This window comes from Gambusia affinis, linkage group LG16, assembly GCF_019740435.1.
Source record: "Gambusia affinis linkage group LG16, SWU_Gaff_1.0, whole genome shotgun sequence".
Taxonomy (NCBI): Eukaryota; Metazoa; Chordata; class Actinopteri; order Cyprinodontiformes; family Poeciliidae; genus Gambusia; species Gambusia affinis.
Genome location: NC_057883.1, coordinates 24,706,191 through 24,778,077, shown reverse-complemented (window position 1 = coordinate 24,778,077; position 71,887 = coordinate 24,706,191). Strand labels below are relative to the sequence as shown.

At 38.9% G+C, this 71,887-nt stretch overlaps 3 protein-coding genes across 3 annotated transcripts; 2 read left to right on the top strand and 1 right to left on the bottom strand.

Moving 5' to 3' along the window:
* Positions 1–28,866: 28,866 nt before the first annotated feature.
* On the bottom strand, positions 28,867–33,919 carry cmpk2 (cytidine monophosphate (UMP-CMP) kinase 2, mitochondrial). Its single transcript, XM_044142409.1, has 5 exons — positions 32,922–33,919; positions 32,066–32,180; positions 31,623–31,824; positions 30,850–31,083; positions 28,867–29,676 (listed from the first exon to the last, which is right to left on the bottom strand). The coding sequence occupies exons 1-5, from the start codon at positions 33,501–33,503 to the stop codon at positions 29,556–29,558; spliced, it is 1,254 nt and encodes a 417-aa protein (XP_043998344.1). The 5' UTR covers positions 33,504–33,919; the 3' UTR covers positions 28,867–29,555.
* A 598-nt stretch (positions 33,920–34,517) lies between these two features.
* On the top strand, positions 34,518–38,227 carry rsad2 (radical S-adenosyl methionine domain containing 2). Its single transcript, XM_044142411.1, has 7 exons — positions 34,518–34,621; positions 35,202–35,630; positions 35,708–35,869; positions 36,636–36,865; positions 36,951–37,100; positions 37,651–37,683; positions 37,876–38,227. The coding sequence occupies exons 2-7, from the start codon at positions 35,318–35,320 to the stop codon at positions 38,038–38,040; spliced, it is 1,053 nt and encodes a 350-aa protein (XP_043998346.1). The 5' UTR covers positions 34,518–34,621; positions 35,202–35,317; the 3' UTR covers positions 38,041–38,227.
* Positions 38,228–39,510: 1,283 nt separating this feature from the next.
* rnf144aa (ring finger protein 144aa) lies at positions 39,511–68,839 on the top strand. The gene is made up of 8 exons (XM_044142412.1): positions 39,511–40,079; positions 53,928–54,078; positions 54,851–54,955; positions 59,129–59,189; positions 60,725–60,941; positions 61,256–61,403; positions 63,135–63,224; positions 66,593–68,839. The coding sequence occupies exons 2-8, from the start codon at positions 53,944–53,946 to the stop codon at positions 66,722–66,724; spliced, it is 888 nt and encodes a 295-aa protein (XP_043998347.1). The 5' UTR covers positions 39,511–40,079; positions 53,928–53,943; the 3' UTR covers positions 66,725–68,839.
* The last annotated feature ends 3,048 nt before the right edge of the window (positions 68,840–71,887 follow it).

The window sequence follows — 71,887 nt, the reverse complement described above, 5'->3', positions numbered from 1 at the left end:
TAAAATATTCACTTTTTGAACATTTTTGACATTCCATTTGAGTCTCAGCTGCGTCTAAAAACAGCCAAAGCTCCTAAATTCAGTCCCATTGTCATCACTATCTACAATAATTCTTTGAAGAATGTAAATTAATATGAGTTACAACAACATTTAGACTGCGTTCACTCTGCAGCCTCCTGGATGGGCAACCGACCTGAAAGTGTCCCGCATGCGCACTAGAGGGCGCAATCGCGTCAGCGTTCTCAGTGTTCTGCCAACAACCATAAAACGAATAAGTGCTCAGTGTTTGCAGACGTAAACATGGATGCTAATGGTGAAGCTTAGCTTACACATTGCAGCATATTAACAACTTAATCCTCATGATTGTCCGTCATGGTTGTGGGTTTTCTTCCAGCTTGTGCCCATCAGGACGCAGAATCGTAACATTTGTCGAGTGTCAGTGACCTTCAGGTCGGATGAATGTGACCTGGACGTTAGGTCGCATTTGAATTGGATACGTATCGGATATGCAAGTGGCCTGGTGGCATTCAAAAAGAATCCGACCGGTTCTGTTTAGACTGACATGAAAAGATCCGACTCAGGTTTCATTATGTCAAAAAAATGGGAATTGGGTCACTTCAGGCTGCAGTGTGAACGCAGCAGCCTTAGTTTCCCTTTGGAAACTGAGCCCAGCCCTGTTGCCTAGCAACACAAGCAGAACTCCAGCACTTTGGTCAGCTGGATTTACCGCTTTGTGGCCAAACAATGGCATTTTGGTATTTTAAAGGTCTTTGTGGAAATAATTCATATAAATAGTATAATTACAAAAGGCAAAAGAAACATTTTCCCACATCAATTTATTTCACTGTAAAACTTGTGAAACTTTAACAAAAACTAATTTTTTGTCTGGTGACCTTTTGGTTAAAACAAGCTTGTTTTTCATTCAGTAAAGTTATTTGATACTTTGTGACAAAATGACTCAAGTAAAAGTACAGCATATTGAAAATGCTACTAAAAGTAATTTTTTTTCCAAAAGTAAATGTAACTAGTTGCAGCCCAACTCTGCCTCCTGCTGAATACCAACAGGATTTGGTATTTAGCAGGATCACTGATTTCCTTGACAGTCAAGCTAGTAGCTTCACCAGCCAGCCAGTGGTCATAATGTTATGCCTGGTCTGTGTAGCATGCTGCTTAAACATTTCTGACCTTCTGTCTGTAATTTTTCTGTCCGCTCTGCTCTGATTGGTCGACTTCTTGACCCAGATCAGCCATTTTGCAGATGTGATTTGTAATGATGTCATCAGCTGAGGAGAAAAGCCCAAACTGCTTCAGGCCGTCTCTGTTTTCTGGGAGGACAGAGACAAATCATTTTGCTTTGGACTCACTGAAGGTTACAGAAAAACAAGGAATGACTTTAATGTGAACAAACTCTGAAAGAAGAGATGCTAACGTTTAGCTTAACTTCCACTCCTGCAGCGCCACCTACAGATAAAAACTGACTCAGACATGCAAACTGCTGACGTTCTGGTTTCACTCACAGCATTTCTAATCTGTTTTATCTCAGGTTCTGTCAATAGCAGCTCTAACTAATGAGACGATTATGTAGTGAGGCATGGCTCTGCAGAGGACAGGAACAGGCCCAACCTGGGCCGAACGGCAGGAAATGACAACATCACCTCAGCTTTGTTGCTGTTTGTTATTAGCATAACTGGTTTAACTTTATGTTTTTGTGAGTCAGCAATTTTACTTTCAGGGGGTTTACATGCACAGCGGCTCCCCATGCTAATTAAACACAAACCAATTACAGAAGCTAATCATCTAAATGATTCACAAAGTGTCCCTTCTGATGTTCACCGGAGACCAAGAAGCAACAGGCAGGAAGGTGTGAAACCATTATCTGCTGAAAATGCTGCAGCTGGAACTGCAGGGAAACGACAACCTGCACAATCCTCCTGAAAGGAGCCGAGGATCTTTATGTCCAGTTCGTTGATTGTATTTTCTGTTTTGCAATAGGAGGAAAAAAGGGAGAATTTTAACTTTGGTTTTAAAAGTCGTAGCATTTATGCTAAAGGATGTCAAACCTGGTCAGAGTTCTATGCATTGTGGTTTGTGCAGCAACAGCTGTGAACAGTGAGTGACCATCAGTGATGGAATGCTGTGAATCAGTGCTTTGCTGCAGGCAAACTCAGTGACCTTTAGAAAGCCGTGCTAGCTGTGTTAGCCGTGCTAAGACTCCATGGATGTCACTCCGTCTCGTTTGATGCCGTTCTTCCAGGAAGCTGTTTGATATTTTCCAACCATGTCATGCAGCAAGACAATGACACCAAGAGCACCTATAGTGAAGAAGGAGAGGGAAATGTGACACAGCGTTGTCATGGCAATCAGTCATCTGATGAAGCATCTGATTTTATGAGGGTTCTATACTTTTTTATAAAATAAAAATCTTATTCTGGTGAGAAATTTCCAAATATGTATTCAAGAAAATAAATGTGAAATAGGAACCAATCACAGCTTAACTCGGTCACTGAGTCAGCAGAACTTTCTATAGAAATAAACACAAGGAGCTGATTCTATCCACAAGAAACTGTTACGCATTTATTTAAAAATATTGTAGACCAATCTGTTTTCTCAGTCATGATTGCTTTAAAATTAACAAATATTTTGAGTTTGTGTTTTAATTTTTGCATGTTTCACCCTACTGTGAAATGAAAACTTGTCTTTCTTTAAGTAATATTTGTCACTGTGTGGTTCTGATTGGGTGTTTTAACCGAACAAAGAGAACTGACTGCAAACAAAGCACTAAAAATACCCAACATAATTTATAGGGAGGAAAAACAGGCCAAATGGACGTATCAATTTTACAAGGTTTCAGTGTTTCATTGTGAAACTAATAGGTTTTGCAGCATTTGTGCATTTTGATGTGCGGCTGAGTTGCACTTGGCAGTTTGGTGTGGTTGCTGTGAAAAATCTCTTGATTATTTTTCCAGATGACTTGTAATAGCTGCGCCACATTCATTTCAAGCCACTTAAACATTAAAGGCTGTAAAATGCCGCACACATTTGGAACATCAATTGAAGAATTTGGAGCAGCAGAGAATTTAGTAATTGGCAAGATTAATAATATTTACAGCAGCGAGATGCAAATCTGCCTTCGCTGAGACTCCATGAATAATTGAGTGCGAACAATCATTTTGAATTATTCATCCCTAAATATTCTTCAGTGTGTTTTTATGACCGCGGGGCAAACGGAGTTTTGTGACAGCAGCAACGCGGCGGCGGCAGTAATTACGCCGGCCCTTCTTAATTGCGTTAAAAAAAAAAAAAAGTTCCTTTGTGCCAGCGGTCTTCTTCAAAAACACGATAAGACGGAGAGTAAACAATGCTCCTCTCACTCTTCCCACTCATATTCCCATCACTGAGACTTCCTGTACCGCTTCTCCCCGCCCGTGTTCACCATTCACGACTAGAATATTGATGCTAATGGTATTAATTACTTATACTGTTTTCATTTTCTTTTACTATGTGCCTCCTAACGGCGCGGTCTGCAGGGGGAAGAGGGCAAACCGAGCAGACTTTGACTGAGGTGGGAAATTAAAAAAGGGAGCGATAAGTTGATGTGTGCAGCGAGGCCTCCAGACCTCCAGGACCTATGAGGAAAACGGCGCTCCTGATTAAAATCACAGCTATCATTAAAGCAGCGCCCGACTTGCTGCTTTTAATTGAGGGGTTTTAAACAGACGCTGTGACTCGACTGCAAAACAGAGCAAAGAACGGCGCTGAAGGCTCTTTCTCTGAGCACAGGCCACCGCTGCTAATGATGGACCGTCCTGCTGCTACAAATAACCCAATTCTTTTATTCACAAGGAAATGCATCACAATTAGACCAGAATTAGAGGCAAAACAAGAAAAAAGGACGAGTGAATTTCTGCCAAAAAACTCAGAGGTTTTTAGATTAATTTCTAGGGGAAAAAAACTTGAGATTTCTGAGTTTGAAAAGTTGAAAATTTGAAAATTTGAAAACAAAAAAGTGACATTTTTTGATTAGACTGAAATCTTTTAGAAAAAAAACTTATGTTTCAAGTTTTAAATTGAAAATTTGCTGGGGAAAAAATCTGAAATTTAGAGATTAATCTCTGAAAATTTCTAGAAAAAACATGAAAACCTCTTATTCAGAGGTGCTCATGTTGTTTTCTTTAGTGGTTCTTGCTGCAGCGCCCCCGCAGGCGAGGAGGCGAACAGGTTTTGTAAAGGGTTTGACTCAGAGCAGAGAAAGACACACAGCAGCTGGAAATGTTGCAACACTGATAACTGAACCAAGTCTACCAGAGCTTTTATTTTTAATAGTTTTATTGGTCTTGAACTGAATCAAAACGTCAAAACTGAAGATAAGAAAGTACTTAATAAAAAGTCATTGCTCCTCAGTAAAAGACATGCACCTGTTCTGGATCTGATCGTAAATCAGACGTCCAGATTCTTCATTTGCCTCTTGAGGCAGGAAACCTGAAGTTCACACTGTGAGATAATAACGTCACAGAAGATTTTGCAGCACTGTTTCCTCCATCATCTCTTGTTAATTACATTCACCAGCAGCACATGAAGCTGTCCCAGCCTCTCTCATCTCTCTTCTCCTTTACACGCCTCCTCCTCACTTCTGCAGAGTAACCAGAAACTGAACCCGAGGCCTTAGCTGCCCGCGATCGATCTGGGTGTCGTAATGACGCTTGAGAGATTGCCTGCACCGGGAGTGATCTGGCAGTGGAGCAGGATTAAGGAAGCCATGGATTCTCATCGATTTCTATCTGATACAATCATTTCATTTGGGCTCTGCGATCTTTAAGACTTAATGCTACAGCACGCCGCTGCGCTAACAGGGTTAACACCTCCTGTTGTTCTTGAAATTCCTACAAAACGTATTAATTGAGGCCAAACCAACGACTGAGGACCGGAGCGATCAGAAATAGATTGAGGTTTCAGCGAGGATAGCAGCCTGACCAGCAGACAGGTCTGACAGATAATGTAGCAGCTAGCCGTTTATTTTCAAACATTTATTAATGTGCTCCATTTCTCCCTTTAACCTGAATCTACTGACTTTTACTTCAAGCAGAATTTGGACCAAACATTCATAGAATTTGACGAAGCATTTTGCAAACGTCACTCACATCCAGATTAGCACATTTTTGCTAACAGCTAATTTTTAATTTATCACTTTAGAGTGTTTCCTAACTTTAGATTGTTTAGCACACTTAACTTCCCCTAAATTAGTTTTTGTGGATAAAATCCAAAGTGCTAATTTCAGTGCAGATTAGTGCGTTAGGGTTAGCGATGCTAACTCTTTAGCTGCTCAAATCCAATTCCTGAATAAACAAAAATATCTTTCTAGACACAGAAAACATTTTTCTAATCAGAGTAAAACATGACCGTTATGTTTTTATTTGGACTTACCCTTTAATTTGTGTCAATAATATAGTGTATTTTACACTGTAAAACCTTTCAGTCACGCTGAGTTGCATCTACTAATTTTGTTGCAAGTTTAGATTTTGAACTTAACTATGACTTTGTGTTAACGTTTTGTAACTTTTATCACATCTCCAAAGGCTCAATAAAATTAAAATCTTTTTATTAAATTACCGCTTAATAAAAGAAAAAGGCCGGAGTTGGGGTTATTTCCCAGAATGCTTTGTGGCAGATTTTTGTACCTTGTGTTGCAGTGTGAGTAAAATGGAGTGTATTATATCTCTTGTGTTTTAAGGTAAATATTAATGTTAGTTTGTAATAGTTGACTCACAACGGTTGAGCTAATCAAAGTAAATATTTCTGTGCAATAATTCAGTGTGATTTTATTCAAATGTTTCATCAGAGTTTGTTCTTTCAAGCCAAATTAAGACTATAAATCTTTCTAACTTTAAATTAGTTATTTTAACCTAATTGTGGGTGGAATAATCTAGAAATGTTTGCTTGTTCAACTAGATGATGATGTTTTTGTTTTGTTTAATGTGAAATAATTGCAGGATTAAGTTAAATCAACTCACACTTGAAGATTAATGAGCTGTCAAAACTTAAAAAATAATCATTTGTCTCTTGTTGTTAAATCCACTTGAGGAACTTTAATTTCTAAACTTAAACCAAAACAATTTTCTATCTGACTTGTATTTTCAAGTTTGCAGGTGAAACTTTATTTTCAAGTTAAAACATCCTTAAATGTTTTAAAGTGTAGTTTATGATAAAAAATCATTTACAGGATATAATTATTTATATTTTAGTTTTTAAATCTGATTCTCTGGTTCTCAAAAACAAAACTATAGGTGAGACAATTTAAGCCTTCATGAGAGATACGGCCAAATTTGTGTGTTAGAATGGCCTAGTTAAAGTCACAGACGCTATCCATTCAATCTGACGGAGCTTGAGGTTTTATTTTGCAAAGAAAATTAAACTAAAATTTCCGTCTTTAGATGAGCAGAAAACACTCTTTTTGATTACTCTCACATAAAATCTCAATAAAATGCATCAAATTTTTATAGAGGATTGAATCACTGTCAGTAAATTTCAGGGATTCTTTCACACCTTGAAAATAAAACATGATCTCATATTAAATGATCTAACGTGTTTCTGATCTCCTGTTGCCGGATTTACCGTCGTTGTGTTTCTCAGGAGATGAATTTAGCCTTTGAGCAGCGCGCTGACGCAGACCTGCTTGTTTTCTCTCCTGCTCTTCAATTAGTCCAATTTATGTAGTGAGTCCTGGCTTCACCTTCAGCGCAGCCGAGCAAGAATTGATCCGCTCCTGCTTTTCCTCTCCTCCATTGATTAAATCTCCGTTTGCGATGCGGGCCAGGAGGGCAAGAGAAACCGACGCTACCTGTCAGTTTTCAGCCACTGGAGGTGAAACGAGGAAGCAGACATGGAGAACCTCTGACTTCGTCAGCTTTTCCTCTGTTTTCAGCTTCAGGAAGAGATTTGTTCCTTAATGAAAGTCTCACTGGCGTAAAGAGAGAGGTCACAGGGTTCAAAGTCACTAGATTACAGTGTCCTAATCAAAGTATTTGACCCCTCAGATTGATTTACTCCAGAGGAGGCCTGTGTTGTGGGGAAAGGCACCTTGGGACGGTGCAGATAACCAGGAGACTCAATCAATCTAAAGAAAATGTGTCAAACTCGAGGTTCGGGGGCCAAATCCGGGCCGCCCTCTAGACCTCAGCGAACCACAGAAATAAATCTTCAAGAAAATATTTCTGTATTTAAGATATTTTCTGCTAGGTTATTCTCTAAAATTGAAGCTTAAACCAAGATAAATATGAAGCACATAAACTTACCTGAAGCAAATTATGGTTGAAAAATCTGATATATATATTTTTAATTGTTTGTAGATCAAAAACAATCACAGTTCAAGTTAAAGCTGAACTTTATATATATATATAGATAGATAGATAGATAGATAGATAGATAGATAGATAGATAGATAGATAGATAGATAGATAGATAGATAGATAGATAGATAGATAGATAGATAGATAGATAGATAGATAGATGTGAATGCTAAGGCTAGTTAGCATAGCCATTGATGACTGTGGATAAACAGTTTTTCTGTAACAGTAAACTGTTTCTCCACCATTAGCAAATGTAGCAGCGCATTCACAAGGTTGATTGACAGCATTAAAATCCACCTCTTGGCTCCAAGTGGTTGATTTTGATCTGTCATATTTCTTCAGAATGTTTTATGTCAAAAACATATTTCTTTTATGAAAGGTAAATAAATATTATCGGTGAGATTAAATCAGTTTTTTTGTGTATTAATCTGAAAAGACGTTAAATATTTAATATTAAGAAGTACAAATCGAAAACAAAGAAAGTTTAATAGAGAGGTAGTCGCTATGCTAGGTCTGTAATTAGCTTTATGAGAAAACAATCTGCACAAACAAACTTCAGAAACACTTCCTGTTTCTAAATGTCTGCAGAACGAGTTGCTCAGAAAACCTCGGATCATTTTGTGTTTTATTAGAGAAACCTTTTGTGAAACCTCATCTGAAAACACCCTCCACTTTCTCCCTGCTTCTCACGTTCTCCAGGCATGACCGCACTGCTAGCTCTGTGTCAGGCTGTGTGGGGTGAGGTGGTGATAAAAGGAGCTGAGCTCATAAAGCTGCGTCTGCCTACACACCGAGTGGCCGGTGTGTGACGGCCTGCAGGAAGAAAACACACTCCCTCCACCGAAACGCCCCGGCAGCTTCACCACTAACTTACAGAAACGCTAAACGGTCGACTCAAACCTTCACACGGATTAGTTTGATGCTCCACTGATTGTCCTGAATTAAAACAGATTGAACTTTGAACTCTGGGTTTTGTCTGACAGAACAACACAAAGTGGTACCTGATGGTGAGGCAAAAGGAAAGAAAACAAATCTCTGTTTTATCAATACTTCTCCTTATTTATATTTGTCTAGTCCACTGTAATCCAACTCCAGTCTGTTTTCCCAGAAAGTCCAGTTTGGCTGGGGAGGTGAGAACGCTAACTGAACTCTGGTCCACCTACAAACCTTTAGCTTGGTTCAGTTGAAGTGAACTCTGGTTTAGTTTGACTGCATGTGTGAACGCTGCGGTCCAGAGACCGCTACATAAACCGGAAGTGGACTACAGCACAGGGAATTCTGGGTAAATGAGACCCAAACAAACACGTTAGCCTAGCGCTATCAGGAGAAAGGGCTCGTAGTTTTTAGCCAAAGACAGAACTGCTGAAATCTGACACCACTCCATTTCTGTTTCCATGTGGTGAAGAAGGAAGTTACGCTCAGCGCCTTCAGAGGTTTTTGTGTTTCTTTCAGAGGTTTTTGGTGTAGCGCCCCCCACAGGCCAGGAGGGGAACAGGTTGCTCAAACGGTTTGGTTGGTTTGTGAAAGAGAACTGCAGCAGCTGGAAATATAACAAATGTTGTAACTTTGGTGTTAATCTAACCGAGTCTGTGAGAGAAAAGTTTTTTATCACTTTTATTCACCACTTAGTAATTATTACATTCATTCAGCTGACATTCTGCCTCATGGCAGTTTCTCCAGCCACAGCAGTTTCTCAATTGTTGCTTCTGCCTTTTTCTTGTCAGAAACTTTTCCACAAAGTAGCAAAAATAATTTTAATAAGTAATTCAATAGGTTATATTTTTTATAATAATGTTTAAAAGCAGATTAAATTTGGAAGGATTTTATTTGGGTGTATCAGAGTATCAGAAAATATCTTACCAAGTATTTTTATTCAGTTTCTCGTGCAAATATTTTAATACATTTGAAATATGACAAAATTTTCTCACAAGTATCTTTTCAGTAAGATATAGGAGCTTGTTTAAGTCAATAATTCCTTAAGATTTAATTTTAAAAACCACTGGCAGATTATTTAACTTAAAACATAGGAAAGTATCTTGTTACAAATACATTTTTATCAATAATAAGAAATTTATCATTTAAAACAAACTCTTATTGTGCTGAAAAGTTACTCATGAGTTTGTTTTATCTAATTTCATGTAATAAGATTTTGTGTTTTTGCAGTGATTTGGACATTTTTCAGAATATTTTCCATCATATTAAAAAACTCTTTATTCTTTTGTTCTATTCTACAACACCTCTTTAAATCCACTGAAGTTTGTGCACAGTGCATTTTATATCTGCGCTTTTTCTTTTTTATCTAAGTCAAACAAAACTTTGCAGCACAGGTTCAGGCGTAGACTCGGTGAAGTTCATCTCCCCTGTGGAAGAGTTCAGTTCTTCTCTAAAGAGCACGGCGGCCGGACCGACTGGCATATGGGCGCCTGAGACGACGTGTCACTGCGAACATAAAGGGGCCAGGTTATGGAGCCGGAGCAGATGCAGTCCTCCAGGGGAGTAGCTGGCACCAGGCTGCTTTCCTTGGCCCCTGTCCATGTTCTCCAACTACGGCAGGACTATAGGAGATGCCTTTAATATGGCTTTAAGTCCCAGCGAACAGCAGGGAACCCAGGGATCCAATTTAATTCCAGCCAGCTGCCCAACTCGCCTGCTTGCAGTCTGCCATATGTAGTTCTTACTGTGAGCGAGCGAGTGGCATGGCGGTGCGTTTCCATGTATTAATGATGCTTGCATGAGCAAAGAGCACAGCCGGGCCAGAATGTCTTTTCTGTTAGCTGGCTCTCTAAAAGTGAAGCTCAAAACGAAGCAGAGCCAGAAGGAAGCGGTGTGGAACTTTATCACAATAACTGATCTTACTATTGTGGTAAAAATGATGATAAATTAGTTAACAAACACAAATATTGCTCTTATAATTGGTTTCTTCAGGATGGCAGTTTCTTAAAGGGCCAGTGTCATGTAAAATCAACTATTCATGTCATCAAAAACAACACGGAGTGTTGTCTTGATTCTTTCATCCATGTTTGAGAAATCCTTTAATCTCCATGGAAACCATCTGGCCTCAGAATGCCTGGTTGGACCTAGCTCCGCCTTCAAGACATAGCTCCTCCCCCACTCAGCTCCTTCAGACTAGCCAGCAGAAAGTAGCAACCACCTGGTGGAAGTGCACATTTTATAAGATACATTTCAGTGTAACGCTGGTAAAAACATTGCTGAAGGACTGTGTAAGTTTAAATAATTCCTAAATACTGATGAATTTACTTATTGAAAAAATGTCTTGTTATAAGTGAAATCAGTTTAATTAGTATTTTAAATTAATATTAGAGAATTAGATAGTTTTTTAGTTTCTTGCTGAAAAGTTATTTGTAATTTAGCTTTGTCTTATTTCAACTACTTTAAGATATTTGCAGTAGAACTAGATCAAAAATACTTGGTAAGATTTGGTGTTTTTTCATCGTGTGTCACTCTCTCCCTTCTATATTATTAAAATAGTTTGGTTAGTCAGTATTTTTTATAAACCTTTGCTTTCATTTTTATTTCAACACACTACTATTCAAAAGGTTGATAACTGAATTAAACTTTAGTGTAGTTTTTTACTAATACTGTCCACTGAAGGCACTTTATGCTGCAGGAGGAACATTTAGAAACATATAAACATTGAGAAGAAGACACTTTGCCCAAACTTGGACTGATTTTCTCCTGTGGTGGTTAAAAACGTGGCATTAAAAGCAGAACAGCCTCCACTGTCCTCTCACCTCTCTGGGAAGCCAAACTTCCTCTCCAGCAGACTGAGGTTTGATACGGGGCCCCTGAAGAGCCGCCACCCCAACCTCAGCAGTGACCCCCAAACCGCCGCTGGCCTCCTGAGGCCGACCTCAGCCAGAACAACTGGACCACATTTACTGAGCACAGGAGCTCACGGCTCCGTCCGCGCGCTAAATGTGTGCAGACGAGTGTGAGAGTCTCAGCTCACTGTCTTTTGCAAGTTTTAAACCAAACCAAACTGGCCTTGGAAAGTCAAAGTACGGACACAAATAATTAACTGTTGATTAATGGTTTATTAGGTCAAATGAGTTACAATCAGTTTACTTTAGGCTTAGCCCTTTTTTTCTGTTGTAGTTTGACCTCCATCCAGCAGAGGGTGGTGCTGGTCATCCTTAAACTGAGCCAGTTGATACAGAAACAAAGATGGCCGCCATATACCAGAACAGGAAAGAGAAACAGAGTCCAGTTTGGGATGTGAAATGAACTCGTCTGTTTAGAAATAGAAACAGTTTCACCTTAAAAGCAGCGTCAAATTCTCATTAAAAATCACCAAATCGCTGTGGAAGTGAAGATGTGATGATGACCGAGAGGCAGATGGGATAACTCAGAAAAACTGTTGCATGATGGGAGAAAAACATGAAGGTTGATTTTTGAGGACTGGATGTTTAATTATGTGAGAAAAACAATTTCTTGCTTATTCTGTCAGTATTTTACACACACAATGTTAAATTTTTATGTTTGTTTTATTTTTTAATTCAACATTTAAAAAATGTAGCCCTCCATGTCATGGAACAAGTCGGCCATTTTGATGCAAGTCAAAATGGCCGCTCATCAATTAATCGTACGGCAAATAATTTGGTGTTTGAACTTTGAAAATAAGTGTTTTATGAAAGACGTCTCGGGTATTTAGACTTCCTGATGCTTCGGCCTGCCAAGATGACAAACTTAAATTATCCCAGAATTTATTACAATAAACGATTCTGTTGTTATTTTGTGGCCGTTTTCTAGTAATATAATGATAATAATAAACAAAATAATGTCAGAGATGATTAAACTTTAGATTCTAATCAACATTTAACCCTGGAACTGAAAAATAAATAAAACAAGAAATAAAATGAATCATGAAATCTTTGTAAGTTAAATTATCATCCAGTTTTTGGTAGAAAGAGAAAAACGATAAAACGTTCAAATGGAAATTATTGAGTTTGTTTTCATTTAACAAGCAATTAATTGATTTATTGCTTATTGCAACAGACCTGCTAACACCCCTGTAAACATAAATGGAATGCGGCCAACATGTCGCTCTCAGAGCCCATTAGCTCTTCAGACTGGGCCAAGAGTCGCCGGGTCAGGTGTCAAAATGGTTTCACTCCAGTGTCTCTGTGGACGCATGTCTGCAGAGCATCAGTCACATCCAGTCTAATCCTCCTGCTAGAGAAAAAATCTTCTAAAAGAAGATTTTAGGAGAAAAATCCACTTTATGTGATTATTTTATTGAGTTGTGCATGGATCATGCAAATATTGCAGCAAATATTGGTGATGCTGCGACTCAGGGCTATTGCTGAAATAGTAATAAAGAACGTGTGTGTGTGTGTGTGTGTGTGTGTGTGTGTGTGTGTGTGTGTGTGTGTGTGCGTGTGTGCGTGTGTGTGTGTGTGTGTGGCGTTGCCAACAGGCATTCCCTAATTTACTGCCTGGCAGTCCCCTCCACAGAAGAAGCGCTCCATCCAGGGATGCATAAATCTCTGCAGCATACAGGTTATTGCTGTTTTTATGCTGAAATTCTGCTTGCCTTTCAATGTTACAAACAATGTTTCCTTTAACAGCACAAGCTGTTGTACACAACTGCTGCTTGTTTTATGGACTATATGCATTGCAGGGCTACACTCAACAGTGACAAACACAGAGAGAGCTGGGCGTAATGAACGATTTTCCCTCTGCAATCATCTAAAAACATCATATTAAAGAGGAGAAATGTGAATTATGAACAATGTGAGGCGGCGTTTCGCGTCCTGCTGGTAAATCACAGGAAAGAATCGTTACGCTTCCTTCAACATGTCGTCATTTCAACATCTGTGTTCCCGCAGAGCCTTGCAGAAGTGGTGGAGAATCGTAAAGTTTCCAAGGTTTAAAAGACTTTGCAAAAGAAAAATATGAAAAGTGTGGCTTGCATTTGCATTTTGTTGCCATAAAATTCAAAAATAAAATCCAGTGGAAGGAAAATGGCACATGTTTGATATTTGTTTTTGTTGTCTGGTGAATAAAAATCTGAAAAGTGTGGCGTACAACATATTTAGCACACCTGAGTCAAAACTCTATAAAACTGCAGCAGATTTGACATTTTGTGTCTCAGTCTGAAGCTATTCCTCTATTAACCCAAAGAGGGCAGCACTGAGATGGATTTAGGCCAAATATTACAATTAAACAAATTAAATTAAACAATTAACAATTAATTAATTCAATTAATTAATAAACAATTAATTAATTCAGCAGTTTTTTATGTTAAATTTACTCACATTTCTGTTAACCAGAAGCTGAAAGTTTCTGTACTTCTACAGCAGATATCTGATACATTCACAAAGATTATTTAAAAACAAAACTTCTGAGTATTTTTCCAAATATGTTTGTCATCCAAACCATTCAAGCCTGTATTATACATTAAATATATAGTAATTACACTGTAAAACATACTTTAGAATGCTTAAGGACTGATTTATGCAGCTTATCTGCACAATAAAAGTTGATCAGTGGTTTATTTCCTCTGTATGATTTTGGTGTATGATTCAAGACAAAAAAGTGAAAAAGAGAAGAAGTCCAGAAGAAGGCAGATGTTTTTCAGTGTAAATTGTATTTTTGGTCAGTTTGTTCACATGTGCTGAAGTGAACCTCTGGATGCCTGGGGGTGTTGTGTTTGGGTTGTGAAGCAGCAGAACAGGGGGATGAACAGAGGAAGGAGGGAGAGGTGGCGGCCGGTAATGGGGTCAGCCTCAAAGGTCAGGATTATAATCCATCAGTAACCGTGGGGGGGTCCACCGCCTCGCCCCATCCAGCCAAACATCTACTGTCTGAGGAAAGCCAGAACGCACCACCAGATCGCACAAATCCCCCTTTAACTTTCCAACAACTTTGGCATTACAGGCCGATCTGTGTCTGTGTTGACAATATTTAACGCTTCAGGATTATCCGACAAAGGTTTCAGACGGCCGCTGTCTCGCTGCGGGTTTGCACAAGCTTTTGATGGATATCCCTGATTCTGTGAAGCAGCTGTGTGCTGTAGGTGCAGCTCGACCCTTTGCAGCACTGAATCGCCTCTTATTGCGCCGCAGTTTCATGTTAATTGTAGGATCCGACTCGGTGCCAGCTGGAAAACAGAGGAATATCCCAAGCTGTCATCAGCAGCTTGTGCCCAAGCCACAAAAACCCAGAGTTTTCTCAGTCATCTGGCCTTTTTCTGCAGAGCTGAACATGATCAACTGTTTGCTGCCCTTTAAATCAGGGCTGCATCTAACAAGTATTTCAGTAATCGATCATTATATCGAGTATTTTTGACGAGTCATCGTGTCACTATGACACATTTTTTATTTAACCACCTGAGTCTTTTTTACATAACATTTGAAATACATTACAGTAATCCCTCGTTTATCGCGGGGGTTACGTTCCGAAAACGACCCGCGATAAGTGAAATCCGCGAAATAGAAAACTTTTTTTTTACAATTAGCAACTATTACATGTACTGTATACAAATACAGTGACTCACGTGTAGGCCGTTTCACTGCTCTTCAGACTGCTGCATCCTGACTGCGCTCTGCAGTGTTCTCTTCTTCGAAATTACAAGATAATTTGGCCAACTTAATGTTAATTTGCCAAGCTGTTTTATGTAATGCATTACACATAACTGCACGAGACGACAAAATGATAGCACAATTCGTAGCATGTTTTGATACAAGAAGCGGGAGTGAGTTTTTAGCGAATCAGAATGCAGAGCACAATGCACCAAAAAAAAAAAAAAAAAGCATTATGAAAATCCGCGAAATAGCGAATCCGCGATAAGTGAACCGCGAAGTGGCGAGGGATCACTGTAATGCATGTAGAGATAAGCAAATAAGAAAACAAAAACTATTCCCTAAAATGCAGTGATATCATTTTCAAGCGCCGTTTAGAGTTTGTCTTCTCCAGTTAATGATTAATCAATTGCCAAATTAGTTGACTATTACTTCAATAATCGATTTATCACGATTAATTTGATTAATCATAATTAATTTGATTAATCGTTGCAGCTGAAATGTTCAGCAGTTACTGAGGAAACCAGAGACTGTGGAAAACCACAAGCTCACAGTTCAAATGAATTTTTTAGAGCAGAAGCTGAGCCGATCCGTTTTCCTTTTAGCTGTGAATTAAGGGGATTGCAGGATGATGTTGGAATAATTCATCTTTTTGTGTTTGCCACATTGCTTAAAGGGTGTAGAGGCACTGAAAACTTGGCTGGCCTAACAAGTGAGAGGAATGAGAGCTTTAAACCTCCGGCCAGGTTTTTCTTGGAACAAGGCAATCTCCTTCGCTCACAGAGCCTGCATTTTTAATGAGAACATCTGCTCCGGTGGCCCTCTGGTGGAACCCAGGCTTGCTTAATCACACAGTTGAGCCCCCATCTCCCTCACAGTGGGATCTGCTCAGTCCAATGATCAGACAGGGCTCGCCACTTTGCACTGAACCAAAGTACTGGCTGCTAGAGAGAGCTCACAGGAGATGGAAACTTTCTCGTATCGAGGAGAACTTACTGTAAATGAGGTTCAAAATTCAGGATCCGAGAAAATGTTGCTGCCAGGCTTCACTTTTAAACACACTTTTTGTCTCTTTATAATGCTTTTTACTACGGATCTGGCTTTGAAAATAGTTCCTAAAATGCATTTTTAAGAGTTTAATGATTCGAAAACCTCAAAATGTTGCAAAGGACTGTTAACAAATATGGCACCTTAGTTTTTTCCATAAAATAACATAAAAATAAAATCTATAATTGTACATTTAATGGCAGATATTACACAAATTTGACTTTCTGGACATTTTTATACTTCCATCTGGGTCTCTGCTGAGAAACCAAACCGCTTAAAAAAACTCCGCCCTATCAGTTCATGTTTTTTGGTGTCTGGAAAACAAGTCGTTAGAAAAACCTCCAGAGTGTTGAGTCCAACAAATATTACATTGTGGGCCCTTATGGGCCCCAAATAGAAGATTAGGGCCGTTGTACGTAGCAAGAAAGGATTCCTTTTCCGAGAAGAAAACTCAGAAATTTTAAGATTTCTGAGCTCAAAAAGTTGGGAAATTGCAAGAAAGAAAAACATCTGAATAATTGGAGGGTTCATTTTAAACATTTTCAAAAAAAAAAATATGGTAAATTGAGCACAAATTGCCCCAAAAAAATTACAAAATTTGGCATTAGTTTTAGATATTTGGACATTTTTTGAGCTCGAAAAGTTGTGAATTTGTGAAATAAATGTTTTGATTAATTTGAGACTAATTTCACGCTTTATTTTCCAGAAAGAACTTGAACATTTTCTGAGTTTAAATTTTTCAAAAAGTTTCTGAAAGTCAAACATTTCCGTCTCTTCGAGCTCAAAGGTTTCTATGTTTTTTCTTTAAAACATGTGAAATTAATCACAAAATGTTATTTTTTCTAAATTTTGTCGACTTTTCGAGCTCAGAAAATGTTCCTGTTTTTCTCTCAAATTGATTATTTTTTTGTCTATCTTCAATGGCTCTAACACTTTAAACAGCTCTTCTGATCTGAGCCTCTTCAGGATCAGTAGATCCACAAAATTGTGCCGTTAGGAACTCAGAATTTTCTTGTTTTCTTGAATTTAATCTCAGAATTTCAGAGATTTCTGATGGAAATTTACTCCTTCGTTTCTGCAATAACCCTGATGTGGCATCCTAGTTTTCGGGCTGGGTGTTATAAATGAATGATTGATTGTAAATGTATTTGTGTGTGTGTGTGTGTGTGTGTGTGTGTGCGTGTGTGTGTGCGTGTGTGTGTGTGTGTGTGTGTGTGTGGCCTGTTCTTCATGCTGAATGCAGTGAAACACGAGCAGCTGGGACGCACAGAGACTCCCATCCTCAGGTTGAACCTCCACCAAGTCCCGCCTCCTCATCCTCCTCCTCCAATTAGGAGCAGCCGTAACGTGACCTGAAGGCTCGGTGAACATCCTCCCTGCCTGCGACGGCTTTGTGTTTTCAGTCTGTGGGAGTGAGCGTGTGATGAGGCGAGGCTCGCAGTGATGGATCCTCCCTGGAAGCCTCGGCGTTGTAGTTATTGCTCCTTCTTTCTGCCTCACTGCCTCTTTCTCTGCTGACTACATTATCTTATCTGATTACTCTCTCGGCCCGGATGCGCAGACATGCTGGAGACTGCAGTGTAATATAACATGCCTGTGTATGACTTGTGGTTGCTACATGAGATCTGGCAGCGCCCGAAGCGTCAGAGCTGTCTGCCTGGCTCTCATCGTTACGATCCAAAGCAGAAGAGCAGCATATCAAATCTCTGCAATTACTCCATAAACCAAAACAATTTCCAGATAATCTGTGTGCAAACCAAAGGTTGTCTTGCTGCTTAACCTGAAATATTTAGTAGATCTTTGTACACAAAGTCTTGCAATGAAAATCTTCACATTGTGTCACATTAAAACTATATTCTTCAAATATATTTTTAAAGATTTTAATGGATAAACCAACATAAATTATCTCATGACTATGATTTGGAAAAGGTGAATCGTTTCTAAGAGTTTGAGTCAAGACTGTTTATGCAGCAGTTGGGTTTCATTTCCTCTTCATTTATGTAATAAAATAAAGTTTAAAACAAACAAATGCATGAAGCTAATCAAACATGGGTGAATTTAGCGGGTTAGCTCTAACTTGTGCTAAATATAATGTTTGTATAGCGATTTAGCATCAGTATCCATTAAATATCACGTTGGTGTTGCGCTTTAGCTTTAGCTTTGGCTAACTATCATGTTGGTGTAGCTAACATTTTAGTTAGCGGTGCCTAACATTGCGGTGTTCCTTTATTTTCTTGATTCTGAATATTCTCTAATGTTCTCAAACAAACCTTTGAGGTTTTCCCAGTGGAGTCTGAATACTAATAATTAGACAATTACTAGTTGGATTCTGATTTATTTAGAGGATAATAGTAAAACTTTCCACATTTTCCTCCTGAAAAACATTAGAAACCATAACTTTCTATCGGTTTGTAACATAAAACCACAGCTTTCTGTAAGATTAGGAACCATCCTCTCGTATTTTCTGGATTGTTTCAGATGTAAGAAAACTTTTGACAGCTTTAAACCGTAAAGTGGCAATGAAACTGTAGCCTGCCACCTCTGTACAGCCCTGTGAAACATCACCTTTATGGTGTGGCTTTGAAGGTGGACTGGTATAAACACTGAAACCAGAACAAACCCTCCAGTTACCGTGACAACAGGTGCAACCACTGCCGTTCTGCATTTCAACAACAAAACAGACAACAAGCTTAAAATTCAGCTACAGGCTGCAGCAACACGTTGCTCTGAATAAACCGACTCCTCTCTGCACCCTGTGGCTGCTAACATCAAGGCGTAGCATTTCATTGCGTCAGGCGCGGCGTAAAGTGGAGGAGTTAACTTTAAATGGGCCATCGTGTTTCACCGATCCATCACTCTGAGAGCAGCCTGACGCGCTGGAGGTCGGAGGAAAGAGAAGATCAGGCGCTTAGAAGGGGGCAGAAAATTGAGGTCAGAGAGAGAGAGAGGATTGACAGGAGTGAAAGTGATGGAGACGCAGAGTCTGAATCCGACACATTTTTCAAGAAATACGTGAAACTCTCAACCTAAAGTGTTTAAAGAAGATCCTACTGCTGCTTCTAGGATGACACCTAGAAATCCAAACAAACATCCTGCTGAAGAGAAAAATGTTCAACTCTTTACTGAAATCAAAACTAAATCAATCAGTTGATGGTAAATATGAACTTCACCTCAATTCAACTCATTTTTTAATATATAGTCAGATCACAACACAGACAAAAATAGCTCCAATTACAGACTCTATAAATGTACAAAAAACATGAATTTATGACTTAAAATATTAGAAAGAAATACAGTTTCAGATTCCTCCATGTATTGGGACATTTATCTGATACAAACAGTAAACTCTTCAGCAGCATATAAACTCTTGTTCTAAGTAAATCATTCCTTAATATTCATTTAAAATATTCCTTCCTGTTTTCTCTCTACCAATCAGCTGCAGGAGTGGGAGTGCTGATTTAAAAATGGGCGGGGCTTATTTCTGCGCCCTCCAGGAGGTTTAACTCGTTTCCCTCCTCAGGTTAAAGGTCAAACACTCGCCTCCCTCCTTGTTAATGGGCGGCCATGTTGGTTTTGGTGTGTTACAGACGCTGCACACTACCAGTTACTACCCAGCTCTTCCCAGATAAACCAGTTCCTAACTTGCTTCCAGTCAGCAGGATGAATCACCTCCATGTTGTATCCGCAGTGAGCCGCTCCGTCTCGGCCCGGAGGAGACATCAGACGTGCTCTCCGCGCCTGCCTGCCTACTGCTTCCCCTGGAGAGACGGAGACGGAGGCTGGCCTCTGGTGGTGCAGCTCTCTGCAACTCCATATTGATTAGAGCCGCCACCAGCGGCGAGCTGCAGCGGCGCTCCGACAGCTGGCAGCGCCGCCTCGGATGGATAACCGTTCCCACTCCAGACAGACACATCATCACCTGCCTCTGTGCTAAGCGCTAAGACGCTACTTTTATTAGCATCAGGCAGAGTTTGGTCATCAAACTCTGCTGTTTGATGAAAATGTAAAAATGTTTACTTCAGCAACATTTTTTTCTTAAATGCACTTTTAGGAGTATTTTTACTACGCTACTTAAGTAGTTTTATTATGAAGTACCGCTACTTTTACTTGAGTAAAACTTCTGGATTCTCACTGAATGAAGTAATTTTGGTTTAATTTCTAGTGCAAATATCTTAGTACAATAGAAATAAGATAAAACTAACTTAGAAGTAACTTTTCACCTTGCTTTAAGTAAAAAAAAATCCTTCATATTGATGGAAAAATACAAACTTCACAGGCAGATTACTTCACTTTTAACATGGGAAAAGTGTCACGTTTTAAGTAGAATAATCTGAAAATGAAACTAGAGCTTGTTTTCATCAATGGTAAGGATTTTTGATCAAACAACAGATCAGTCATTTATGAACCACCAGCAGCAGTTTGAAGTCTCTTCTGTCAGCGTAGGGACTGTAGAACTGGGTGGTGTAGAACTAGGGGATGCTCTTTCTGTCTGGTTTTAGTCAGATCTCCTGCAGCAGCCTTCTGGATGAGGTTCTCTGGATCAGGCAGAGACATTCGTCCTTTAATCCTGGAAATGTTCTTCAGCTGATAGAAGTCCGACTTTGTAATCGTCTTTATGTGGCTCTGAATTTTCAGGTCAGAGGTCAGTCTGATCTCTGGTTTAAAAACTGAAACTGACGAGATCGTTCCCCTTTAGGTCTAAAAATAATAACTTCAGTTTGTTTCTGTTCAGCTGGAGAAAGTTTTGGCACCCCTATGCATTGATTTGTTGTTGGATGGGTTCAAAGGTCACCCTGTGGCATCGTAATGCAGAGTTGGGTATCATTGGTGTGGTTATGATAGCTAATCTTATTTCCTGTTATAAGCTGAACTAATACAAGCATATTAAAAAAGAGCGGTCCTAGGACTGAGCCTTGGGTTCCCCCACATCCACTAAAATGAGAAGTTTCCTAAATCTCAAGCTGCAGTTGTATTTCTAAAGCAGTTTGGACTCTTCTGATTGAAAAGGTAGATTTTGATATATTTATTGATGATACTGTAACTACTTTTATGGTTGGAAACAGAAATCATATTTTACGTTTTCTTTCACCACAGATGGACGTCTTTGAAAATACTTCAAAGTAATCATGTGATTTCATGTATTTTTATTTATTTCTTCAGAGATGCTGTTTACAAAGTGACTGACTTTCCTCTGAATCCTTTTCCCACGTCCCTTCTGCAGGTCCGCTAAGTACATATAGCGGGTTGATTATGGAGATGAAGGGCTAAAAACTCAATATTTTCCAAGGTGCAGTGAGAAGCGGCGAACCCTCGGAGAGGCGCAGTGAACAAACTAAAGGCTGTAAGGGGGATTCAGGAGGCTCAGTGTGGATGAGGCTCTGGCTTCTGCTGGGATCTTCTCCTGATTTCTGTCTCTGCTTCCTTCTTCTCTTTTCCTTCTAGACTGGCAGCAAACACTTCATTTACTATCCTTTTCTTGAACCGTTCAGTTTGTGGCGACAGACAGACAGACAGAGACAGACGGATGTAATCCTGGAAATGTTCCTCAGGTGATAGGAGCCCGACTTTGTAACCGTCTTTATGTGTCTCTGAAGGTTCAGGTCAGAGGTCACCCTGCTCTCTAGTCTCCATCTGTAAAAGCTGAAGCTGTGTGTTGACTCTGGATCTATAGCTCTAGATCTATAACTCTAGATCTATAACTCCTTTAGGTCTAAAGATAATAACTTCAGTTTGTTTCTGTTCAGTTGGAAAGTAATGGCACCCCTATGCATTGATTTGTTGTTTAATGGGTTTAAAGGTCATCTGGTGACATCATAACGTAGCGCTGTGTGTTATCTACTAAACTTATTTCTAGTCATATGGATGTGAAACAGAAGGAGTCTCAGGACGGAGCCTTGAGGTTCTCCACAGAGACTCTGACTCTAATAAAGTTGAACTTTGACCAGAGGTGAGCAGATCAATAATCACTGATCACTTATCAGATGATCAATCGTTTAATAGAAGGGTGTCAACCTGAGGCCTGGGGGCCATTTCTGGCCCTTGAAATGATTTTGAATGGCCCCATGACCACAAGTCAAAAACAGTAAAAATTTGACCAACAAAGTAGAAAACCAAAATGTGGAAATTGTCTTTCTTATGTTTTGGATTTTTAAGGATTTATGGACTTTATAAAACTGTTATTTTGAAGCAGGTAAATATAAAAAATTTTAAAAATCACAATGAACTCAGTTTTACTTTTTTAATTTAGTGAATTTTGGGCCTACAAGTATTTTTTCTAGTTCTGGACACCAATGATTTAATATTTAAAAATTACATCATCAAACGGATCAAAATATAAAGTTAAGTGGAAATTTTGGGACAGAAATGACAAAAATTTGAAACAAAAATAGCAATAACATTTTTCCAAATGAGTTTCTTTTAATAAAAACCTTCAGAAACTTTAACAGAAACAGCAGATGTGTGTCTGTGTCTGGTGTAGATCAGTTGAAACACTTCATAATAAAATTACACAATTTACAGTGTGGTAAAAGCTCCTAAAAGTGCATATTTTTTTTTTTCAATAAAGTTATTCACGTAAACATAACTGGTTGCTGGTTTCGGGCCTGCCGTTGCTTCGGGAGCCGAACTCCGAGTCCCTGAGGAGTCGGAACCAGAGACCTGAGACGGAAGAAGAGTCGGTCGGTTTCGGTATTTTCAGAGTCACTCATCCACTTAGCTGCCAGGCACGCAGCCTCTCAGCTGTCTGCTGATGCCTGATGAAGTGCCAGACATGCCTGAGCATTAATGGAAGTGAAACCAAAATAAACCATTTTCAAGTTTAGACAGAAAGCGACGCACAGCTACGTGGAGCTGCTTGTGTTGCCTTTGATTTATTCCTCTGGGGGGGAGAAGGACCGCATTTGTGCATTTTGGAGAGGGAGGAGAGAAAAACAACAAAAACAGAAGGAAGATTCCAAGTTTGCCACCGGAAATCAATTTATTAGAGAGGACAGCCAGCCTAAAAATAGGGAAGCCCCGAACAACAGCGCAGGAATTAATTGTTGTGAATCGGAGGGAAAGCGCGGAGACTCCAGAGATCCAAAGTTTCCTCTGTTGTCTTGTTTTTGTGGAGGAGATACGGCAGCATTAGTCTGGTCTAGCTGTCAGCCTCTTTTGTTTTCGGTATACTTCTGCTTGTCTGCTGCTGTCAAACACAACTGAATCTCAATCACACGTCAACACCACCGCCAGCTGTCTCCTCTGACAGTATGTGATGATTTATCACCACTTCTGCTCAGTAAATACACAATAAATGTTTTGTCACACTCCACTAAGTTATTTCTGGGTTTTTTGGGGTCCTGAACGGCCCTTTTTTCTGTTTTTAATGAGATCTCTCAGCAGTGTTTAAATATTTAACCGTTCTCGGTGAAGCCTCCCTAACAGCCGCCAGGCAAACCCAGTGAGGTTTCAGCGCAATCATGGCAGACAATACAGGATCCAACCCTTGAAAACATCGGAAAAAACGCCAAACCTGAATGCATAATGGCGCTGCGAACACACAGCATGCTGAGCGTAATTCCTTCACCTATCGACAGGAATCCTGTCTCCGCACCCCGACACCGTGACAGAGGCTGAGCAGCGAGTTTAAAAAGCTCCTGAATTATACATCTGCGTTTTAATGGGATATTTTCTAAACTTTTCTCTCCCCCCGTCGTTGCCTTTCTTCTGCTTTTTCTTTCTCATTTGGAGCTTTTGCTGTTCACTTTTGAGCAGCGTTTCACCAACGATCTGTTCGACTCCTGCAGCCTTCATGTTTTTCCGTCCCACCACCCATCATTCACAGAGAGCGGAGCCGGGGTGTCTGCCACCACCTGCTGTGTTCACAGGGATGCTGCTGTGTGTGTGTGTGTGTGTGTGTGTGTGTGTGTGTGTGTGTGTGTGTGTGTGTGTGTGTGTGTGTGTGTGTGTGTGTGTGTGTGTGTGTGTGTGTGCGTGTGTGTGTGTGTGTGTGTGTGTGTGCTGCTTTTATGTGCTGAAGACTGAAGCAAAACGAGAGCCCTTAACTCTGCTCTCTCCTCTTCATGGACTGACTGGATGGACAACCTGTGATGTGTAATTTTAGCCTCAGAGATCACGGTATGCTCAGTTTTTACACATTGATTTTAAGCAAAAAATGGGTCAAAGATAAGCAGAAGCCAGTTTATTACACTGTAAAAGAATAAAAGTCCATAATTTACGGTAAATTACCGGCAGCTGTAGTTGCCAGACGTACAGAAACAATCCTGCTCTCTGTCTGTGCCAAGAAACTTCAGCCTTTCACCTGGAAGAAGCAATTAGACCATTTTGCTAGCATTTTGTTGCAGAACATTATAGTTATAAACATTTTTCAAAACCTTTCCAATGAGCACTGTTGGCATGGTAACTTAAAAGTAAGAAGAAAATAATTTCAGGACTTTGTAGGATTTCTGACAGAAGAGAAACCTTTTCCCACTAAAACAATAACTTCAAGGAGAACTGAAATTTGTTTTTAAGTTAAGATCTGATGAAAGAAAATCATAATGGGCTGTTTTTATTAAAAGATTTTCATGCGATATAATATTTGTTGATATTTTTGAAATTCACTGCACAAGACTCCACTGGTGAAAAAGAAAACACTGCCGACGTTGAACCATGAACTACCTGGAACCTGCAGGTGCAGATGATATTAAGTCAGTGAAGTTCGCCACAGCAAAGGGAAAAATAACAGAAAATCTAAATTAAAACTTTTTCATGACCTTGTTTATACATATATATTTCTATGAGGTGTACATTTCAGATTTAGAGAGCAATATTAACAGCTAAACCAATGCTAGTCATCGTCAGCTAGCAGCTTTTTGCCCTCCAGCAGGGAATGGGCAAACGTGACGTCAAGCTGCAACACGTCCAGAGAAACTGTCCAAACATAATTTACCAACAAAAACTGCTTTTTTATGAAATGCTGGTTGAATTTCAATAAAAGCTGTTTATTCTATTACACCTACCTTATAATGTGGCTTACTTATGCTGCTTTCTTTGTGTGAAACTTGGGTTGTCTTAGGCAGCTGGTGTGAATTTGTTGTCAGGAACCCTGTTAGAAACATATTTACAGAGGAAAGAAAGCATTGATGGGTCCAATGCATATTTCCCCAGCTGTGCTTTTAATCCGGTTTTATTTATAACCTTCCCTTTCTGCGGCTGATGCTGATATTTGTGAATGTGAACAGACCAACTTGTGACGGTGGCAGATGGAGGACAGTCTGAGGAAACCTGACAGCCAGAGGAATCTAGAGGGACCCGGGTTTCCAGATGACAACATTTCCACACTTTCACCACCCCCACTCTCCCTTCCACTACTTCCCTCCTCTTCCCGTCCTCCGCCTCTCGTTCTTTAGCTCGTCTCTGGCTCTCCAAAGCCAGCTCTGATTGAAGGCAGCGTTATTAGCCCCTGCTAACCTGCCCTGTCACCGTTTATTTGACGAGGGTTGTATACAGACGTAGCTGAGGGGTTTCAGACTCTCTGTGCCAAATCATATGCATGACTCCTCTCCTCTGCATGTGGCAGGCAAGTGAGGCTTTACCAAGGGAATCGGACTACAATACGAACCCCCCTCCATTAAAAACACTGTGTTCTTCCAAACCTGAACCTGTCCACTGCTCTCCTGCCCCCCACGCCTGAGTCTCCATGCCACAGTCATTATTAATGATCTGAGGGACAGCTTTCATTTGATCTATTAGTTAGGATGGGACAGCGGCTGCATCCCCGCTGGATCTGTAATTATTTCATGGAGGGCTTGCCTCCTCACCGCGGCTCCGTCTCTGTTCAGCAGATGAAATATTGAAGTAGAGGAGTGTAGTGCAAAGTGGCGTCATGCAGGGCGAGCTTTCTTTGGCCTGATTCACTGCTGTATGCTGGATTTACTGCTATGCAGAAGTAACCAGGATGTATTCCTCTTTTCTTATGATTACACTAAATTTATTTATTTTTGGTTATTTGGCTTGTTTCTTACCTGACTGTAACACCTTTGAAAACTCCATCATGTGACTTTAAGACCAGGAGCTCCTCCTCTTTATTTCTTCTTCTGTGGTTTTGTTGCTAAATTGCTAGACCTCCCCTTGGTGTCATTACTTCTTAAAACCTCAATACATCCATTTTATTTCTAGATTTATTAAGTTAGTTTTTGTTATCATCACCAGTGTAATATTTTAATCCATTCCATAACTTTTGATATTCTTTTGTTTTGGATTTTGTTGCTCTCGTCAGAATAAACTGAGAAACGACCATTTCCAAGACAAACTGAGCCACGGACTAATTATTTACTAAATTTACTACAGTCAGAACCTCGGCTTTCTAAATGCTGTTCAAATGCAAAGATACTGTAGTGTATCGAAAAGTCCCTGTTTTAGATCAATTCCAAAATGTTTACACTTTTAATGTAACTTATCCTGGAAAAATAAAACTGAAAAACAAATTGCAAAAAAAAGAAACTTTCATTATTTAGTCTTCTGGAGTTCACACTTCTAATTGGTTAGTGAATCTGAGTGATTGGTAATTTAGTTAGCATATGGGGCTTATAGGGTAACAGGTAAAAAGTAACAGCCATAATTTGTATTTAGCTAGATAACTAAATATTTAGTTTTTTATTTGCAGTTTTTATTTCTAAATCTGACTGAAGATCTATTTAGGTTCAAACTAAATTTGAAGTTAAATACTTTAGTTTGCTAATTAACGTTTAGCTACTAAGCTAAATACTTAGTTTGAAGCTAAACATGTAGCTTGCTAACAGATATTGAGTCTGAAGCCAACTATTTTAGTTTACAATGTGTAACTAGTAAGCTAAATACTTAGTTTGGGGCTAAATAGTTGCTTACTAACTAAATACTAAATGTTTAGTTTGGGGCTAAGTATTTAGTTTTAAGCTACATATTTAGTTTGAAGCTTTTTAACTAAATATTTAGTATGGAGCTACATACTGAGCTTGCTGAAATGTTTAATTTGAAACTAAACTCTCCGTCTGAAAGGTTTTGATAACTTTTGAATCTTGATTTGAGTACCAAATCAAGTTGCTAAAATTAAATCTAAAATAACTTTGATGAAGTATTAGTTTATGAACAGTTTTTGACCTTTTCCCTCCAACCACATTAAATCATGTGACCTCTGTGTTTATGTTGACCTGAAAGACTAGTAATAAACAAAACGATTATGAGAACTGTAAATAATTGTTTGTGTGTGTGATTATGGGTCATCAGTGTTACGTTTCTTGTTTTGAAGGGCAGGAATGGTGCGCTGTCACCACTCACTGTTATCACTGTGAAACTCAAAGCAAACACGACTTTGCGGTAACGTCTGATCTCGAGGCCTGGCGGCTTCACTCACTCTGTGTTCGTGTTGCATCTGCTGAGTCACCAGGCGGCTAAAGCATCATGAATGCAGTAAACTGTAAATAGAGCGATCCTTATGAACTTACTTTACGTGGCAGGAGAAGCCGCGCTCATGTGAGGAAACGTAGCAGTGACAGTGATATACAGCGCTCCATTAATTGCCATATGAATGGGGTCTGCATTTGTTGGCGCGGCGCTGATGCATCACAGTAAAAGAGATGGGTCACTCTGTCTTCTGCAGCCCTCAGCTTAGCCAAGCTCATAATTACTAAAACCCCCAATTAATCTTCCCATCACAAAGGCCAAATATACGCTTCCTGCTCAGAGATTACTTACAGCGTAAACTCTTAGCAAATACGCACACTAGTGGGTGTATTTAGTATTTAGTGCCTCTGTTCATGAAGACATCGAGTATAAACGGTATGAATTATCCTGCACTTTAAACCACGGATCAAGGTATCAGGTGCTACTTTGGCTGCCATTAGCGGCTCTCAGGGGAAAGAAATTCAAGTTTAAACTAAACTGATGTTGGAAACATTTTACCTCTGAAGTCAAAACGTAAGTATGGGAATTACATTAAAACCAATTTTAGCCATATTTCACAAAACCACTGGAATATGCTAACTAGCTAAGCTAGTAGCAAGAAGTGCTACTAGCTAGTCTTGCTAATAGTTTCCATCCATCTATTTTCTAACATCCTTCTCCCTGGGGGGTCAGGAGGTGCTGGTGCCTCTCTGGCAAAAGTTTCAGGTGAGAGGCGGGGTCACCTGGACAGGTCGCCAGTCTGTCACAGGTTGCTGATAGTTTGTTTCTAGCTAGCAAGTCTAGCAAGGAGCAAGTCTAGATAATAGTAATACATGCCTTTGTGTTTTAAAATTTTAAACATTAAAGTACGGTGGAGTATTAGGGCCACGTTAAGAAAAAAAAGTATTTAAAAAACAGGAATGAAGTCATAAAATTACAAAATGAAGTCATGAAACTACAAGAATAAAGGCTTATATTTCAAGAACAAAGACAAAATAATACGAGAATAAAGTCTAAATATTATGGAAGTCAAACCATAAATCAACTTTTTTCTCGTAATATGATGTTATTTTTGTATTCATTCACTATTTTAATACTGCAACTTTATTCTCATACGACTCTATTCTAAGTTTACTTGCATAATTTTTTTTCTTACTATTAAACTATTAATTACACCATCATATTTATTGCTACAATATATGAGCATATATAACATATAAAGATTCAATGAGAAAGAAGCTCTTAAAGGTGCAGTTTTATTGCAGCAGCTTTTGCTAAAATCTGATTATAAAATTTAAAGTTAAGGCTTCAGAAAACATTCCTGTTTATTTTTCCAACTGGGAGCAAAGCAGGAAATATTTCAGTGACTGTGAATTTTGCAGTGAAAGTATTTAGTATCATGTTAAACTGGATATTAAATGAGATTGAACTGCTTGTCACTTTAGTACTCACATGTTTTTCTAGCAACAAAACAAAAAGTTCATTCATATTCACAGGTTGTTCAAACTGTTGCTCTGAAGAAAATCATGAAGTTGAATTTCACAGATATGTTTATTTGAAATTCCACAAACAAAATGAATTTAATTAAATAATAATCTTTCAAAATAAATGTCATTTCTCCATTACAGCTCAAACCCTCTTGTTGTATTTCCTTTAAAAACAAATTATATTTTAATTTTATATATTTCACTGACTGTGCACATTTACAATATACAAATTAATTTTATTTACACTTGTTGCATATTTAAATTCACAGCAGAGCTCTGCTTTAAATGAAGTTATTTTAAGTGAAACTTAGCCAAAGTTAGCAACACAAACTGTGAGTATTTTTTACTTTAATAAGATGTGTTCAAATTTAGAGTTTCTTTTTGAAAAATTAGAACAATTTACCTATTAAGTTAGATAGCTGCATGCATCATTTACAGCTTCGGTGTGATTCTCATCGCTGCACAACAACTTGTTAGAAGTGAAAAGAGTTTTTCTTTTAGACGATCCTCCTGTGAGAGAATGTTTGTGTTCTCCATTAATATGTATTTTTTCTGCAGCATGCCGTTCTGGCTCCTGGCCACTCAACCTTTACTCATTGTGAGCAGAATCTCTTTTCCACACTCCAATCTGGCAACCTGCCCTCCCGCCGCCTCATTGGTGACACCTCACTGCCACCCAGTGGCAGCAGCCGGTACTGCAGCCGCCAGCTGCAGGGGGAGGCAGGGAGAACTGTTTACAAGTGGCATTTGGCCCTAATTAAAAGCAGCGCTTGTTGGAGCACCAGGTCTGCAGAGGGGCTCGCATCCAGGGCGATGCAGGCTGGGCCGACGATCCGTCGATAAGCTTCCTCTACTCTGCAGCAAAACACAAACACATCGACCAACAAGTGAGCAGTGTGAGGATATAAACAGGATGGTTTTGCTGCTTTTTATTTCGAGGAAAAGAAACAACCCAGATGGCTGAGAGTGCAGCTTTTCTCTTCAGTCCAATAAAAAGCGTCTTCCTAACCCCGTCTGTTTTCTAATTCTGCTGGCCCAACATCTGGCCGTCCCATGTGGACACGCCATTACGTCAGCGCAGAAGATGAATGAAAGCAGCTATCGACCTGTCTGAGCAGCGACTAACTGGGCCGGCAGCGGCTGCGAGTTTGGACCGGCTTAATGGAGCACAGCAGCTCGGCAACTAATCACCTGCTTTTTCTCATCAGCTGCTTCCCCCGCGGGACGGTAATTGATTGTTAAGTGTTTGATGGATAAGACGAAGACTGAGGTGGCCTGACTGGGAAAGAGCTGCGCAGTTTGCAGCCATCTGTGACTTCAACCACAGACATCTACCTAAAATACAAAACGTTTGTTCACATGTGACAATCTGGCATCAAAAACTATTAATGGACTGAATGTCACTGCAAAAACACAAAATCGTACCAAGTATTTTTTTTCTCTATTCTCTTAGTACATTTAAAATAAGATAAAAATAACTGAAAAGTAACTTTTCAGCAAGATAATGAACTTCTTTTAAGTGAATAATTGTTTAATATCACTCTAAGGGTATTTTCACATCTGACAGTCTGGTAGATCATCAGTTGCATCCTCTGCTCCACCTCCAGCTGCTGTGGTTCTCTTCCTCTCTGCTGAGTCAAACCAACCTGTTCCCCTCCTGGCCTGTGGGGGCGCTGCACCAACAACCACTGATGGAAACAACACAAAAACCTCTGAAGAAGACACCGGACTTTCTAGGTCAGGGGTGTCAAACTCCTGTAACATCAGTCCTGCAACGTTTAGCTGAGCCTCTGCTGCTTCACCTGAACAGAATAATCAGGTCATTAAGGCTCTGGAGAACCGATCCACACCAGGAGGAGGTGATGAAGCCGTTTCATTCCAGTGTTTTATACTTGTGGCACATCTAAAAACTGCAGGACAGCGGCCCTTGAGGACTGGAGTTGGACGCCTGTGTTCTAGGTAAACGAACTGGAGTTGGACCTTTGATCTGATTCTCAAACATATCTGTATCAAACATTCTTGTCTAACCTGATTCTGAACAGTTTGTTGTGATCCAGCTCCTGCTCCTCGTCGGTCTTCATCAGACCTCTGCTCCTCAGCCGCCTCTTCCTCTCCTCCGGGTCCAGGGTAAGTAAGACCACCAGGCTGGGCTGCAGGAGGTCACCGGGCCAACGGTACACCTCGGCGCCCTCGTGTGGAAGGTTACTCACTGGGCCGGTTACTGCGGTGGCGATGGCGTACGCTGCTGTGCTGTGCCAGAACCTGGAGACAGATCAAACATGGCTGGCTGAAGACTTCCTGACAATAAGGCTGAAATATTAAAGGTGCTTCCTTGAACAGCTTAGGGTACGTCTGTGGCCTGCACAAAACATGTTCATTATATTCCATCCATCCATTTTCTGTTCACCCTAATGGGGTCGGGAGGGTTGCTGGTTCCTCTCCAGCTGCGTTCCGGGCAAGAGGCGGGTTCACCCTGACAGGTCACCAGTCTGTCGCAGGGCAACACAGAGATACACAGGACACACAACCATTCACACACACACTCACACCTAGGGAGAATTTAGAGAGACCAATTAACCTGACAGTCATGTTTTTGGACTGTGAGAGGAATACGGAGAACCCGGAGAGAACCCACCATGCACAGGGAGAACATGCAAAGCCAATAAACGGCTGGGTGGTTTTTTAAAGCATTTTTAGAAGAAGTAGAAACCCAAATGGAAGAACCAAAACATACAAAATGAGTGAATTTGGTGGCCTTTAAGAGTTCATCACTGCTCTAACATGACAGTCCAACATCTTGCCTGTCAACAATAACAGGAGACTTGCTGGCCTCTTGGTGTATCTGCTCAGCTGTGATGTAGTTGCCCACTGCATAGAAAGCCCTCCGGATGAGGGGCGGTTCTCGATCGAAGCGCCCTCTCCAGGCGGACAAGCACTGGGGAGGCGACCGCAGAAGCGTGGCCCCCAGAGAGTCCCGCAGAGACTCTGTCAGCGTCGTCTTTCCTAAAAAATGAAAGTGAAACATTTGTTACTCTCTCTCCATTAAGGAGAGTCTACCTGACACAGTGGAGCCTCTAAGAGCAGCAGACGATTCAATAAACCGTTTCCAAAGTGATGTAACTTTTCTGAGGTCATGATACGTGATATTCCATTAGGCAGAGAACACTGACAGGTAATGTTTTTAGCAGAGAACAGCCACCCATCAGGATGATCCTGTGTTTATTTATGAGGTAATGGCATTAACCTGTGGCATCCAGGCCCTCTATGACAATAACTGGGAAGTCTGGTTTTCTTCTGGCATCCAGGCTGCTGGGAAGCATCCCCAGTACAGACCGGGTCTCTGGGATGATGTCACCACACTGCAGAAAACGGGGAGGAAATCAGTTCACTGCGGATCAGGAGGGAGTCAAAACGACTGCTGCATCTGCTCCTCTGTGAATCCAATAAAAAATCAGGTTTTTTACTGGTACTAATCTGAGACTTTAGTGAGGATTTGAACATGAAAAGACAAAATGCCTCAACGCCAGTGAGACTGGATGGAGAACAGCTGTGAAATCTGTCAAAATTAAAGTCTTGCTACTGATGCTCAATTGGACTGAGAACTTTGACTAGGACATGGGTCAGCAACCCTTAGAACCCTAAAACTCATTTTTGCCTTTGCACTATCTGAGCAAAGTTGCTCTGACCCTTCAAAATAAAATGAATAAATCAATAAAAATAGACTTTCTTCTAAAATAGGGGTGCCCAAACATTTTGAGACCAAGATCTAATTTTTCTCTCACCAGTCGGCTGAAATCATTTTAACAGAAAGTGACTAAAATGTTGTTCTTATAACTGAGAATAAATGTGTTAAATCAAGAAATTAAAAACTTTTCTTTTAATACAGCAAATGTGCAAAATCCTTTTTATAATGAATTACATCCCTTTTCTACATTGTTTTCAAAAGACGTCAACTTAAAAGCATTTTGACTTCCAAAATAAGGACTAAACGATAAAACTTAAATCTTCAGGATCTGGAGACCCTGCAGTACCATTCTCCGCCACATGAGTGCGCCAGTGTGCAAAATGCTGCAACTAAACTTCATATTTTTGAGCTGTACCTGCTTCAGCACGTCGCAGGCCTCATGCAGGCTGTAGAAAACATCAGAGTTGATCATGTTGAGAACTGATGGATGATGTTTGGGTGTTTCTGCAGGCACCACGCAGAACCTGAGCGGTTTATCCTCCGACTGGTCCCAGAGACACTGAGTCCACTGCTGACCGTCTTCACTTTGGGAGTATGAACACACCAACACGGGGTTTCTCTGCTCCAAATCCGTTAAAATGTTCTCAATCAGGGATGAATTCCCAGCCCGGCTTTGGAGGAAGTATCCTTTGAGCAGCGAGCCCTTCTGGTCCGGGATGAAGGAGGACATGGACCGGAGCCCGGAGCCCGGTGGCAGCTGCCCCTGCAGCCGGTCTCTCAGCTCCCAGTGAAACCTGTCTCCTGTGACCCGGTCCCCGCTGCAGACCAGCAGGGAGTAACACCTGTCCTGCTTCTGGACCTCACTGAACACATCAGGCGGGACCGGTTCCCCACGGAGCTGCTCTCTGACCCCAAAGTACCGCGGCGCTCCGTCCACTTCCACGGAGAAAACACGGGACGACCACCGCTGGACGAGAAGCTTCAGGTGCCGGGCCATGTTCCGGTTCTGGTATCGGCGGGTTTCAGTGCAGCTGCAGTCGGCTGTGGTCAGGAAAACGAAAGTTACCGAGCGGGAAAGGAAAAACGAAACTTACAGGCGACGCCTCTAGGGTGCAGCATAGAAATATTTCCCGTGAATCCAAAAGTTAAACTCAAGTTTGAAAATGTTTTTAGACCTTTGGCTCTGCACGTCGACACTGATTAGTTAAAGTCAGCATAAAAGTTTGAAATAAATCAATTAACCAAGTTCGTTTCATTTCAGCAATAAGGCAGTTCAAAGTGCTTTACATGAAAAAATACAAAGTCATAAAATACTTATATGCATGACTAAACATGCATGAGATCATTTCAGTAAAAAAAACATGGCAAATAATTTAACATTTTCCTGTCTGTTCATATATTTAGGGTGTATAGATTCTAGTTTTTACCACTTTTTTCAACTAGATTCAAAATTGTACTTATTTCATGTTAGAAATTTTGAAAACTCAAAAGAAATCTAAAAAAAAGGCAACCAACAAGGCAGTTCAAAGTTATTTACTTAATAAAACATCATTCAGTCATCAACTATGAAATCAAACAATAAATATTAGAATTTATCCAAAATCATCAATACACATCAAATATGATGCTACTAATCAAAGGTAACTCAGCAGGTGTTTCTACCATTGTTTCACTGTTGTTTCGCATAATGAGCTCATAAGATGCACAGTTCCACCAGGTGTTTACTAATTGCTGCTGGCTAGTCTGTAGGAGCTGCTCTGTGGGGTGGAAGGTCAGGAACCTCAGCTCTGAGAAGAAGCTTTGTCTTGAAGCGGAGTTAGATCCACCCAGGTGTTTCAGCCATCTGAGTGGTTACCATGGTGATTAAAGCGTTTCTCAACAAATTAAAGCAACACTCCAGGTTTGTTTGTTGTTGCTTTTCTCCCCTCCAGGGGGTCTTTTGTGGCTCTAGTGTCCCTTATTTGAAGGCTGACAAGAGGGGGGGAAGGAGAGGGGAGAAGACATGCAGTAAATGTCGACTGGTCCGGGAATTGAACCCGCGACGGCCGTGTCGAGGACTCAAGGCCTCCAAACATGGGTTGCGTTATCCCCTACGCCCCCACAGCATGCCCCCAGGTTTGTTTTTGATGAAGGAATAACATTATACCGTGATGTAAAGATTTTAAAAAGTTGATTTTACATAATACTAACTCTTTAAAACTCACCTAAAAAGGTTTTTTGGGGGTTTTACAAAAAAGAATGAGCATGAGAGTCTTCCTGCTCATGAAACATGTTTTTAAGTGAAGTAAAATAAACTGACAATAATTTTTACTGTAATGCACCTAATTTTTCACTCTAATATGTGATACATGGTGAGTAACAGGGACAGGCATTAAAAAAGAAAACATATTAATATTAATACATATTTCATACTTTTTTTTTTCTCTAAAATGGATTCAGAAACATAGTAAAGCAGGTTGGGTCAGGGTGCCCATATGCCCCCCCTTACTGGCGCCATTGGTCATTATTAATAGAGCGACTTTTGCCAACATTTCAGTTACATTTCTTGTCATGTAATTGTAGTAAAGAGCCGTCTAAAGGCACTTTATGAAAAACATTTTATCATTTCTTTGCAGAAACCCAAACTAGACCTGCAGAGTCACATTTTTCCGTCATCGGCTCATGATCTGGTTTCGTTTTCGATGTTTGTAAACAGAAACCTTGCAGCCGCTCAGCTGACCGCCTCCAGGGCTAAACCTCTATTTAAAGAGCCGCCCTGCAGGATCATGCAGTCTGCAACTTCAACAACCGGAGTCAACGTCTGATTTCAAGATGCCTGGAGTTTCTGTCGGCGCCCTGCTGGAGCTCTGCATCAGCACCATCCTCAGCATTTTCTCTTGCATCTTTTCCAAAGTTTTCTCCTGGTCCAAAGGAACCTGCGGGGCCACAAACTCCCTGCTTTCGGACGCGAACAGCCAGTCGGAGCAACGCAAAGGCTTGGATGTGACGACCCCAACCAGCGTCAACTACCACTTTACCCGCAAATGCAACTATAAATGCGGGTTTTGTTTCCACACCGCAAAAACTTCCTTCGTCCTTCCTTTGGAGGAGGCCAAGAGGGGGCTCAGACTTCTCAAAGAAGCAGGTAATACTTAGGGATTAAAAGCATAAAATTCTGTTTTATTGATCAAATTAAATGAAAGTTACATTTGTGGTTTAAAGGGATGGAAAAGATCAATTTCTCCGGAGGGGAGCCGTTTCTGCATGAACGGGGAGACTTCCTGGGGGAAATGGTTCAGTTCTGCAAGGCGGAGCTGCAGCTGCCCAGCGTCAGCATCGTCAGCAACGGCAGCATGATTAAAGAAAAATGGTTCCAGAAATACGGTGAGGTCCAGCTCAGGAAATCAGGACATGAACGACAAGTTTAATTATTTAAGTAGTTTGAAAAGTGAAACTCATATTTATGGCACAGATATTTTCAGTGATGAAAACTCAGTCATACGTTTCCATTGACCATAATTGGTATTCCGGAAATAAGTTTGTTTAAAAAGACCAATTTCTTAAAGTCTCTCTTTTTGCCATAAAAAGTTTTGATGAGGTTGTTTTTTTTTTTGGACCTATTGAAATGGGTTTATCCTGCAAAATTCCAATAGAAACTTTTTTAATCACACGATTAACAACGGATGTTACCACTGACGGAAAATACAAAGAAAAGGACAGGAAGTGGTTGGAGGATGATGGCACTACATGTTTTTAATAACATTGTTTGAACAAACTTATTCACATGTGATTTTAATTGGATTTCTTATTCAATGGACACACTGCTATTATGAAATAGTTTTTCTTTTTTTTTTTACATCAGCAGAATATCGGCAAAGTTTTGTGCACATTTGAAATGTAAACAGCTATTGATGGGAAGTTTAGTGGAAGGTAAAAATATGTTGGTTGACTGTGTTTTACACATCCAAAATAAGCGAAGCAAGAACAGACACAACAAAGTTAAGCTAGAAGCAGTTATACTAGCACAACTGCTAGTGTAACGTGTGTTGTGTGTTAGCATAACATGCATTTTAGGGTTTTGTGTTTTTTTTGCATTTTGTTGACCCTCCTGGGCCACCGTAAATGAACTCTCATCATTTGCCTTGTGCAGGAGACTTTTTGGACATCCTGGCAATCTCCTGTGACAGTTTTGATGAAGAAACCAACCAGATAATCGGCAGATCTCAGGGCAAGAAGAGTCACATCGAGAACCTCTTCAAGATCCGCAGCTGGTGTCAGCAATACAAAGTGGCGTTCAAGATCAACTCGGTTATCAACACCTTTAACATTCACGAAGACATGACTGAACAGATCAACCAGCTCAATCCGGTCCGCTGGAAGGTAAAAACAGTTCATGTGTTTTAAAACGTGTCACAGTTAGAAGAGAAACTGATTGGTTTGCTGTTTTCTCCTGGTTTCTGCTCAGGTGTTCCAGTGTCTGCTGATCGATGGAGAGAACGCTGGAGAGGCGGCGCTGAGGGAGGCGGAGAGGTTCGTCATCACTGACCAGCAGTTCCAGGACTACCTGGACCGCCACAGCGCCGTTTCCTGTCTCGTTCCAGAGTCCAACGAGAAGGTAAGAGACAGAACGTCGTTACGCACCATATCACTGACACGCTTTAGCTTTAGCTTTAGCTTTAGCTCACAAACCTCACTTAACAACAAAACTCTGACAGTTGTTTTTCACTCTCATAGGTAATTCACAGATATTTTGCCCTACTGTTGTGATAACAATGAAAGTGATAATAAGAACTATTTATTTCTTCATTTTTAGGTGTTTAACTCTGACATTAGCTGCATTTCCATTGCCCATAAAATTGTGTTGTTAAACTTTTTGAAAATAAATTTGCTTAATGAGTCTGTAAACCTCTGACGGCCAGTTAAGCTATGTTGGTGGAATCAACTAACTCACTCACTCTTTGGTTACCTAGCAACAACAAGTTGTTACTAGTTGTTACCAATGAACTTGTTGCACTTTTTTTCCACCATGCCTCATAACTGTTGAGAAATAAAAAACATTTTATTCACATTGCAATCAGTTTTTGAAACATATGTAACTTTCTGTTGTAGTTTTGATTCTTTTGACACCAGAATGTCAGATTAAAATTTGTTTGTTGCTTTAACAGATGAGGAACTCGTACCTGATCCTGGATGAATATGTAAGTAGTTTCTGTTGCTAACACTGTTAGCTTTGTAGCGTTGCATGTGTTCAGGTTAAAATATGAAGAGTTGTTTGGTCTCACCGTGGGTTCTTCTGCTCTTCTTTTGTTTGATTTTGTTTTAAATGTTTTCTTTCGCTCCATGAAGTCAGACTCAAAGTTTCCCCTCCGTTGGGTTTTTGTTTTTTCCAGATGCGTTTCCTGGACTGTCGGGAGGGAAGGAAGGACCCGTCCAGATCCATCCTGGACGTCGGCGTGAAGGACGCCATCAGCTTCAGCGGCTTCGATGAGAAAATGTTTCTGAAGAGAGGCGGAAAATACATTTGGAGCAAAGCTGACATGAAGCTGGACTGGTGAAACTCTGCATTTACAGATCGGAAACGGTTTTTTGCACTTACTTCACTTTGCAGCTTGTTGCTTTAGAAGTGTTACAATGTTCCGGTGTGATTTTTGTAAATGTCTTAAGATTAAGATAATCTTTGAGTGTGTTGTAATTTGTTAGTATTGTTGATGTAAAGTTTAAATTAAAATAAGTTTTATTTTTGCTGACTGGATTTGTTTCAACTTTATCAATTTCATAAACATCTTTATTTTATCTTTCTTTGTGTAAATTTTTCCCCTTATGAACTCAATTTCCCTTCCTTTAATTAATTCCTACATTTTTTATTATCAATATTTACTTTATTTAATCGTTTCCTTGTTTGTCTTGTGATTTAATGTCTGTATTTCTGTTTTTAACCTCTGTAAGTAACTTTGTGTTAGACCTCATATTGATGGTCATCTTTTTATCAAGATATTCATTCATTTATAAATGTCACAGTTTCAAACTACCGCTCTCTATAGTCCAGAAATTACGGTAAATATTTAGTTTGCAGGTTGAATATCTAGTTCCAAACTCCATTATATTATAAAATCATGTTTTTCACGTTTTTGGCTTATCAACTAGAAGTAAAAAAATAATTTGCTTTCACCAAAGATCAGCAACAAATGTGATAAAGGTTTAATATTTTTATCACAGCTAACTAAATATCATGCTAAATGTTGAAAAATTGGGACAGTATATATACACGAAGATATTTTAATAAATCAAGTAATTAAATGACAAATTATTTACACCTCAAATTATTCAGGTGTTAATACGATATACTTCATATATAATTCTCTCCATGTTTAAATAATTTGTTTCCCTGCTGTCCATGTTGTTACCACCCATCATAAAATAATTTGCTGCCAGTTTTGTTTATCACACTCCAACACACGCCACTCCAGCCAGGACTTTAATGGAGGGAAGATTCACTAAGGTTCATGATGTTTGATGAACTGGAAATGATCAAATGAATACAGAAATAATTATTCATGATGTAAGTATATTATTTTTGTTCTATTTATTTTGTTTACAATCAATTATTTTTATTTTTTTCAGTTTTATGTATGACCAGTATAAATATAATTTGTATGTATTATTATGCATACATATTTATATATTTTTTGTATTTATATTGTCAGTCAGCTTGCATTGTGTTTTTTCTTCCTGTTGTTTTCATTTCGGCTGCTCTTTTTTGGAATATCAACTTAATTTTTTTAAAATGTCGGAATAATAAAGGATTATTTTATTTTCCAAAATATCCTTTGTATTTTCATTTTTTCTACAGTAATTACATCAATATTAAAACAAAAAATCTGATTTTACAGACATGACAGAAATATTCAGTGATTTATATGTGTTTACAGTTTTGTTGTTTGTACTCTTGGAAATGGTGAATAAGAATAATTAAATTTCCGGAACAAAACTGTAAAAAAAAAAAAAAAAGTGTACCAAAATTTTCTGAGCCTTAAACTGGTTTAAAAGCAATGGAACTGTTCAGCCAGCAGAGGGAGCTGTCGGTAATGTAACGAGCTGCAGGTCCTAACTTCGCCTGTGGGCGGCAGTGTTGCGCAGCCCACTGGAAGCCTTTCCTTGTAGACAAATGGCGTCTCTTCAGCGAGCAGCAGCTGATTCCCCACCGAGAACGGCAGCAGGAATAGAGGGGAGGTAAACACGCCGCCCCCGGATTTCCTTGCAGTAGGATAGTCCGTTGTTTTCTGACGGCTGGACGTCGCTTTCTTCCTCCCCGGAAATCGAGAGTTTGGAGCCTCCGCGGTGTGAAAACAACCCCCTTCCCCGCCGGAGAGGAGAGGGTCAGCTGCAGCCCGGACTCCCCTCCCTCCCCGCTGCTTCTGCTTGTTTTCGGAGGTTGTTGCTCCTCGTCAGGGCCCGGACTCAGATACGTGAAGATGGGCATCACTCCTCCGCGGCTGCTCTCCCCCTCCGCCTGACTGACTGACGGCTCGGCGGCGCTAATCCAATTCAGGAGATCATCTTTTCAACCCTCCTGAGGTCAAACTATTGAGACCAGGTAAGGCTTTCCGCTCTCATCCACCGTAGCGCAGCGGGAGCTCTCCGAGCTGCTAATTTGGTTTTATTTATAGAGCTCTGCGTTTTCTCCAATCCTCCACTTTCCCTCCCTAAAATCTGCTGTTCTTCGGTCTTCATAATGAGCCCAGAAAGAATCATTCCGGAACTGAACGATCTGAAAGGTCGTTCAGTTCCCTGATGTTTCCATTCCAAGGAGCAGGCGACATCGATACGCTGTCATTACCAACTGAACCGGTTCTCATTTAGTGGGTTCACTGCTGCAGTCTTTAGCAAAATATGGGATTAAAAACCAACCAGGGGCGAAACGATTAATGGATTAATTTTCCTACTAGGTTTTTTTGGTCTATGATGATATGATCGTTTATCTTATCTAACTTTTGCCACAATTTATTGTCCAGGCAATGTTTCTTTTTGTCATGGCAGCCATAGTCACCACCCTTTGCACAATGAAAAACATTTTTATTCCACTTAACATTTTCATGCAACCTTTCATTTTGATCTATGATATTAAAGTGGAGGAGATTCTATGTTTACGTTTGTGTTGGTAGGACAGGAAAAAAGGCTCTTTCCTGCTGACTTTGTTGCTACATTTAGCAACTCTTCACACAAAAATATTGGGCACAATTAGTGTCGGCAGGTTGTAAGGGGCATATCAAGAAAAACAGATTTTTGTTTTTCCCTCATCAAACACAGACCTGCAGTTGTTGCTTCGATTCTTTCATCCATGTCAACCGTTCTGTTGTGCCTGGTTGGACCCAGCCTCGCCTTTGGGGTGCAGCTCCTCCCCGCTGAGCTCCTTCAGACTAGCCAACAGCAATTAGCAAACACCTGGTGGAACTACTGTCATTATAGCATCTACTTCTCAAAGCGACGCTGGAAAAACGTTGTTAAGGGGTTAGTAGAGGAGCATGTTGTGATGACGTCCTGAAGGCAGACATTCAGAAAGAGCAGGAGTTTCTTAAAGAGACAGAGGCCCAATTTCAAACTACAAAATCACATTTCTTTTGACTCGTATTTGTAGCACATTTATAACAACTGAAGCTAAGATAATTGGTTGATTGTGCTATAAAATGGCACTATTTACCTGTAAAACACATAATAACACCTATAAAGATCGCTGATCGGCCTCAAAACTACAATTCGTTCACCGCGACAAACTAAATGCGTTTCTAGCACTTCCTGCGAAGCCGCCACTGATTACACTATCGTCAGAGTAGAACTATTTCAACATATTTTTACTCAAGTTAAAGTTGAAAGTATTTTCTTAAAAATCTACTCGATTACTGAGTAACTGATCAAATTATCAATTATATACTATTAAAAAATTACGCCATCAGACAGACCAAAAAGTAAAGTTAAGTGGAAATTTTGCTATTTTAAGGAGAAAATGACAATAATTCATACAAGTAACAAAAATAATAAATTTTTTTTAAATTTGTTTCTTTCAATAAAAACTTTTTAAACTTTAACAGGAACTGCTGGAGAGTTTCTGGTTAAAAATGTTTGTTTTTCATTCAGTGGGTGGAAAACAGAAATTTTACTTAAATAAGATTAGAGAAACGTCATAATAAAATTACTCAAATTACAGCGTAGCAAAAATATTCCTAAAAGTAAATCTGTTCAACAAAGTAATTCAGTCGATGAGGTTCAGTAACTGTGCAGCTCTGCATGTCGGATGTAACCTGGTTAGGTAACGAGGTTCACACCTCCTCTCTCACTCAATCACTCCTTTATTCTCCATCTGGATTCCACCCAGAAGGTTTGGATCGGACTGTTTGGGTGTAGTCTGTCTTCAGGGTCTGTCTGTCTGTCTGTCTGTTTGTGCAACGACTTAACTCAGGTTCTGGTGTGTTGTTGTTGTTGTGGGGGGATGCGGGTGGCGCCGGGTTCCAGGTGAAGCGTCCTGGGTTCCAGGTGAAGCGTCCTGGGTTCCAGGTGAAGCGTCCTGGGTTGCCTGCGTGCTTTCTGTCCGGCAGCGGCTCTCGCAGGTAAAGGGAGACGGCCGTTATGCAACGCTCCTTGGAATCTGCTGACCGGCTGACACTTTCCAAGATTTAGCATTTCAGTAATGCTGCGTGGCTGGAAGCCTGCAGAGTTCAGTGAGTCACACAAACACAAGAAGAAGACGCCTAATGGCTTCCTGGGAGCTCTGCAGGGCTGCAACGATTAATCGAATTAATCGTGATTAATCGATTGTTGAAGTAATTGTCAACTAATTTAGAAGTTGATCAAACAGAGGCAGACTCAAGAAATGGAGCAATCGAACCAAAACTACTTAAAATTTCAAGTTTTTTCAACTTGGAACCCAAAATAATTTTTCTCTGAATAATTTTTTATCTGCTCAGTAATAAATTAAACATGCAACAATTTAATGAAGCAACAATGTATTTTTTTTATCTTAATAAAGACGGTTTACTAACCTTTTTGTTTTTTTAAACTCCTAATTTAAAGTACAGAGGAGAAGGAGGGAAAAGTTAAATATTGCAGCTAGATATGCATTGATGTGAAAATTTGGGCCGATATCCAATAATTAATATCATAAATGTTTTTTCTGCGTCCCTACATACAAACATGGCAACCTGCTGGTCCAGGACTGGATTTCTCATCTGGGGCGGATCACATGTTGGCCCAAAACATGAATAAATCATCGTGTTAATGGCCTCTGTAGATGCACATTAGTCATGTGAGCTGAAGCATCTTCACATTTTAACCAGTCCCTCCCTAACAGGGTTCAGCTTTTATGAGACCATCCCATAATTTCAGCTTTGAAAATTAGTTTTCTTAAAACATAAACTCAGATTATTCACTTCAGGTTTACAATCTGTGTTTTAAATGTGAATTACATGGATTAAAGTCGTTTCTTTTTCAGTATTTTTGGCATTCTGAAACTACTACAAATTTGTCACAATCACAAATTTCACTGGATGATAAATAGTCCTGTGATAAATGATAATAAATGATAATATTGTTATTTTGAGAAGATATTCAAGTAATATATTGATAATGGCTAGATAACGCAGGTTTGCCCTCTCAAAGATCCATAAACTTTAATTTCTAAAGAACAATTAACTCTGGAACTGAAAGATGTTTTAAATATCCAAAATAAAACATCACGATACATGATAAATGATACCATGTATCGTGATTATGAATTAACATTTTGTTTAAAATCATAGCTACAAAAATCAGAACTAAAGTGAATCATGAGACAATAAAATATTCTCATCCTGAATTATTATATAACAAATTTATCTGGACGATAAATTGTCCCAGAAGGTATTGTGATGCATGATAATATTGTTTTGAGACAATTTAAAGGTAATTTAATGGTAATGTCATAATAATAACGCAAGATTTAACACTGGAACTGGAATATATTTTAAATATCCAAAATTAACAAAACAACAGAAATGAAATAAAATAAAATGAATTTTGAAGTTTCTGTAAACAAAATTGTCTCTCAGAAAAGGAGCTAGTTGACACCAAAACATGAAACTGAAGAATTTTATCATCCAGGTTTTGGTAGAAAGAGAGAAAATAATTGCAAATGTCTAAATTTATCGCGTGATTAGTTGATTTATTGCTTATGAAGACAATTATCCCCTGGTATCTTACTAAACTTTAAACCAAAATAACAATAATCCAAATCTTTGGACATTTGAATCTTTGGTTTTCCAGTAAACTGGATCAAACCTGGACGTCTTTGTTGTTTGTGTTCGGCTAAATGCCGCAGTGATTTGGAACAAAAAGGCCTGAAAGGGCGAAACATCCGACGCTCACACCGCAGCTCCCGGCTCGGGTTCAGGTTTCTGGTCTCTCCGTCGACCTTTGAAGGGTTTCCTTTCCTCTCGTTTGATGGGTTCCCTTCCTTTGTGTGTCTGACGCGAACCCAACAGGAAGTTGAACCTTTCCTACGTCGGGTCGAAGCTTCCTCCTCCCACGGTTTCCCTCAGACTCCTAAAATACGCCCTGATTCCTTCATTTTCATTCATTGTCATGCAAACTTTCAGTTATGGATGTAAAATTTTAAAAAAACGGCAGCATGATTGGAAGTGTTTGATATTTTCTCCCATTTTGTTGAATGAGCATCAATAAATATTGGTAAATCATAAAATGAGATTTAAATGCAGCTTGGTTATATTAATCATCAGTCACTACCTTTTGGGTTTTTTAAGTCTTGAAGAAGCTTATTTCTCTGACGGTGAGAGAGAAATACAAAAGAGTAAATAAACAACAAAAATATCAATCTGAAAAACTTTCTAGAAGAAAATTTGGAAGAATTTTAGAAATTTCTGAGTTTCAAAAGTCAAGAATTTTTGACTGTTGAAACCAGAAATTTCCAAATTTTTTTCTAGGAAATATCTGAGCTTTAGATAAAATTTGGAGTTTTTTTCAACTTTTTGAACTTAATAATTTTAGAGATTTGTCTACAAATTTTCTGCAGTTAAAGTCAAAACTTCAGACTTTTTTCAGAACATTTCTGATTTCAAAAGTTTATTTTTTATAGCTTTATAACTTCAATGTTTTGAATGCAGAAATTCAAAATTTATGTTTCAAAACTTCTGAGATTAATAAAAAAATTCTCACTTTTTCTAGCAAATTTTCAAGTTTTCAAACTTTTGTAGATTTTCTAGAAAATTTCTGAGTTCTTTTCAAGTACATGTCCTTTGGAGAAAAAAAATTCTTATTTTCTTTCTAGAAAATTTCTGAAATCTTTGACGGAAATTTCTCCTTCTTTCTTTTCTGTATTTTGAAACATACATTTTAAACTATATATTATTTCAATAACAATCTTTGTGTGTATGATGGTATAAATGCTGCCACTGTCCTGAAAAACTATTTATTACCTAAAATAAGTAACAGATATTATTTTTCATCAAACTCTTTATCGTCAGCCCAACCGTTCCACGCGGTGTCCCGTCGGTCGTAGCGAACGCAGCGCCAGGCTCTCTGTGAAGGAGAATCTGCGGTGAAACTGACTGCAGACTCTTGTTTTGTCTGAAAATCCCGAGCGTCTGATTCCCGGGACAGTTCAGGCCGTGTGTGTGAGCGCCGGACGCTGCGCCAGAGATTCGCCTGCTGATGAGTGGCTCTCTGTTGGAGTGGCGCTTTCCCCTCTGCTTCCCATGAAGACTCTATTGTCCAGCAGAATGACGGCGCGCCGCTCGGCAGCACTCACTCTTATTGTTTCAGTTTTTATTAAAGTAAACACATTAATGACCTCGGGGTTTCCCTCCCGGCTGCTGAGGCAGTAAAGCAGCCCATCAGCAGCTAACTGTGTTTTCGTGTTAAAAATGTAAAACGTCGACAGAAAGTGTGAAAATACAACTAAATAATTGGAAGACATTATTTTCAGTTCTTTACTTTTCTACCGATCTTTGACGTTCAGCCTTTCTGCTCTGACTGGAAATAAAAACAAAGCTGGTTTTGTTTTTATTTCCAGTTGGAAATGTTTCCAGGCCTCTGGTTTTGCTCTCTGCTGGCTTGGTTTTGTAAATGTTTCTGTTTTTCGTTCCGTTTTGTCGCTTGTTGTAACCGCAGGATGAGTCAAGAGAAAATCTGGGATTTGTGGCTGATGGGAGCGAAGTCGGGCTGCACAGTGGTGCAGTTGGTAGAGCTGCTGCCTTGCAGCAAGAAGGTCCTGGGTTCGATTCCCGGCCCGGGATCTTTCTGCATGGAGTTTGCATGTTCTCCCTGTGCATGGTGGGTTCTCTCCGGGTTCTCCGGCTTCCTCCCACAGTCCAAAAACATGACTGTCAGGTTAATTGGTCTCTCTAAATTCTCCCTAGGTGTGAGTGTGTGTGTGTGTAAATGGTTGTGTGTCTCTGTGTTGCCCTGCGACAGACTGGCGACCTGTCCAGGGTGACCCCGTGACCCCGCCTCTCGCCCGGACTGCAGCTGGAAAGGAACCAGCAACCCTCCTGACCCCATTAGGGTGAACAGGAAGTGGATGGATGGGAGCGAAGCCACATGCGTTTGTTATAGTTTGATGAACTTCTGATTAAATATCTCCTCTTCTATTTAGACTAAATAAACTAACCCAACTTTATATTGGATTAGTTTTTCCTGTGCTGTATGGAGGCTTAATAAATGACATTTTGACCTGACCCAGTTTGAATTTTAGTTCTGATCAGACTTTGGCTCTCGATATAAACACAAGCATGGATTTGGCAAATTGTTTATTACACCAAAATCTAAAAAAAGATGGACCAAGAACTGGGCCTTGGGGTGCACCTGTTTTTATTTTATACACGTCTGAATCTTAAGTCATGTTTTAGTTTAAACTCGTAGTTTTTTTTACGTTTTGTAGTTGTGGACTTGTTCTTCCAGGTTTGATACAGTTTCAGTATCAAACCTTTTGTTCTTGAACGAGCCTCTTGTTGCATCTTTCTTCTGTTTCCTGGAACAAGACGACCCGGCTCACTCCACTGATTAAAATCAGCCTTTTCTGAATATTTCTGAGCAGATCTCATTTCCTTGTGCAAATGATCCCATATTATGTCTCACAGCAGGAACCAAATGTCTGGGAGAAACTCAGAGCGTCACAGATACAGATTACAGTCACGCTTTTATCAAGATCAATTGATTAGTTTTTATTCCTTCATGAAACTAAACTGGTTACTTTTGTCTCCTATGATATTGTGATTTCTATACTGATTGTATCGTTTATCATTAATCTTGATAAATTTATTATAAAGATAAGAATTTTGATCTTTCTTTGTCGATTAATCCTAATTGATGATGTTGTTATTGTCAGGATTTATAGTTTTATTATTTTCTCCACTGTTTGTTCAATGAAAATATCATTAAATATCAACACATTTCAAAATATAACTAATGTAAAGTTAATGTGTGCAGCTTAGTGAGAAAAATAAAAAAATTTAAGTGACCATTGATTTTTAAAACGGATGTTTTGAGGCATACATTCATCTATTCACTTTTATCATTACCATTATACTACAGAATATCGTCATAAAATCTTAAATCCATGTACGTTTTTCGGAGAGGAAAGCCCATTCCTCGGCTTTCTGCAGAAAGCTGCTGAGTCGGGTGAATCCTGTAATCCTGCTGCCAAACTGGGCAAACTGGGCAAACTGGCATTAACATGATAATTAACCGGTTTGGTTGTTTTCTCTGTGGCAAACATAACGACAGCCCAGCTGATTTCACAGCTGAAATCATTTAATTGTTCACTTCCTTTTGTAAAGTAAATTTTCTCAGTCAAACTGGTGGAAATAAATATTTATCTGTTTTGTCTCATTTAGTCATTTTATTAGGTTTTTAACAGGCTCTATCCAGTTATAATAAAGTTTCTGTAATACAAAACGTGTCACAACACAGTATATCGTCCTCTAAGGGTTATAATTTGGCTGATAAATTGTCGCAGAAGTTATTGCGATAAACGATATTATTGTTGTTTTGAGACCATTTTCAAGTAATATAATGCTAATGGCAAAATAATGCAATAAACTTTCATTTATTATGAACATTTAACCCTGAAACTGGAAGATATTTCAAATGTAAAACATAAATAAAAAAAACAAAAACAACCTGAATGAAATTTGAAGTCTCTGTAAACAAAACTGCTCTTCAAAAAAAAGACAAGAACACCAGACTGAAGATTTTTATCAACCAGTTTTGTAGAAAGAAAAGAAGGATAAATCATCTTAATTTGTCATGCGATTAATTGATTTATTGTGACAGGACTAATTAGACCTGAATCACTTCCTGTTTGCTTCAGGAAGTGATTCTTTGGAACAGAGATTTAACTCAGAGTTTCAGTTTCATAGTTTTGCTAACTGTAGCCGATTTTGCCAGAATAGATTTTAAACTGTTCTGGATGCCAAATAAGTATCATTTGCTTTACTGGTGGAGATCTTGAGGAGAGGAAACAGAGCTGCTATGTAAAGAGACTTCAAAATAAGAGCATGAATAATAAACATCTAAACTGCTTAGAGTTTTTAACTGCCGATAAGCATAACTTCAAAACAGACATCGAACTTTATCAAGATTTTTCTGTTTACCTTGGTAAAAAGCACTAGTCATTTCTCTCCCTAGCTCTGAGCTAGCAAGCTTGTTTTGTTAACTTACCCAGAATGCTGTGCGTTGTAGTCCATTTCCTGCTTTGGTCCGCTTGGCGTTCACATCTGAATTCAGTTTAACTGAACCCGGACCGAGGTTTTATTTTTTTCTGATTCTGCGTTCACACCGCCCCGACCGAACCGGACTTTACTGAAAACGGACTAACAGGATGGTGTGAACACATCCTAACACAGGGGTGTCCAAACTTTTGGCCAAAATCCCCAAGGTGAAAGTATTCAGGGGCCAACATAAAAAAAAATCTGTGTGTTGTTCTTAATATTTTCAGCTTTAGAAGTTAAAAATTTGGCATTTTTAAAAAAAATTAGAGAAAGTGTTGGAAGGTCACGTTTGTGCCATTCTTGAATTGCAGTCAGCGGCCACACAAAACTCATCAAAGGGTCACAAATGGCCCCTGGGCCACACTTTGGACACCCCTGAATAAATACATTGAATTTTTACATTGAGCTCTTAATAAATGGCCTCCTGGGGAACCAACAGTCTTAGAAATCTCTTCAGCAGGAGGAAACGGCGCAGATGAAACGTAGCCTTCCACTTATTTGTTCCAAAGGGCGGAAAAGCAGGAAGGAAGTGACGAGGGAGGAGCTGCTTGTTCCAGAATAATGGCCTTCCTGACAGAGCGGCCGGCCGATCTGGCTCTGATTTACATTGGATGTGACCTTTAGATAATTTAATGAACTTATTTATTACTCGTTTTCATTCTGGTTAGAAATAAGGAAAACTTGTTGATGAACTTCTTTAGATTATTGTCAGGACTGTTTCCTCGTAGCCTCAGGGCGCTCCATGCCCTGTCCAACATGGCGGCAGCTGAGTGGCATCAGGAGGGAAATGGACGGATCTCTTTCTCTCTCTGCAGTTTGCTTCCACATTCACTGGAGCTGAGGAACGTAAACCAAGTCTTACACAATACTGTGATGTTATATAATCTCACACTGGAAACCTTCAACTCAGCTGAAAATGTTCAATTTTATTATAATTTTAATGTTTCCCACAGCAGTAAATAAAAACAATATTATTTTTAAAACGCAGTAAATTAGGAAAGTTTCTGGTTTGCAGGATGTAGAAATGAAATCTTTATGCACAATTAACATTCTGTCAACCTTTTGTACCCCGACAGCCTGATTAATTTGAAACGGTAAGAAGTTTCTGTTTGTAAAAGTTATCAGGAAAGATGAGGAGATGACAATCAGGAATACTTTTAACTAAATCTGCAGTGAACTTCTGGTATTTTTAATTCCTAACTTCTTCTTTAGTTTCCTGTGAAACACTCTGAACAGTGTCTTCAGTCAGAGGCTTCTTCAAATTCACTGTAATACAGACTGCTACAAGACATTTTTTCTGATCATAACCATCACTATCTACAATAACTCTGAAGAATTTGAATTAATATGAGTTACAGCAACATTATTTTTATTTTTGACTTGGTTTGTATGCAAACAAACTTGTTTTTTCCTTTAAAAAAGAAAAACAATGTTTTGGGTTAATTTTCTGTAGGTAGAAAGTAACAGGAAGTAATAATTTTTGCTCCAATATAAAATAAATACACAAACAATCACATTTCTTAGAACTGACACCAGATTATGTTTTGTTAATGTATATAAATAAATGTGTTTTGTCTGTCTTGGTGCCCTGCAGGCCTCCACAAACCGACAGCTTTTAATGCATGTTTGTGGGTTTCTCTCTGGGCCATTAAGTCTTTAGGTCATAAATTATGCTGCAGCTTGTTAATATAAGAGCAGCCTTTCAGAGTGATGACCGGCACATGGGGACAACCACTTAGGATTGCATTTGACTCCCAGCTCTCACCTTATTGATTATTTTTTATTACTTTTCACCCCAACCTGCCCATTCATCCGACTCAGAGACCCACAGGCTGCTCCCTGTTGAGGGAAACTACCTGTTTTCTAATGTATTAATCCTGTTTTCGTTTCGTTTGTTTATTGTTTTTTTTGTTTTTTTAGGGCTGGACGATATGGCTGCGTTATTAGTAAAAATCAATAATTGATTAGTTTTTTTGTTTTAAATATCTGAAATACTTCCAAACTTGTGGTATTGAACTTTCCTGTTTTATCGACAGTTTTCACTCGACGGCGTTGTTTGTTTTATTTTTAAACAGTTATAAGGCGCAAGTTACTACACTACAAGTTGTGGCTAAGCAACCAAAGAATGAATGAGTTGCTAGGTAACCAAACTTCAGTGAGCGAGTTAGTTGTTGCCACCGACTTTGTTAAGCTAGCTGTGAGAGATTGAGCAGCTAATGTCTTTATTATATTACAGTATTTATTGTTATTATAGTTAATTAAAACTAATAAAATAGTAAAAACTGAAATCGAGACAACATTTTTGTAAACTGAAGTAAATAAAAACGGAAATTAACTGGAACTTTATTGTGCTTTTATAAAACTAAAACACACTAAAATATAATTCTTATGTTTTTGTGTTTATGATTCTATTTATTAGCTTTTCGAACTCGTGATTTTTTTTTCACACCAGTTTACGTCAGCTGTCAGCAAATTACGTCACTCCATAATCATCCTAGCAACACTTATGCTAGTCCCCAAAATGGCGACAGCAAAACCTGGGAGAAAACATTAAATTAAACATTAGATTAAATGTTATCTTATGTTGAATATTCATTACTCAATCAATGTTTTTGAATTCTGCACCTAAAAATGAAGTATGAAAAAACCAAAACCATTAATAATAACTAATAAAAGCTAAACTAAAACTAAACAATATTTAATAATAACTAATAAAAACTGATAGATGCACTCTTAAAAACTAATTAAAAATAAGAGAATTAGACAAACAAAAAATCATAAGGAAATAAAACTAACCTATAATGAAAAACTAATGAAAGGCCAGGATGAGATGTTTCCTCTGCCTACATCTCCCAGAATGCTGTGCGGTTCTGGATCAGAGTTCAGTGAATATTCTGTCAGATGTTTTATCCATTGATATTGATCATGTGTTGCCCCATAACTTGTTGTTCATTTAATTAAATGTGACTCTGTTTCCCAGAATCCATCTGGATTGAAACGTTTTCAGGGTTGGTCTGAACAGGAAGTTCAGCCCTGTTGCTGTGTAAATAAAATGACTTGTTTACTTATTGTTTTGTTGCTAATCTCCATTTTAAGTAAATGCTATAATCTGATGTCATTTCCTTTCTAAACGACAGTCTTCCCTCTTCGGTTCACTGATTGGTTGTTAAGTTTTTATAAACTCATGATGGAGCATCCCCGCTGCTGGTTGCTTCAAGTTGATCAACACGAAGTCCGGAAACGAACGAACGGATGAGAATCAGAATGAGTCAGAGCCGAGGTGAAGAGTTTTCTCCCAGTCCTCCCACAGACAACATGATGAAGAAATGTGAAGGAGGAAGAGTTCATTATTAAATGAGATGTGTTGCAGAGTCAACCAGGAACTGACTCACTGCTCACAGTGATGGGTGGAAAGTTAAGTTGCCCAACAGAGGAAAGTTGCTGCATCTTTACTGAACACACAGAAATGGGTATTAGTCAGATTTTATTATGTTATTAAATTGCTTTAGAGAATTGAAATCAACAGGGGAGAAAGTAGAAATGTGTTGGCATTGCCTATCAGTGTGAGTAATAGACGGCCTATTAAAGGCCTCTTACGCTGCAAAACCTGGACTTACCTTTATAAACTGATCAGTGTTCTTTTGAGAACCATTTCAGTAACTTCACAATACTCCACTGCTGAAGAAAAATGTAATGTAACTCATTAAGTTTCCTGCAGAGCATCTGAATAATCCAGATGAGGCCAAAATGATGTCGTTTTAGATGTCGGTATGCAGAGAACAGATTTAGAGTACTTCTGTGTGCACAACTCTCCACTGATGAAGAAAAACGCATTGCAACTCATTACAAGTTTTTAGTTTTATCCTGATAATCTCAAATCATCATAAGAAATATAAACTTAATTTATGAAGGTCTGAAAAAGCTCAAACTGAATTTAGGCTTGTATTTTCTTTTTCTTCGATTTTTAATTAATAGAGATTAAAATATAAATATTTTGTGGTGACTGAAGTAGAGGATCGGTTCTGGACGACATCCGGCCCGTTTCCTCCTTTTCCTCCCGCCTTACCGGGTCGCACATGGACGCAACACGAGTCCACAGATCGGTGCTGTGAACTCTTGACCCTCATTCTCCTCCCGTTCTTTGTGCTCTGCTGCCAACCAGCAAACTGACGCAGACGGTGGATTTTTCGGTGGATTTTCTCTTTCTTCGTTGCCTCCTCCATCTCTGAAATCGTCCTCTGGCTGGTTGCTAGGCAGCAAGGGGAGAGGTTGATGGTGCTGACGCTGAGAGCGCAGGACCACTTCCTGTAAACAGCAGAGTGGGAGCTGTTTGTGCTCAGCTGCAGGCTGAGACGAGACGGCCCAAAATAACCCGTTCCGGCTCTCAGAAAGAGGGGCAGCCATGTTACTTAATGCAAAGTGAATTTTCATAGAGGGCTTGTTGTAGATGACCACAGGATTTTCCAAAGCCTTTGAGCTGTTTTCTTCTTTAATGCCACAAAGTGTGTTGTTTGAAATGAGCGGAACATGGCCGACGTTGGGTGTCTATGCAGGGAAACTGGTGTCACTCTGCATATAAAAGGCCGGGTTGTGTACGCACTCACTCACTCGACAGAGTGCATTTATTAGTCCATGAGGCTTAATCTGACAAAGCACGTCTTTAACTCACGGATTAAGTGGAGACAAACATAAATGAGATGCCTCTATGCTCTCCTTTCCCCTTATTCCCTTAAAGCGATCCATGACCACTGGAACATGTTGGCCTGAATATGGCGTAGTTTTCATGTTAACCTAAAAGTCGGTATTTAGGATACGTAAAAACTCACAGGAAACTTCAAAAATGTTAAATAAAAAATACCACAACGTCAAGGTCATGCAGGTCGTTGTGGTCATGCTGCAAAAACCTTTTAGACATGTGATATCTGTTGAACCAAACTACCATGATCAGCTTGTAAACTATGGTTTGTTATATAAACTGGAGCTAATACGATTAGCTAGAGGTAATAAAACTAGTTGGAGCTAACGCCATTTGCTGCAGATAACACCATTAGCTAGAGCTCTGACGTTAGCAGGGTTGTACGTCATTAGCTAGTGCAAAGCCACCAGCACCCACTTACGGTGCTAACTAAAGTTAACAAAACTACAAGGAACTAGGGCTATTAGCTAGATCTAACACTATTAGCTAGAGCTAGTGCCTTTAGCTATATCTAATGTTATTAACTGGATTTAAAGCCAGCAAGAGCTTACATTGTTTACATTAGCTTGAGCATATGCCATTAGCAGGATCTTACACCATTAGCAGGATCTTACACCATTAGCAGGAGCTTATGCCATTAGCTAGAGCTAACAACATTAGCAGAGGCTAACACCATCAGCTACAGAAATAAAATAAATTGGAAGATAATAATTAAACGTATAAATTGACAATGAAGCATCTTTTAATTTTGCAACATGATTCTTGAGGAAAACGTTTTGGTCCTGATGCTAACTGTAAACATCTAGAAAACATCTTATTTCTGCATTTTGCCTTCCCTTTCAACTCGCTTTGGTTCACATTTAAACAGATGATCAATTCTCAAAAATGACTTTACTGGCTGGACATCAGCGACCCTGAATGTATTGCAGCATAAACAACTTGTCAACGTCTGTGTTTGAATTAACAGCGCCTCTCCTCTGTCCCGTCTCAGCTTTGTGGAGGTGAAGATGACCACTGCACGGTACCGGCCCACCTGGGAGTTGGCCGTTGATCCCCTGGTTTCCTGCAAACTGTGCCTTGGAGAGTTTCCACTGGAGCAGATGACCACCATCACGCAGTGCCAATGTGTCTTCTGCACACTGGTGAGTTTACCAGATTCTGTCATATTTAAACTAAGTGTGCTAATAGTTTACAAAGTTAGCTAAAGCTACTAAAAGTGAAAAATGAATTGTGCTGTTATTAGATCCAAATCTAACTGGAAACTGAGTGTGCTAATGGTTTACCAAAATGCTAAAGTTCTAAACCAAAAATGAGCTCCGCTATTAGCACATTTGTGGTTTTTCACATGACGTCCTAATAAAATACATTAATGATAAAATGTGAAAAAGATCTTGGTTTATGATCACTTCTGGCTTATCCAGACATATTTCTGTATTTTTAATGAACCAATGTGACATTTTAACACAGTGAAAACCACAAAAATAGTTTCACTAAACTATTGGTTTATCATCAGATGTTACAGAAAGAAAGTTACATCTGTTGGCTTTTGCAGCCAAACCAAGAACAAACTCTAAATTTAGCCACCATTTCCTCAAACCGGCTGGCGGCAGCGGTTACCAGAGTTCACTCACTGCAGATTATTACAGAGGGCAGAGAAACTGTAAACACGTCTGAGCTGAGCTTTGCTATCTGATATTTGATATCTACTATTTACTTTGCAGTTTTTTCTAATCTAAAAGAAGTTAAATACAGACTGGAGTTAAATTAGTCCAAAGTTTTCCTGGCTGTGGACGCTGTAGTTTCACAGCCAGAGGATTTTGGAGGGTTTCCACTGGAAACACGAGGTGAGAAGGTTTGTGAGGTGTGAATGGTTTTCACGCAGCCCTGACCTGCGGCTCTGCATTTTGTTTTCAGTGCCTGAAGCAGTATGTGGAGCTCCTGATTAAAGAAGGCCTTGAAACTGCAATTAGCTGTCCTGACTCTGCCTGCCCCAAAAGAGGACATTTGCAGGAAAATGAGGTAAAAATCAAAACTGTCATCATCAAAAATGTTTTTATTTTAGTCAGGGCCAGCCCAAGGCATAAGCAAACTAAGAGGCCGCTTAGTGTCTCAAAAAAGGACTTATCCTTCAGGGCAGGAGAAAATAAAGAATAGAGAAGAAGATAAAGGTTTGTTTTAATGTGCCTTGGTAAAGTAATGTAAAAGATTTGTTAAGCTGCTAGAAAATTAGCTTGATAGCGACCTGGACCGGTCCAGTTCAACAGCCAAACATTGGGTGACTGTTTGTGTGAAAGTTTAAACTTTAAATGAGTTGATTTTCTGGATATTTCTGAGGTATTTTTGGTTTCAAAACACCGTTTTTGATAACATTTGATAAGAATAATTACAACGTGTCAATGTTTGACTTTGTCTAGTAAAATGTGTTTCCGTCAGGCTACAGAGCTGCTACATGATGAGCTGCTACATGATTAGCTGCTACATGATTAGCTGCTACATGATGAGCTGCTACATGATGAGCTGCTACATGATTAACTGCTACATGATTAGCTGCTACATGATGAGCTGCTACATGATGAGCTGCTACATGATTAGCTGCTACATGATGAGCTGCTACATGATGAGCTGCTACATGATTAGCTGCTACATTATGAGCTGCTACATGATTAGCTGCTACATGATTAGCTGCTACATGACGAGCTGCTACATGATGAGCTGCTACATGATTAGCTGCTACATGATGAGCTGCTACATGATTAGCTGCTACATGATGAGCTGCTACATGATGAGCTGCTACATGATTAGCTGCTACATGATTAGCTGCTACATGATGAGGTGCTACATGATTAGCTGCTACATGATGAGCTGCTACATGATTAGCTGCTACATGATTAGCTGCTACATGATTAGCTGCTACATGATTAGCTGCTACATGATTAGCTGTTACATGATGAGCTGCTACATGATGAGCTGCTACATGACGAGCTGCTACATGATTAGCTGCTACATGATGAGCTGCTACATGATTAGCTGCTACATGATGAGCTGCTACATGATGAGCTGCTACATGATGAGCTGCTACATGATTAGCTGCTACATGATTAGCTGCTACATGATGAGCTGCTACATGATGAGCTGCTACATGATTAGCTGCTACATGATGAGCTGCTACATGATTAGCTGCTACATGATTAGCTGCTACATGACGAGCTGCTACATGACGAGCTGCTACATGATGAGCTGCTACATGATTAGCTGCTACATGATGAGCTGCTACATGATTAGCTGCTACATGATGAGCTGCTACATGATGAGCTGCTACATGATGAGCTGCTACATGATGAGCTGCTACATGATTAGCTGCTACATGATGAGGTGCTACATGATTAGCTGCTACATGATGAGCTGCTACATGATTAGCTGCTACATGATTAGCTGCTACATGATTAGCTGCTACATGATTAGCTGTTACATGATGAGCTGCTACATGATGAGCTGCTACATGACGAGCTGCTACATGATTAGCTGCTACATGATGAGCTGCTACATGATTAGCTGCTACATGATGAGCTGCTACATGATTAGCTGCTACATGATGAGCTGCTACATGATTAGCTGCTACATGATGAGCTGGTACACGATGAGCTGCTACATGATGAGCTGCTACACGATGAGCTGCTACATGATTAGCTGCTGCTACATGACGAGCTGCTACATGATTAGCTGCTACATGACGAGCTGCTACATGATGAGCTGCTACATGATTAGCTGCTACATGATTAGCTGTTACATGATTAGCTGCTACATGATTAGCTGCTACATGATTAGCTGCTACATGACGAGCTGCTACATGATTAGCTGCTACATGATTAGCTGCTACATGATGAGCTGCTACATGATTAGCTGATACATGATTAGCTGTTACATGATGAGCTGCTACATGATGAGCTGCTACATGACGAGCTGCTACATGATTAGCTGCTACATGATGAGCTGCTACATGATTAGCTGCTACATGATGAGCTGCTACATGATTAGCTGCTACATGATGAGCTGCTACATGATTAGCTGCTACATGATGAGCTGGTACACGATGAGCTGCTACATGATGAGCTGCTACACGATGAGCTGCTACATGATTAGCTGCTACATGACGAGCTGCTACATGACGAGCTGCTACATGATTAGCTGCTACATGACGAGCTGCTACATGATGAGCTGCTACATGATTAGCTGCTACATGATTAGCTGTTACATGATTAGCTGCTACATGATTAGCTGCTACATGATTAGCTGCTACATGACGAGCTGCTACATGATTAGCTGCTACATGATTAGCTGCTACATGATGAGCTGCTACATGATTAGCTGATACATGATTAGCTGCTACATGATTAGCTGCTACATGATTAGCTGCTACATGATTAGCTGCTACATGATTAGCTGCTACATGATTAGCTGCTCTAGGCTGCAGTTGGATATTTATTCTTTGCTGCTGAACAAAATCATTTTGTGGCTAAAATAAACATTATTTTTACATCAACTTCTAAGTTATGAGAAACTTCTGTTAAAATCATTTGAATGCTCAGAATCAGTCCGGTACTGGTACCAGTATAAATTCAATTTTTAGCTATTGGAGTAACGCTTAAGAGAAGTTAATTTAATCAAAGAATGTCATGAATATGTGTGTTTGGCTGCAGCGATTGCAGTTTTCTGTCTGGTTACCCATCTTTAAGAAACATGACCTGCTGGTTTTGATTTTGGTTGATATTAATTATTGTTTGTCTGAAATGTTGCTAAATGTAGCAATAAAGTTGCTGAGTTGGCAACAGGGGGTTAATATTGATAACTGTAAACGTTCAAACCGGACCTGGTGGGTCGGTCTGTCAGTCAAACCTCTCACTGCAGAGAAAGGTCAGAAGATCTTTACTGACGAAGATCAGATCAACTTCACATGTAAGTATCAGCCAATCACGATCCCCCAAAATTAAGAAAATCAGCGCCCAGAAATTGACTGGTCGATACATTATATAATGCAAACAGCTTATAGCAGCGTTTATAAGTCAAACGTTTATAAGTCAAATGTTTATAAGTCAAACGTTTATAAGTCAAATGTTTATAAGTCAAACGTTTATAAGTCAAACGTTTATAAGTGCAACCTGTTACATCTTTCTAAAGCTGCTGCTCAGCTCCGTTCGTTCTGTGTGGGTCGGATCTGCTCGGTTCTTTACGGCGCCTCAGAGGCTCGTCGTGGTTCTGCCCGCCGCAGCGTTATGTTTCTGATCAATTAGCGTCTGATCAACTTGCTGATGATGAAACCCCAACTAGTCCTGCTAGTCTTTCTCTTCTCTCAGCAGGTCCTTCGCTGTAAAATTGATTCTTCTTTACAAAGCCTGAATGTTCGATGCATCGACCACTAAATGAGGCTAACCCTGTTTGCTCTTCTCTCTATTTCCTCCCACAAAATAAGAATCAGATCCAGAAATGGACTTAGAATTTGATTTGGTGGTACTGCTGTGATAAATAAATATTTTTTAGGTAGTAAGTAAAAAATAAAATATATTGTTCTTGAAAAACATTCTCATCTGAAATATGCAGCATCATATTGGGGATATTATAGATAGAAAAGAAAAAAGGAGGAGTAAATTTATCTAAAAGGTTTATCTAAAACAATTTCTAGAAAAAGCATTGAAATTTTTGAGTATTTCCATTAAAAAATCTGAAATTTCCAACATTTCTGAGTTTGAAAAGTTGAAAATTTGCTAGAAAAAAATTAAATTTAAAAAAATTTTCAAGAGAAAACTTTGAGTCTCCCTTTTATGAAGCTCAGAAAATTTTCAAAAGTCTAAAATTTTCAACTTTTTAAACTGAGAAATTTGTGGAAATAATCTTCCACTGATAAAACGGTGAATAATATCACTGAGCTGCACACAGTCACGTCACTTTATCATATTTTGTAATTTGCTGTTTTTTATTGCAGCTCTCATTGAACAAAAAGGGAAAAAAACGGCAAAACTTTAATTTCTTACCATCAGATTTTTTTTATTATTTAGCTTCAGTAACTAAAATTTGACTTGATTTCAGAAGCAAGAAAATAAGAAAACTGGAGCTTAATGAGACGATATGATTCCTGAAATGATGGATGTTTCTGTGTGAATATTCAGAGCAGCTGAATAATTTGCTGCTCCTCCTCAGATCGAGTGCATGGTGGCGGCGGAGATGATGCAGAGGTACAAGAAGCTCCAGTTCGAGCGCGGTGAGTCGCTGCAGGTTTTATTCACACCTGGATTCAGACAGGTGCTTGAAAACCTGGAAAATGCTTGAATTTCAATCATGACTTTGGAAAATGCTTCATAATCAAACTGTATAAAAAGACGGAAAGTTTTTTCTCACTGTCTGCAGTTAAATCAGATAAAATAAAACCAATAAAAATCAGGTTGTATTTAATGCATTAAATGTAATTAAACATGAAACATAAATTTTTGTTATATGTTAGTTTAGAATCGATTACAACACATTATTAATAATAACTACGCCTGTCAAAATAAGCTTTAAATCAATTAATGGTGTAAAAAGTTTGAAAACTTACCTTTGAAAAGTTAGATCTTTTTGTGTGTGTGTGTGTGTGTGTGTGTGTGTGTGTGTGCGTGTGTGTGTGTGTGTGTGTGTGTGTGTGTGTGTGTGCGTGTGTGTGTGTGTGTGTGTGTGTGTATGTGTGTGTGTGTGTGTGTGTGTATGTGTGTGTGTGTGTGTGTGTGTGTAAACCAAAACGCCTCAGAGAGATGAACGGTTCTGTTTAATTTGGTTTGGATCAGAACAGCCAGAACATTTTTCCGTGCCTCAGACGGAGCCGGACGTGCTTCTGGGGTTCTCGGGGTTCTTGGCAGAGAAAACAGGGAAAGAAGCAACAAAATGGAAGAACAAAAATCCGAGTACTTTGACCCAGTAGGAAAAGAAACATTGTCTTTGGAGACGGATGCAAATATTTGAAATAGTTTGTAGAAGGAGTGGAAGAAAGTTTATTTATCGACCAACAGAATAACTGTTTCTGTGTTTTACGAACATATTTGGATATTTAATATTAATTTAAACTGTAATGAAAAATAAACTGTATTGAAGTGACGGAAACATTATTTAAATGCAATTTAAAAGCATTTTCAGCTGAATAATTCACCTAAATATTTATTAATCTTTAGAAAAACTAAAATCACAAATAACTGCATCACATTTTGTTCACATTATAAATAATTATTCTGCAGTTTGAAGGTTTGCTGTACGATGGAGGATTAGGGCAAAGCTGAGAAAACAATATAAGAAAATAAAGTAATATTACGTGAATAAAGTGTTATGATACAAAAATAAAGTCGTAACATTGCGAGAATAAAGTAATATTACGTAATCAAAACAAGACAAAATAACAATGTGAAGATAACGTAATAATACAAACCGTCATAATAATGTGAAAAAGGTTAGATTGTTACCATTAATACGACTTCTCTTGTAGTCGCAATAATGACAAGTAATAATGCATGGAGAATCTCATAATAGTCACAATAATATGAAAAAAGTCTCATTACTGTTTTAATAAGTTGTTTTGAGAATGAAATCTGATGGCGTTCCAATGAAACCCAGTAAAGATGGACTGAAAATAAAGAAAGTGGAAGTTGAAGCATTTTTTAGTTTTTCTTTTTTGCAGTGATTAAAACAATATTAATTTCTGCGTAGGTTCATTTAATCCAGAGACGTAATTTAGTTTTTAAACAGTGATGTATTTTACTGCTGCGGCTCCAGAGGTTCTGTTGGACCCGTGCAGGACGTGGTGCCCGTCCTCCAGCTGCCAGGCCGTCTGCCAGCTGAAGGAAACCGACTCCCCGGCTCTGCCTCAGCTGGTCCAGTGCGCCGTCTGCGCCCTGGAGTTCTGCTCCGCCTGCAAGGCCGCCTGGCACCCGGGGCAGGCCTGCCAGGAGAGCAGCCCGCCCATCGCCTCCTTCCTTCCCGGGGAAAACAGGTACCAGCTTCCAGGAAACCCGAAACATCAGCAAAACAGCCGTTAATAGTCTAAAGCTCCCGACTAATGCATGGATAGAAATAAATATCTGTTCAAAGTTACAGTAACATTCAGTTTGTAGATGTGGAACTTTTACAAAAAAAAGTTCAGGAAAGTTTCTTTGTAATATTATGACTTTAAAATAATTATTTTTATTTTATAATTATAATGTGCAAATAATAATTCACATTATTTTAAAGCACATTTTAAAATAATGTGCTTTTATTTTAAAAGCGAGTTAGAGGTAATGTAACTGGGATTCTGCTGGTTTCCAGCTCTTTCTACAAGAACGAAGAGGACGACGCCCCCATCAAGCGCTGCCCCAAATGTAAAGTCTACATCGAGAGAGACGAGGGCTGCGCCCAGATGATGTGCAAGAACTGCAAACACGCCTTCTGCTGGTACTGCCTGGAGTCCTTGGATGTGAGTCGGCCTCCTTTTGCCTTAAAGGGGAACTATTAGGAAAAATTCACTTTTTTCACGTTTTTAATTCTTCCATTTGGGTCTCAAAAAAACACGAAGCGCTTAAAGAAAAAAGATTAAAAAAACACCAACAACTGAATGCTTTTTGGTGTCTTCAAGAATCTACTAATTATTGACCAGCAGGTGGAGTTCTGCTAGCAACCCTAGCAGAACACCACCCGTTACCTAGCAACCACAGCGGAACTCCACTCGTTACCTAGCAACCCCAGCGGAACACCACCCGTTACCTAGCAACCCCAGCGGAACTCCACTCGTTACCTAGCAACCCCAGCGGAACTCCACTCGTTACCTAGCAACCCCAGCGGAACTCCACCTGTTACCTAGCAACCCCAGCAGAACTCCACCCGTTACCTAGCAACCCCAGCAGAACTCACTCGTTACCTAGCAACCCCAGCAGAACTCCACCTGTTACCTAGCAACCCCAGCAGAACTCCACCCGTTACCTAGCAACCCCAGCAGAACTCCACCTGTTACCTAACAACCCCAGTGGAACACCACCCATTACCTAGCAACCCCAGCGGAACTCCACCTGTTACCTAGCAACCCCAGCAGAACACCACTCGTTACCTAGCAACCCCAGCGGAACTCCACCTGTTACCTAGCAACCCCAGCAGAACACCACTCGTTACCTAGCAACCCCAGCGGAACACCACCCGTTACCTAGCAACCCCAGCGGAACTCCACCCGTTACCTAGCAACCCCAGCGGAACTCCACCCGTTACCTAGCAACCCCAACGTAACGCCACCCGTTACCTAGCAACCCCAGTAGAACTCCACCTGTTACCTAGCAACCCCAGCAGAACTCCACTCGGTACCTAGCAACCCCAGCAGAACTCCACCTGTTACCTAGCAACCCCAGCAGAACACCATTTGTTACCTAGCAACCCCAGCAGAATTCCACCTGTTACCTAGCAACCCCAGCGGAACACCACTCGTTACCTAGCAACCCCAGCAGAACTCCACCTGTTACCTAGCAACCCAAGGGGAACACCACTCGTTACCTAGCAACCCCAGCAGAACTCCACCTGTTACCTAGCAACCGAAGCGGAATTCCAGTGTTTATTTAGACAAAACTAACTTATAAGTAACTTTTCATTTACATATATGAGCTTGTTTTTAAGTTTTAAAAAATCCTTAATATTGATGAAAAGTTCTACTTCTACTAGTAGTTTATTTCATTTATATATATATTTACATATATTTACATATATAAGTAAATATATATATTTACATATAATATATGTAAATCAAATAACTTGGCAATGGCACTAGAACTTTTTCATCAATATTAAGGTTTTTTTTTTTACTTAAAACAACCTCATATGTAAATGAAAAGTTACTTATAAGTTAGTTTTGTCTTATTTGAAGCGAAGTAAGATGTTTGCATTTGAAAGTAGACAAATATAATTTGTTAGGTTTTTGAATTATGGGTCACCTTCAAAAAAATACAATTGGAGAAAATAAATGAACTGGTCAGGGAAGATTTAAATTTTCATTTTGGTTCATTGGAAGAAATAAATTTGATTTTAGATTCTTCAGCTGGTTGCATGAGGAGACATCTAGACGTCTTTAATGCTGCTAATGATCGCTGTTTAACTGTGTGTGTGTGTGTGTGTGTGTGTGTGTGTGTGTGTGTGTGTGTGTGTGTGTGTGTGTGTGTGTGTGTACCAGGACGACTTCCTGCTGATCCACTACGACAAAGGGCCGTGTCGGAACAAACTGGGCCACTCCAGGGCGTCGGTGATCTGGCACAGAACACAGGTGAGAACGTTTTCCTGTTCCTACACTTGATGTTCCTTTCTTATGTGTTTCTCTGATGTTGTGGAGTTTTTCTGATTTAGACACGTTTTAGTAACTTGAATAAACAGGCAAAACAATAAACTTCATTTAAATTGCAAAAATGTACTAAAGAACTGTAAAATTGTAAGCTGTAAAAAATTTAGCTGTGAAATTAACAACCCTGAACAAAAAGATCCAAACAACCTGATTCCAAATTAAATCTGCTGCCTCCAGATCAAGTTTTTACAGTTTTGGGATAAGAAAGTTAGCTTCACTCCAGCGCCCCTGGTGGCTGGATGACTGAACTGCTATATACTTGGTGAAGTTGGCTAAATATCTGCAGTTAATTAGTTTATTTATTTCCACGTGGCGCTCCTGCTGAAGATTGGAACTAGTACTTTTTATAAATAGTAAAGAATTATTTACTTAAACTCACATCTTGCTGAAAAGTTAGTTTTGTTTTATTTCCTGCTTCCTAAGATATTTGCACTAGAGCTAGGCCAAAATACTTGGTAAGATTTGGTATTTTTGCAGTGTTTAAGTCATCAGACTGAATCTATATGTGATTAAGACGGGCTTTGACTACACCCAGGACTTCTTCTCCAGTATCACTGGTTTTGTTTTGAGTCGTAGTCATGCTGAAGCATCCAGCAGACGGTTTCCTTTGGCTCCTCAATCTGGCTTTAATCATCAAACATCTGTGGATCCTGATAACTTCCTCCAATTTAAAAGTTTTATTGACTTTCAGAGAGTAGCGTAAAGTAAAGTCAGGACAAAGAATGTGCTTCGATCTCCCACAGATGGTTTTATTTCTGAAGTTTCACCCTTGGAGTTCGGCGTTGTCTGTTCAGTGCGGTGCGTCACTGTGTCCGACGTACTTGCTATTTTCCGGCATTAGCATACACATTGGCATCTGTTCTGAGCGGGCCAGGCTGAGTCATGTGATTGCACTTCATCTGGCTGAATCCTGCTGAAGCTTTCTCCCTCCGTCAGCTGCTTCTCATCTCCTCCAGAAACGAGAAATGTTCCAGGATGAACGTGTTTGCAGGACATCAGTCTCTGAATAATGTAAACCAGAGAACAGCGTCTAGACCGGCTAACAGGTCCAGTCTGTGCTTCACTGGAAGAAAGAGTTTGTTTACCAGAAACAAAAATAAAACGCTGAAAAATGATTAACAGTCCTAAATATGTCCTCCTCTCTCCACACCAGCAGTTTCGTCTTTTCTTGTTATTCCCTAAGTCCTTCCTTTTGTTGAGCTTTGGTTCCCCCTTGTGGTGAATTAAATAAGTTACACTAAAGCACTAAATAAATTAACTGCTTGATAAATTAAAAGAAGCTCAATAATTTCCATTTGCATGAATTATTGTTTTTCTCTTTTCTGTTTTCTACCTGAGAAACGTCTTCAGTCTGGTGTTTTGGTCTTTTTTTAAGGAACAGTTTCGTTTACAGAGACTTCATAATTTATTTTTACATGTTGTTTATGTTTGTTTTGTTTTTTTCATTTATTTTGAATATTTAGATTGTCTTCCAGTTCCAGACTTAAATGCTCATTAGAATTTAAAGTTTATTGATCTTTGATGTTTGTGGATTATTACTCCAGTGAAAATTATCTCAAAACAACATTATTATCGTTTATCACATTAACATTTGCTGTAAAATTGCCATATATAGTCTGAAAAAAATCTGGAAATTTTGTTTTCTTTCTAAATTTATCCTTTATTCTTATATCTACATCAGTATTCTGCAATCTTTAAAATCCTAAAAATCAAATTTTTTCCTCAGTTCAACAAAATAAAACTGGTTTTGAAATAGACTAAATATGTTTAGAAAACATAAAGTTTCCATTCAAATAAAGAAAAGGGGATCTAAAAACATTACTGGATGTTTTTTTTGTCTTATTCTGTGGTGGACATGCAACAAAAAATTGAAAAATGCTAAACTCTGCCTTAGTTTATTATATTTATAAACTCTTGTTAATTTATAATTTTAGCCAAAGATCATTAAGAGACATTGTGAATATTAATTTCCCTAATTTTTCCATTTTATTTGTTATTCATTTCTTTCCTTCTTAAATTTCTTTTCTTTCTTTTGTATCCATATTTATTTATTTTCTGTTATGCTGCTTCTGTAGGGAAATGAGAAAATGAACAAGGATTTGGTTTTAACTTCCCTCTGCTGCCCCCTGCTGCCCAATGCTAGCAACTGAACATCTCAAAAGAATTTCTTCGAAAAGTTCATTTATTTCCATGATTAAATTCAAAAAGTGAATCTCAGAAACTCTACAGACTCCTTCCACACAGTAATATAATTCAGGTGGTTATTGACGGTAATGAAAACATAGAACTCAGTTTCTCAGTGAATTTAAATAAATAACAAAAAAAGTTATTTAAGCATAAAATTGTCAGTATGTCATTAAATCCTCTCAGCAGTTGGTTGGGGCTCCTTTTGCATTAATTCCTGCATCAGTTTGTAGTTCTGCTGAAATGTTTGTCAGTTCACTGCAACAATCTTTGCATTAAATCTTGTTGCTAAGATACCACCAACAAGCTTTTAGATTTGTTTTTCTTATTCTTAGGTTGGATCTGTTTTTTGTTTTTTTACATAATTTTCTGACCCAGAAAAACAAGCATATTTTTCTTTGCAAAATTTTATGTCTATATTTATTTAAAAAAGAAAAAGTTAGATTGTCAAAAATGGCAACAAATATCCTAAGGCAGGTATTTACCTAGTATTATAATTTGTCTTTTTTTCAATAAGTTGTGTAACATGTGCAGCTCTAAACAAGTTTTATTTGGTTTGACAATAAATTGTAAAGGTTGCAAACTACAGATTTAAGATAATTTTCTGAAAAACAGATTAACAGATCTAAATCCTGTGAGGAATGTTTAGGGCCAGGAGAAGAAAGAAAACTTTAATTTACGATGATGAAGTCAGAATATTACGAGAATTAATTAAATAAGACGCACCAATACGAGAAAAGTCATTATATTAGGAGAATGAAGTAGTCATTTTCAAAATTGTTGAGCGTTTGGTGAAGTTATACTTCAGAAAAACGTCACTTTTTAACACATCAGGATCAGATTATTATCAGCAGCAGCACTTTGAAACGATTGAACAAGTTTATTTAGAAGAAAGAATCACAAACTAGATGAGCAAATCACAGCAGATCTGAGTAACGAAGCTTTGCTCTCATTACAAACAGTTTTATCTGCATCTTTATTTTACTAACAAACTTTATTCTTCTATCTAAAAAATCACTTTTTGAATCTAATTCTTGAGAAAGAGACACTTCCTGAAGATATTTTAGATGCTGCTGCTGTTTCTAAGCTGTTGCTTGTTTTCCTGTCAGGTTGTGGGGATCTTCGCCGGGTTCGGCCTGCTCCTGCTGGTCGCCTCGCCCTTCCTCCTGCTGGCCACGCCCATCGTCCTCTGCTGCAAGTGCAAATGCAGCAAAGGCGACGACGACCCGCTGCCGACCTAGACGCCCCGCAGCGACACGTCGCATCTTCTTCCCATCGAGTTTCACCACTTTTCCATTCTGTTTTCCTCCCACCAGCTTTGAGAGAGCTTCATTTTTCCGAGCTGGCCCTGAAGCAGCCGCCGCTCTGCATGAGGAGGACAGAAAAGACGACGTTCCTCCGCTGGGAAAAACTTTGGACGGTTTGGGAATGCAAAGAACGTCTGCTCTTCTTTTCTTTCTTTTTTTTGGTGTTGTAATTATTTTGGGTGGATGCGAACATTTCCTGGTCTGCTGAACGGACGCCTTCGCCGCCCGCAGAAGGACTTCTACCTTTTTGCTCTGTAAACACTAAAGCTTTCCCTCACTGCAGCGGTGTCCAAACATTCGGCAGGGGGCCACAAACGGCACGTTGGAAATACTTCTTAGTATTTTTATATTTCATTATTATTGCAAAAAATATCTTATGTGCTTTTTTTCTGATAGGCAGTAAAGTCAACATGATAACAGTCAGATTTTTAAATTTCTGTATATTAAAAATATAAAATGGTTTTGCTGGTTTGAAAGATAAAAAAAAAAAAAAAAAAAAAAAAACATCCTAAATTTTTCAAGATGATATTTTTCTACATTTTTTGTCGTTTTCAAGGTAACAAATTTTTACAATAAACAATAATTATGATGTTAATGATGAATAATTTACCTACCTAAGGAAGCCATTTTATTTGAAAATAAAAGAAACTTCAGTTAAAATTATCACCTGTAATCAAGGATTATATTTATTCAAATTCTAAAATATTTTAGTAAATATTATTAGGTTTTGCTGGACGATAAATTGTCCCAGAAGTTATTGTGATAAATGATAATATTGTTGCTTTGAGACCATTTTCAAGTAACAAAAATGAAGTAACACTTTCTCTAATATGAATAAACATTAAATTCTAATTAATGTTTATCACTGGAATATTTTAAAAATCCAAAATAAATTAGCAAAATAATGCAAACAACAAATAAATGAAAAATTGTCCCTCAGAAAAAGGGCTAATTGAGACTAATTACTTTTTTCATCCAGTTTTTAGTAGGAAAAAAAAAGAAAATAGAAAATGATAAATAATGGAAATTACTGAGTTTGTTTTAATTTTTTATGTGATAAATTGATTTATTGTGAAGCCAGTCTTTGTGCAATAAGAAGATTTTATGGCTCTTGCTTCATTTTGAAGAGTTTATTAAACAGTAATAAAGACATTTATAACCCCAGTCACTAATAAATAAATTAAAAGCAAAAATCTTTTAATACATTTACATTTTACCCTAAAATTGTTTTTCAATCCATATCCACCACCTGAACTAGCAAACCAAATTCAGGTTATTCTTGAATTGTGATAAAGGGCCACTGAAAATCATGTCAAGGGCCGTGAATGGCCCCCGGGCCGCACTTTGGACACCCCTGCCTTACTGCCTCACTCGATGTAGCTCCACAGATTCAGCCGGTAGCAGAGGAGAGCTGCGCCACGCATGTCAGCTCTCTGTACAGCACGTCCTCTCGATGATGTCAATGTTTTATAATCTTGCGCTTTTAATAGAACCGTGCTGGGAGTCGTGTGTCTTGTATATTACAGTCTTTTTTCCAGCTGTTAGGCAGACGTATTAAAGAGGATTGCCACTCAAATCTAATCAAAATGTTGGGGTTTTTTCTTGTGGTTAAAATAAAATTTGTCCCCAGCTGTATTGCAGGGGTGTGTCTAGATTTTTTTTCTTGGGGGGGCCAGGCAGGAGCACAAACTGTAAAATTTAAATTTTATGAACTTTGGGCCAAACCTTAAATATTCAAACTATTTATTTATCCCAACAAAACACATAGATCTGCTTAACATAGATTTGTCTGTTACAGTGGCTAACCACATGATTAGCCTGTTTTAGCTTAGCATAGCGTAACTGTATAAAACTCTGTTTTTAGCGCTGTTAAGCTAACTCTGTTCAACTTATCAATTTAAAGTCAAAATTACTGACTACAGATTGCAAATTACTGTTTCATTTCCCTCTTTGCTCCTTTATGGAGAGATTTTTTGTGAAGCTGTCTGAAGCTGATTTTTCACAATATTATTATTAATAAACATCATATAAATCTAAAGGGACTAGAAATGAAAATTAGCCACTTGGCTATAATCTCTTCTTAATTAATAGGAATCATCCATTTTTGCTAAATAAAATATAAAAAAATATATATCAATTGCAGCAGGTGCATTTCTGTCATCTGCTGACAATTATTTTAGTAATTGATTATTGTTTGGATTATTTTGACCAATGGATTAAAACATTGGCACATTTGGCAAATTTTTCATTTAACCACATAAGCCTTTTTTACACGACATTTATTGTAATTCTATTACTTTTTAAAATAAAACAAGTCCACCGTGTTATTGCCTAAAATGCAATAACAATTTTTTTTCATTTCTAGTAAAGGATTCATCTGCAGCTAAAGAAATGTTGATTATCTTCTGGAGTATAAATGGATAGCAAAAGTTGCTTTAATTTTTAAAGAATTTACAGTTTTACAGGTGAAGGTAAAACTGCAACTTGAGGATTTTCAGAAGAGGTTTCATCTTAAATGCTAAATGTGTATAAACTTTTTATAGTTTTGGTTCAATCACTGTTCTGTGTTCTTTCAGCAAATGGTGATTTTTATGCTCCAGCTAACAATTAAACGCTCACCAAATTAGTTGATGATTACTTCAATAATAATGAATCATGATTAATTTGGTTAATATGATTCACTCCTTCTACTGACATGGAGTCTATGTAGAATATGAGGGTAGCCAGTCCCCCCCAGCCACCCTCTGGCTACGCCCCTGCTCTCATCACCTGAAACTGAGTGGCTCCCCTTTAAGTTTAGCAGCAATTTATCGCCTCAGAGGACTTTGTATCCACATTATTGTGGAAAGATTTTAGGCCTGAGTTGAAAGTTTAGCCAAATAGAAAGTGAAAGCCTTAAAAGGCCTAAGTCAGGCAGCCCTCCCGGTGCATTAAGGGTAAAAATCCTCTGATGCTAATCAGCCCAGGGAGCATGTGTTGCTAAGGCATTGTTGACAAGCCCTTTACTGTAAGTTGATTCTATGATGTCATCAGTCTGTTGTCATTGTGTAAAAAAAGGTTCCTAAATAAAACATTTTCTGACCCTGTAAAAGCCTCTTTGAACAGGAGAGACTGCCAGCGTGCATTCAGCCATCTTTGTTTATGAAATCCTGCACACTTACAGGAGTTAGTGATATTACCATAAAGCGTTGTAGAAGTCTGATGTGTAAATATTAAAGAATGCTGCATTATTTCATCATTATAGTCACAGTTGACTATGTACCACTACAGATTTCTTGAATAACATCAAGGTAAAGCATTTAAAGAGGCGGACAAAGTTCTGCGCTAGGATTTAGCAGAAGCTAACTGTAAATGCTAGCATTAATTCATTATGTCTTTGAAAGACTACATCTTAAATTTGACATAATTTTCATGTTCTATAACGCCCTCAGACATTGTATTTATATGTTTATATCTTGTTCACTACTGTCTGTGTTTTATTATGTTCCTATTCTTGTCTTAAATAAAATTATTGAGGTGAAATAGAGAATGTGAGCAGAGGCACGCAACGGAACTGCTACGAAAGCAATCTCCAGCAACCTCAAAATAAGAGCATGAACACCTCGGTGTCAAAAGTACTCGCATTCTCTACTCAAGTAGAGGTACAGATATTTGTATGAAGAAATATTGTAATAAAAGTACAAGTTGAACTGTTTTACTCAATGGTAAAAAAAAAAAGTACAAATCTTGAAATGTATTCAAGTCCAAAAAGTAAAATAACATTTTAAATGATTTTCGTCTTCAAGAATACAAAATGACTTTTGATAAATGTAAAAGACTTCAAACGTTCTAGTCCTACAAAATTTTTTTCTTTTGCTGATAACATGCTCTCTGTTGGTAAATACTTGACATACAAATACCTGAAACATCTACATCCATATTGAAGGACACAAATTGGCAGTAAATGTCCTGGGATGCAGAGCCGCTGTCGACTGAATAATGGATCTGACTGCTGGTTTCGCCGAAGGCTGAAGGTCTCTGTTCCTCACAGCTGAAGTTGGTGATGATCTGCACAGCGCTGGATCCTGACCAGGAAGTAAAGTTCAGTTAGCTCAGAAACATCACAACGACAAGAACTTCATGTTTTGTGTTGAATTAAATCCATCTATCTATCTATCTATCTATCTATCTATCTATCTATCTATCTATCTATCTATCTATCTATCTATCTATCTATCTATCTATCTATCTATCTATCTATCTATCTATCTATCTATCTATCTATCTATCTATCTATCTATCTATCTATCTATCCATCCATCCATCCATCCATCCATCCATCCATCCATCCATCCATCCATCCATCCATCCATCCATCCATCCATCCATCCATCCATCCATCCATCCATTTTCACTGTTTCTCGAATTTATTCTAAAAGCTGTATTAGAGATGAACTGATTTGTTCTTAGAAAAATTTTAATCTTCAAAATTTAAATATTTTCTTCAGTCCTACATTATAAAACATAAATAACATTATAAAATATAAATAAATACATATTAAATTTTTACCGTTTCTCTAAATTATTCTAAAACTATATTAGGGATAAACTATGGATAAAACATATAGTGCTATTTGATTACCGTAGTTTTATTACAGGTTGATATTTGGACTGTTTTTTGCAGTTGCGCAGGTTTTACGGGTTCTGTCAAATCTGGCAACCTTGCCGAATGGCGCCATGAAAACAAAATTGATAGAAAAGATATAAGTTTTTTTTTTTTTTTTTTTTTTTTTTTTTTTTTTTGAGGGGGGTGTTTAAAGTTAGCGTCCCGATCCACACTCCATTCCAGTAGATGGCGGTAATGCACATCTAAAAGTTGCTTGCCAACCGCCATAAAAAAGAAGAAGAAGAAGAAGAAGAAGAAGAAGAAGAAGAATGGCGCCATGTTTTGTCTTTTTATGCGGGTGAGGCGCATGCGCCATGTCGGCTAGAAATGTGGCGCATTTGAAATAGGACGCAGGTCGCACTGAGTAAGAAACCAGCTTTCTAATATTCATCCATTCTGGAACCTGGATTTAAAAACGGCTTTTTCAGACCTGATAAGACGAAAAGCGAGTC

Bases quoted from the DNA above. Each gene is read 5' to 3' on its own strand.
- rsad2 (XM_044142411.1), top strand. From the start codon at position 35,318: ATGCCTGGAGTTTCTGTCGGCGCCCTGCTGGAGCTCTGCATCAGCACC. The intron at 35,870-36,635 runs GTGAGGTCCAGC...TGCCTTGTGCAG, and splicing joins AAAATGGTTCCAGAAATACG to GAGACTTTTTGGACATCCTG. The intron at 37,101-37,650 runs GTAAGAGACAGA...TTGCTTTAACAG, and splicing joins TTCCAGAGTCCAACGAGAAG to ATGAGGAACTCGTACCTGAT.
- rnf144aa (XM_044142412.1), top strand. From the start codon at position 53,944: ATGACCACTGCACGGTACCGGCCCACCTGGGAGTTGGCCGTTGATCCC. The intron at 61,404-63,134 runs GTGAGTCGGCCT...TGTGTGTACCAG, and splicing joins ACTGCCTGGAGTCCTTGGAT to GACGACTTCCTGCTGATCCA. The intron at 63,225-66,592 runs GTGAGAACGTTT...TTTTCCTGTCAG, and splicing joins TGATCTGGCACAGAACACAG to GTTGTGGGGATCTTCGCCGG.
- cmpk2 (XM_044142409.1), bottom strand. From the start codon at position 33,503: ATGGCCCGGCACCTGAAGCTTCTCGTCCAGCGGTGGTCGTCCCGTGTT. The intron at 32,181-32,921 runs GTACAGCTCAAA...CGTTTTCTGCAG, and splicing joins CCTGCGACGTGCTGAAGCAG to TGTGGTGACATCATCCCAGA. The intron at 31,825-32,065 runs GTTAATGCCATT...TTCATTTTTTAG, and splicing joins AGAGGGCCTGGATGCCACAG to GAAAGACGACGCTGACAGAG.